Raw genomic sequence first — 71,903 nt, 5'->3', positions numbered from 1 at the left:
GTTTACGAGATGACAAAACTTTTTTTATGTTCTTTTTTCTTGATTGGATATTAGCATCACCTATTTGTATTTATTGTATCATAAACTTTTTTTATGTTCCTCTTTCTTGATTGGATATTAGCATCATCTATTTGTATTTATTGTATCGTGTATCTGTATATGTATCTATCTTCAGATACAACTTCTTCAAGTATTTTCATTGTTCTCTATCTCTACAAATGCATATTTCTATTTGCTTTTTTCATCTCTATTAATTTTTTATATTTGCTTGTTTTGGATGAGTTATATATAAGAGTATAATTCAATAGTTACAATGGAGGATGAGATATTTAAACACTAGATGTCTTCGTTGAAAATATCAAGAGGTGCCAACCAATTAAGCTATAAGTTTTTTAACCTATATTTTCCTAGATTTGCATATATCTACAACTTGTTTATTTATTTACTAGGGGAAAGTTAAATATATTATTTATTTATATAAACTTGTTTATTTTTTAGAAAAACATATGTTTAATGTATTTTGATTTAATGAGCTACTATGATATAAGATTATATATAAGAGGGAATAAATATACAATATTAGTTATTTATATTGACTAATGTGGATGTTGGTGTGCTTACTTCGTCTTCTCATCTTTGAATGTCTTCAAACCAGAAGCAAGCAAGAATATGAAAACAATAACTTGTGATTGGTGGGTGTATAATAATTCAACTTTTCACGAAGTACTATATAGCGGTTCCATGTAATCTTATAACAAATTGACAATTAAACATGTTTGAAAGTGGGTGTGACTGGGAAGTCTTTTATACAAATTTTCTCTTTAAAAATAAGAATATAATTAATTAAATAAAAAATAGAGAGGATAAAGAAATTGCTAAAGTAAACCAGAAGCAATTTTATTTTAACAGAAATAAATTGTAGGTTTTAATTAACTTAATTGGTAAAATCTATGATAATTGAATAAGAGATCTGAAGTTTAATTCTCGTTTTCACCAAAAATCGATTGGTATCTTAGTTTGATGATAAAGAGCTATCATAACTCTCTAAAAATAAATAAATAAATAAATTGTGTCTATAATTAAAATTCGACCGACTATGTCCACATCCAAATCCTAGGACTAGTAGGAGTAGATTTCTCTATATATAAAAAGTCCCACAAGCGCTGCAACTTGTTTAAGGGGCGCTCTCTTTATATATAATATATATTGCTTCGCCCCATTGCACCCTCTGATCTCTAAGTTCAATGGAGGAAATTGATTCAAGAGTTGATCTGCTTGAAACGCAGCCAAAATTTTGCAAAAGCCAGGTATGTAATATGTCATAATTAAAAGTAGTTTTCTTGCCTTGGTTATTTAATTTGTTCTTTGCTAGAATTTCATCTATGGATTCTAATCTCATAAATATCACTTATAAATCATTCAGCAAAAAAAAAAAAAAAAAAAACCACTTATAAACCACAAAGTTTATAATATGGAGATAAAGGTTGGCCTTTGACTAAAAAAAAAGAAAAAGGGGCCAACCTTAACTCCATATTTCGAAGTTTTTTTTGTGCAGCTTTTATCTCCATATTATAAACTGTGGTTTATAAATGATTTTTTTTTTTTTTTTTTGGAGAGATAATTACAAGGCTTTTGACCAAAAAACTTTGAAATATGGAGTTAAGGTTGGCCGTTCAAGATATTGTAATTATCTCTCAAAAAAAAAAAAGGTTGACCTTTTTCTTTTTCTTTTGTGTGTAGGTCATAGGAATAAATAATACAAAATATGTGATATTTTTGGGGACTATAAAAATACCACAAAGAAAACAAAAACAGTACTTAATACTTCTACTTCATATTTCAGGCTTTAATTGCTGTTTTTGTTTTCTTTGTGGTCTTTTTTCTTTATTTGCTTTCATGTGACCTTTTTGCTATATATATACAATTGTAAAATATATATATATATATATATATATATTTATAATTGACCTACTTTTAAGTGATTGATATCACATAATCTCAATACTAACATGAAAGAAGGTGACAGTGACAAATTTTTGAAGTATGTTGAAAATACTGTTCAGTTGTCTGACTTTATTTTCAAACAATTGCTTGTCCGTCAGATGGTATATCTGTTTTTATTGAGTATCGATCATAATCTTTAAGCCTTTTGCATTCATTAACACGTTTAGTAATAGTAAGATTATTCCTTTTTAAAAAATATAAAGGTTTAGTTAAAAAAAAAAAATTATATATAAATGTTTTGTTTAGTTGAATGTGTGTGTTGTCACTATAAATTCATTTGGATTTCAAGTTTTCAACGTTTGTTTGTTGGTTACTTTTTCCGTTTTTCAGGAATGAGGTTATTCCTTTAGTAATATTTTTGCTGTCGTTTTATGTTTAAAACATTGATTACTACTATACTTGGTCTTTGAATTGTGAATGTGATGCTCTTGCTCTTGTTCTTGTAGAACCTATTGATTACCGGTATTTCTTTTTTTTTTGAAAATTTGATAGTTACAAAAGGGAAGGGGAATTTGTATCTTGGATGTCATAATTGTATACATGTGTTGGTCGATTTTTTGCAGGAGCTAATTATGGCAATGAATGATCAATCTTTTGAGGAAGATGCTCTTGTGGATGATCTTAAAGAGCCACTAAATGTCCAAGATGTTCAAGAGCCGAAATCTGCATCTTCTGATTTAAATGCTCATGTGGATGCTCTTAATAAGTCGCTAAATGTCCTGGACATTCAAGAGTCAGAATTTGCTTCTTCAGATGTAAATGCTCTGGAATCTACATCTTTTGATGTAAATTTTCTTGTGGATGCTCTTAATATCCAAGATGATCAAGAGTCGAAATCTGAAAAGAAAGATAAGTTACTTAGTTCATGGTTAGAACTTCCACCAGAACTTCTCTATCAAGTGTCAAAACATCTCTCAAATATATACTTTAGTATCTTTTGTGCTGTATGCAAATCATGGCGTTCAAGTGCTCAATCGTGGCATTCAAATGCTCTAGTCTTTCGGCTTCGGACCTTATTGGATATCCCACATTCTGAATCTCCATGTAATTTGATGACTTTGGACACTTACCAAGATTTTTCCCCAGTGTTAAGTGTACGTCTCCTCTGCTCAAAGATGGGTTGGTTGCTTTTAGCTTTATATGAAAGATTTGGATATTGCCGTTTCTTTTTCTTCAATCCCTTCACTATGGTTAAAATAGAACTTCCATCTCATTTTTATGCATTTGAAATAATGAGCTTTTCCTTACCACCAACTTCAAAAGATTGTTTTGTAGTTGGAATCGAAAGTTGGGGATTTGGTATTATTAGACGTGGTGAAGAGAGTTGGAACATTTTCGATTTCAAACGGTCTCTTCCAAAAGACATTTTTTTATCTGATAACAGTCCTGTATTATATAAAGGGCGGTGCTACTGTTTGTGCATGAGTGGTGAGTTGGGAGTATTTGATCTTAATGAATACTTGAGAAATCCTGAAGGCCAAAACTCGTTTCGTTGGATTCAAATTGTTCCTAGAGGATTTTCAGAAGAGTTGGTTGATTCAATCATACAGTGTTACTTGGTGGAAAGCAATGGGCAGTTGTATTCAGTGTTTGAGTTTGAGGATTTTAATCCATGTTTTCTTGTTTTCTCATTGAACCCGAACAAGTCTCAATTGAAATGGCATGCAGTAGAAAACCTGAGAAGCCAAATTTTCTATGTAGGTGTTGTGGGTTCCATTTCAGAGCCGGCTGTGGCGGAAGGAGTTGGCAATAAGATTTACCTACCGAATGTCCAAGGCAACAGATGTGTATTCTACAATCTTAAAACCAAGAGGTGCCAATCATTTTACAGTGATTACTCGACCAATCTTTCACCCCATGGAAAGGAACATGGCAACTACGTTTGGATTAAATGCCCGCTTGCAAACTCTGGATGAAGAATTGAAGACTTCAGATGGTGACATAGAATTTGAGAGATTTAATTGTTTTGCATATATATATATATATATATATATATATTGTTCATCTCAAATTTTCACAGTTTAAGATTTTATTAATTGTTTATTCTGTGTCAACATATTTGATTCATTGTTCGTAAGTTGTAAACTCCATGATTTACTAGTTTAAATTTAAGTACTTGCATTTTGACTTCTTTTACGCAATATTTTCTTTTAATTAATACTAATTGTCAAAGCAAATCAATAATTGTATCTTTCAAGTTAAAATAGGGCGCATAATGAAGAATAAATTCCTTTGTCTCACTCACATATAGTATTCCATTTTATGTTCCACTTCCACCAACTATAATACGTCATGTGTTGAATTTTTTTTTTTTTTTTTTTTTTTCATATTTTGAACTTTGATTAAATTAGAACATCTGATAATAGACATAGTTGATAGTTCTATAGACTAGATAGAAGCGCATAAAGTGTGCAATTTTAATTCAGGATCCAATCAATGGCTGCACAAAGTGCAATGACTCTCTACCTATTAAAGGAAAAGAGAAAAGTATGAGCAAATGGGTATTCTTTAAGAAAAATTATTGAATATTCCGAAAATATCATAAATGCATATTCTCCCCTCTCACATGAATTGTGAGTCCTACTATAAATTTAATTAGTAAGACCCATAGTTATGTGAGAGGGAGAAGTACACATTTATAGTACTCCGAGAGTATTTAATAATTACCCATCATTTAGAACACTTTCAGGATGGGTTCATTTTATCACCAAGCAAGAAAGCAATTCTCTCTGTCTCTCTCTCTGAGTTTACATATCGGTTTTTTTCTTCTTTCTTTTTGGGGGGGTTTCAATAAAAAAAAATTAAAAAAATTAAAAAAAAAAAAAAAAACTCTGCAGTTCTAATGTATTTTCCATCTAAATCTCACAAGTTGGAAATGAAACCTTACAAAAGGGAAAGTTTACATTTGGAGGAATCTCTCAACCCATTACATGAGACATCAATACCCAGGTCATGGATGGTTTTATTAAAAGCACATCTGGGAAGAAGAAAAAAAAAGTTATGAAAGATAAATGCTTATACGAGTAAACACAGGCCCACCCGCATCAATATTGAAAATAAAATACTATATTATCGCAAAACCAAATGAATTTATATATTAAAATAAAGCATACTGGAAGTAGAATCAGCAAAAGCTACAAACCTCAAAGTAGAGAACAGGCAACATACCAGTGACCAGTGCAGAAAAACAGACACAGCTAAAAGGTTCGATTGTGTTACAAGAAGTGGATTGACAGCCAAAACATCACCAGTTCCATCCTATTTTATATTGACCAGCCTCATTATGCAATAACCTTTTTTTTTTTTGAGAAGGTCATTATGCAATAACCTGAAAAGCCTGAAAAGACACATTCTTGTATTTGTATATACCAAATTCTATGAAAAGGAACACTAGAGTTGCAAGGCTCATGATATCTAATATGTGCACCTGTATAATACTATAATCCACTGATAGAACGTGTTTGACTAAACAAATACCAATACTATAATCTCAAATGAGTGGAAAACGCTCAAGAAAATATTTTCCCTTAATGCGTATAATAACTAAAATAATCATGCCCCAGTGCAATTTATAAAAATTTGTCGCTTTCTTAATACATAAAGATTTGGAGCCATGCCCCAATGCAATTTATAAGAAGATATAGATCTCTATGCATTTTGAAGATATTATGTGCAATTCTTGCTAAGAATTACATGTTCCATCAATTTTTTAACATTCGTCCTATCTCACGCCAAAGGTTCCAGGTGACTGGAAAAAGCTTATAAGACATGCTATTGGCTTGCAAAAATCAAGTTTAAGTGCCAATCAAGGTCAGAACAATCCAATACTTAAAAAGGAGGGGGGAGGAGCTCAGTTTTGATATTGAATCAAAGGTCTCTTAGGTGTGTATAGTTCATGCACCACAAAGGTGGTTGAGAACGAATTTGGTACCTCAGAAGCATGATGATGAAATCATGGGATGCTGGGCAATAGAAGTGCCAAAATATCAGCCCTTATAAATTTGCTATAATAAATGGTCGTAATGATTTTTTTCTTTTTTAATAAAGTTTTACAGTTTGAAGTGGGAGATGAAGGGCACATGACTTTCTTGAAGAAATGCAGATACTTGGAGAGCAAAAGGTGAAAACTCCCAGCAGGGAGAAGTTACAAGATCTTTCTGAAATCTCAGAGGATAAAGAAGCTTGGGTGAGAAATAACGAAAAAGTTGGCGGAGGGAGGATAAGTTTTGTCAGCACCTTTTTCAATATAAATTTCAATTCCTGGAATTAGAAATTGTGCTATATTTCTTCAAAACTCTTTCTTGAAAGTCATGTTAACCCGCTAAATAAATGAAAAGGCGGTGAACCATGAGATATTTGTTAATGATCTAAGCCCAAGAAGACAGATACCTGCCAAAAATTGATAGAGTACATTGACTTAATTTTGCATCCATTTTTCCAATTTTGAATGATTTTGGCAATTTTCAAAATTAGCACCTCCCAAGTGCAGTGTACCAGCACCTAAAGCATATAAATAGGCATTAACAAGCCCAGTGCTGGATAAAAAAAGGTCATTAGTGTTGATCCTAAAGGAAATTTTCTAGAATAACATGAAAGAAAAATAATGAGATGATGGAAAAGATGTGCGTTAATGTTAATAATACATTGATTATGCCATATACATAATACATGAACAAGCTTTTTGAGCAATACGAGAAAACTAAGATAAATTAATAATCAAATGTTTATTTTTTATCCTACTTCCACAAATATTTCAAATTGAGTCAGCCAGGGTAACCCTCAAAGAATTCTCCCCAGGCGCAAAATAAATACCATATTAAAACATATAACCCTCATAAAATAAACTAATTTGGACAAACTCCTTTTGGGTGACTCAGCTGAACTTAAAAGAATCATGGTAAAATGCAATTCCACACATACATGGATATCATAGAATTTCGCTACAGATTTGTTTCATTTGAAATTTTGAATACAAAGGGCACTTTGCAGTTTAAAAAATGAGAGCGAATGCTATTTTGAGTGTAAGCATTAAGGTTCACATTGAGATAAATCTTTGAAGAACAGAAAAGAACAATATGAAGGGAACTGATTTTCCTTCATGGACTGTTTTTTAGAATATAGGATAATCTATAACAAACACCTTTCCCTGACATTGCAAAAGCAGGAACCTTTTGCACGACATATGACCTTTTAATCTTAGGCCAATCTATGGATAATAGTATCCCACTAACATTATTGACTTTAAGATGGGCAATGTTGCCAGCAACCTATTGAAGACTATTGAGAGATCAGCTAAGGCTAGTCCCATTGCTAAAATGTCCGATTGCCTCTTTTCCTAGGTGCAATTGCTTAGGAAACCTGGGACTAATTGCCTGAGGCTTTTATTTTATCTGTCCTTTTCTTTTTCTTTTTTCTTGTTTGTTTCACTTTGCTTTTTCCCCTTATTTTCCTTTGAAAACTCAGGTCGGAGCGCGGCTTTCAGCAAATCAGAACTAAACCCAACTAAAATACTCATGAAAAGCCATGTTATGTTGAAACTCAACCCCCACCAAATTAAGTGTAAATACCCTGGCCCTTTCTGCATTATACCTAACTTTAAATATTAAATATCCAGTTTATAGTTCTTTAACCAAAGGATCACGCATCACTTAAGAAGTGAGGGAAATACAGAGTTGAACTATGAAATCTGATCCATTGTAAAAAAATTCACCATAGATGTGTATGAAAATAAGACAAGCATATATAAAAGTCAATATCAACATGATGCTTATATAAAATTCATTAAAGAAATGTCCTATTTTTCACATTCAGCAACAGATTACAGGTATGTATTCTCTAAAAACTCTACAGTCTACACACCTTACCACTTCCTTTGTTTTAATCTTTTCCAATTTTCATTGTTTCATTTTTGGCAGAAGAAACATGAGCATAAGAAAGGAACAACACCAACGATGAAGAAATTTCTAAACTTCCAAAAAGTAGAGAAAGGACAAGAAAGCCAATATATAGTACCAGAGTCAGCATGAGTTGATGATTTAATAACTGCAAAGTACAGTTTGAAAAAGAACATAACACAACATATATATATATATATATATATATATATATATATATATTACACCTCTTCAAGATTCCCTCACCATCATGATCACCATTGTCCATGGTTATCCGTCACAAGAAGAAACGTATTCTCATGTAGGGATCGGAAATACCTGAGGCCATCAATGGTGGGCTTGGTCCGACATTGCGAAGAAGAAGAAGAAGAAGAAAGGGCTGAGAGAGTGAAGCTCTCAGTTCGGGTGAGAAGAAAAGAAGGGCGTTAGTGAATATGAGAAAATGGCAACGGACCCCAGTAAGTGTTTTTCTTTTTCATTTTTGAATGGGCCTTTTTGTTAAAAAATGTGTTTATTTTGTTGGGCTACTCTTGTTATTGTATGGGCCAATTTTAATTTTTTGGTGGGCCAAGATTATTTTTGTGATTAATGTCATACAACAAAATAACACAATAATTTTACAATATCTGCATTACCAATAAATATTTGGGTAAATTCCACAAACCACCCCTGAGGTTTGTGATAATATCCAACTAAGTCCAAAACATTTTAAAACCTACCAATTTCATCCAAAAAGACAATTTTGTCCCTGAACTTAAAAAGAAAAAAAAAACACCGTTACTTTTTTTTTTTTTTCACTTCTTCCTCCTCTGTCGTCTGTCTCTTTCCTCTCCCTGTCTCCCCTGAGTTCTCCATCTCAAAACATATCCCAAAGTCACCATTGCCATTCAACCACCACCTCGCCAAACACACCACCCACCTAACCACCACGACAACAACCCACCCCTTCCACCACGGTAACATCCTACCACCACCACCACCATGAACCTACAGATGCACAAAAACCCACAAAAAAATCAAAGCAAAATTCACACAACTGAAACCCACAAAATCTGAATCCAAAAGGCAAGACTCATCCCAAAATCCATCAATAAATCAAAACCAGAAAATTCCGACCCAAAACCCATTGGAACCCACCTAAAATCAAAACCCATGAACCATAAATCAACCCATCATGACCCACACCGGACTTGAGAGACCCACAACCCACGACCACACCGGACTTGAGAGAGCCATGACCCACGACCTACGCCGAACTTGCCATGATCCACGCCGGACTTGATGCACCCACGACCTGCGATGGAGCCATGACCCATGGAGAAGACGGAGAGGATACAGGCATACGGCTTGGTCAGGTGGCTTGCGGTGGCCTATGATGGTGGTGGCTTGCGGTGGGGCCAGTGACAGTAGGTCTGGCCATGGTGGCTTGGTGATGGGTTTTGGGTTTGAAGATGAAGAACTCAGAGGAGAAAGGGGGAAGACAGAGGAAGAAGGGAAAATAAAAAAAAAGTCAAGGCGTTTTTTTTTTTTTTTAAGTCCAGGGACAAAATTGTCTTTTTAGGATGAAATTGGTAGGTTTTTAAATCTGTTGGACTTAGTTGGTATTATCTCAAACCTCAGGGGTGATTTGTGGAATTTACCCTAAATATTTTAATTAAATTATCAAAAGAAAACAAATAAAGCCGAGTTTGCGTAAATAATAAGTGGGTAATAGCTTAAAAATATTGCACTTTGTTAATCGTGGGCTTTTAGTATCTGTTTGGAATTCATTTATTTTGCTGCAACTGACAACTTTTTGCTAAAAGTACAGTAAATAAGGGTAAAAATTAACTAAAATAGTACATTGGAACCTATAAATAGTATAAAAAAATGCAGTGAAACCCATAAATAGTAGCAAATATAAGTTAAATAATAAAATAAGTTAGTAAAAATAATTTTTGCCAAAACGCATACATAGTCTTATTAGAGTTTTGCTTATTAATTCTCTAATTTTTCCGATTAAACTTTAAACTTTATAGAAAAAAGAAAATTCAACCGACCTATTATAAATCCAACTTCAAGGAGTATTAGGATTGAGAAGCTAGCAGTCCCACACGGCAAGGGCCAGGGTAAGGGCATTGTTTTTGGGTTATATATAAATATATATAGTTTGGTTAGACTCAAAAACCTACACCTCTAGTCTCTGAGTTAAAGTGGAGGAAATTGAATTAATTGAAGGAGTTTGCTTGAAACGCAGCCACAACTTAGCAAAAGCCAGGTACGTATAAATATAATAATTCCTCAATAATTAATCATAGTTTGCTTGCCTTGATTGTTTTGTTCTTTCTAGAATTTCATGTATGCAATATGCATTGTAAATCTCATATATTTCACTTATAACTCACAAAGTTTTATTCAATTAATTATCATTGACTAGTCCAATAAATTACGGACTTAACTATATAGTCTATAGGACACAATTTTCTCTTTTTTCTTCAACGAACTTAATAAATAGGAGTAAGTTTCAATACTGTAAGTTAGAGGGCAACCCCATCCACAAAGGGTGGGCAGCTCTCAATATCAAATTATTATGAATAAAAAAAAATATTGTAGAACATGTACATCTATGTCACTCTCGTCTCTTGTTCTACTTCTCTTTATGTGTTTTTTTTTTTTTTTTTTTTTTGGCTTCTATAACTCTCGACAGTAACGTGAGTGTGTTATGTTAAAGGTCCGGTTAGTACCAAAAAAACACTTATATATATATTATAGCCATATATAAATTTCTGCATGCTCTTATTTATATTCTTTAAATATTTTTACATAATATTTTCTATTAAATAATTTACAGATTACACAGTCATGAGAGTATATTAATAGTTTTAAATTTTTAAAAGATCTAAAAATTTAATCAATTTTAAAAATAAAAACACTGTGTTTACATCTCTAATTTTCCAAATGCATTAATTATTTATTATTTATATAAATTTATTTGGGTAAACTATGTATTTGGCCTCTATTCTTTACACAATATTTCAATTTGATCTCTAATCTTTCGATATCGTGTCAATTTAGTTCATACTTTTATCTCTTAGATGAAAATTATTGATATGAGTAACGGCTAAAATAAAATAAAAAAAAAAATTTATTGTCACATCAACGGAAACTATATAATTTTTTATTTTGGCTATTAGCCCGGTTAACAATTTTTATCCAAAAAATAATGGTAATGACTAAATTGACATGATATATTAGGGACCAAATTGAATATGGTGTAAAGGAATCAAATATTTATTTTATATATATATATATATATTTAGTTACTTATTTAACAAAGAAATATGTATAAAATTGGGTGTGAATTTAGGTGTGATGGGAAGGTCTTTTATACATTTTTCTCTTGAAAAGGAAAAGAATATGATTAATTAAAAAATAGAGAGGAGAGAGATAAAGCTAAACTAAGTAAGCCAATAATGAAATTCGCAGAAGTAAACTAAAATCAATTTTATTTTTAGCTAAAATACTTACAAATCCAAATCCAAAACCTAGGAGCATTAGGAATAGATTTCCCACACAACAACGGCATTGTTCAGGAGGTGCGCTCTTTATATAAGGGAATTGATCTGCTAGAAAAACTTTCAAAAGCTTTGTTTTTTTAGAAAAAATACTTTCAAAGCTAGGTATGTAATATGTCATTATTTATTCTTTATGGAAAAAAAAAAGGGTATGTAAGAAATACCCTTCCTCCCTTTGTTATTATGTTCTTTCCTAGAATTTCATGTATGGATTCTGATCTCATATATATCACTTATAAAATCACAAAGTTTAGAATATGGAGGGTTCCTCAACTAGTGGAGATAAAAGCAGCACAAAAAACTTTAGAATATGGAGTTAAGGCCTTAAGGGTGGCCTTTTCTTTTCTGTGTAGGTCATAGGAATCTCATTTACTTTGTGGTCATTTTTCTTTATTTGTTTTCATGTGCGTAACATATATAATTGTAAAAGAAAAAAAAAAATTGCATGCTATATATTATTCCATTGGAGTTGCTAAGTGTCGTTATTATATTGTACTTCTGAAAAATTAATTTTCTTTTATTTTTTTCTTTAATGGTACATGAAGATTGAGTAATGGAAGAGGCACGCAAAAGGAAAGAGCAACTGCAAGAACCAAGTAATGAGAAACAAATTATGCTTTCCTATCCTCCTACTGACCCACAATCATATCCTTGGTTAGTAATATGTGATGGGAAAGATAAAGAAAGGCAAACTTTTTTTAGCATATCAAAAAATTATTTTTACACAAGGACCATTCCGGAGATGCGCAATAAACTAATATACACTAGTACTAACGGATGGTTGGTGTTAAAGGATCTCGATTCAAACAATTTGTGTCTTTTGAATCCTACTTCTAAAGAGATGATGCAGCTTCCGCGATTGGTAGACATTACAGATGATGATATTTGCATTCTAACAGCAACACCAGATGACCCCAACCATCAGTTTCATGTAGTATTCATTCATTCCAAAACATGCACTTTTTATTTTTGCCAGCTTGGTGATGAAATTTTTTACAAACAAACCTTTGAAGAAAATGGGTCAGAGCGTATTTGTTCTGCTACATTTCTTGGAGGAAAAATTCACCTTTTGATATACTTTGGAGTGCCTGCAGGTAATTTATTATATACTGCCGAGTTTGTGGGTAGAGAAATTTATTTTACCAAGTTGGCAGTAGAGGATATTGGTAAGTCCTTACCTATAACTAGATTTGGTTTCCGAACTTATCTCATTGAATCGTGTGGTGAGCTCCTGTTTGTTAAACAAATGTCTTTTGGATCGTACGAGAGAAAGGTTCACAGTTTCATAATTTTACGGATGGATTTTTCAAAGAAAGCATGGGTCCAAGTGAAGAACATAGGAGAGCGTGCTATTTTTATTTCTGATAGGAGCAACATATCTTGTTTTGTACCAGAAAACGGAGTCAAACGGAATTCGATTTACTTCACAATAACCTCTAGTCGATTTCTTTACGTCTTTGACTTGGAAGATGATACCATTACAAAGTTCCTATCTTGCCCTACTGTAACTCGTCGTGATTTATATCTTGATTGGGTTATACTATAATAGAATTATTGTAATATTTCAATTGTTTAATTGTCAGTTCCATTTTATTCCTCTTCCTAGTGGGTTATACTATAATAGGATTATTGTTATATTTCAATTGTTTAATTGTCAGTTCCATTTTATTCCTCTTCCTCGAATACACAGGCATCCAAGCCCTTTTCTCATACAAAGGGATTTTTTGAAGTGGATACTTGAATATTTTTTTGAAGGCTCTTAAAAATTTATATGAGCTTTGACCAATAATATATAAGTACAAATAACAGTACATGGTGCAATATTGACAACTGTACATGTACTACTCGTGTAAAATGAAACTCCCGATAAATACACTTGTTTTGGAGATTGGAGATGCAAATGATCCACCATAATAGCTTCCTTAACTTGTGCAATACTATACAACTCAAGAAAGGATTACTTTAAGCTGAGAACACACTAAATATCAATCCAAAATGGGATAAAATTTTAACATACGGTGATCACTTCATAACTATTTCTCATTATCATAGGTCAAGACACCAATTGATTTTTACTTAATAATTTTCTAAAAGTAAAATCTACTTTCTTTCTTTCTTTATTTATTTTTTCATTGTTATTATAGAAGAGTTCTGAAATTATATAATAAATTTTAGTCTGGTTGTTGTTTTTCAATAAAATAATATTTGTCATAAATTCATGATCAAAACTGCACAGGAATTAAACTAGTATATAATAAAATAAATACTAAATGGATAAATTTTCCTTTGTTATGAGATGACAAAACATTTTTTTTGGGGGGATAATATAAAAACTCTCTCTCATGAATTCTTCTCCCCCTACGTTCCTCTTTCTTTCTTTCTTTTTTTCGGATATTAGAATCACCTATTTGTATTTATTGTATCATATATATATAATGTATTTATATAATATATATAATAACATGAAAGAAAAATAATGAGATAATGGAAAAGAAGTGCGTTAATGTTTTAATAATACATATGTCATATACATAATACATTTTTTTTTTTTGTTGAGAAAACTCATATACATAATACATGAACAAGCTATTTGAGCAATACAAGAAAACCAAGATAAATTAATAATCAAATGTATATTTTTTATCCTACTTCCACAAGTATTTCAAATTGGGTCAGCCAGGATAACCCTCAAAGAATTGTCTCCCCGGGCACAAACTAAATACCATATTGAAACATATAACCCTCATAAATAAACTAACTTGGACAAACTCCTTATGGGTGACTCAGCTGAACATAAAAGAATCATGGTAAAATGCAATTCCACACATACATGGATATCATAGAATTTTGCTACAGATTTGTATCATTTAAATAGAAAGGGCACTTTGCAGTTTCAAAAATGAGAGTGAATGTTTGAGTGTAAGCATCAAGGTGCACATTAAGATAAATCTTCGAAGAACAGAAGAAAACGATATGAAGAAAACTAAGGTTATGTTTTATAACAGTTTTTGTTTTCTATTTTCAAAAACTTGTTTTGTGAATATAAAGAAAAAACAAATTTTTTGTATTTTTGAAATCAAAAACATGTTTGGTTAGTTGAAATTAAAAAAAAAAATTTGAAAAAAAATAGAAAATATTGAAATACTATATTGTTACTTCCTAGAATTTGAATTCTAATACTAACTCATTAAATGGGACAGATTCATTAAATTAGATACATATTTTCATTAACTTTTGAAAACAAAAAACTGAAAAATCTGAAAATTGTATGTTTTCAATTTCCTTCACAAATTAAGTTTTTTAGTCTCATTAAATTTTCTTTCATGGACTATTTTTTAAAATATAGGATAATCTATAACAAACACCTTTCCCTGACATTGCAAAAGCAGGAACCTTGTGCACGACATTATGACCTTTTAATCTTAGGCCAATCTACGGATAATAGTATCCCACACTAACATTATTGACTTTAAGATGGGTAATGTTGCCAGCAACCTATTGAAGACTATTGAGAGATCAGCTAAGGCTAGTCCCATTGCTAAAAGGTCTGATTGCCTCTTTTCCTAGGTGCAAATGTGCAATTGCTTAGGAAACCTGGGATTAACTTATTTTATCGTTCTTTTTATTTATTTATTTTCTCGTTTGTTTCCCTTTGCTTTCCATCAAATCAGAACTAAACTCTAAAGCCCAATTAAACTACTCATGAAAATCCATGTTATGTTGAAACTCTACCCCACCAAAGTGTAATTACCCCGGTCCTTTCTGCATTATACCTAACTTTAAATATTATATATCCAAGTTATAGTTCTTCAAATATTAAGAAGTGAGGAAATTAATATAGACTTGAGCTAAGGCAATTTTTTTTTTTTTTTTTTTTTGAGAAACAAACACACACACAGGAGAGAGGGAAAGGGGTTCTAACACAAAGGCACACCACAACTCCACCCAAAAGTCATGGTAATTTTTAAGGCAATTCATTGTAAAATTCATCATAGAAGTGTATGAAAATAAGACAAAAGCCACATCTAAGTAAGAGAAAGGGAATATGCTAAATCTTGTTCAAAAGATAATTAAGTATTTTTTTTAATAATAGATAATTAAGTATTGAACTCAGAGCCAAAAAGAACATAATATATATTACACCTCTTCAAGACTCCCTCACCATCATGATCACCATTGTCCATGGTTACCCATCACAAGAAGAAACGTATCCTCATGTAGGGATTGGAAATACCTGAGGCCGTCAATGGCAGGCTTGGTCCAACATTGCGAAGAAGAAGCATCAGAGCAACGGCTGAGAGAGTGAAGCTCAGTTCGGGTGAGAAGAGAAGAAAGCCGTTTGTGAATATGAGAAAATGGTAACTAGTATCACTCATTCCTCACTTGAATCTCGTGATCAAAGGAATAGACAATTGAATAGAGGAGGAGATTTATTTGAAAGGCAAATAGGTATGCAAAAGGGATTTTTTTTTGTATAAGTTAAGGCAGGATTGGGTAACTAATATCTTTAGCCTTTAGGGTATTTGATAAGTTTAGGAAATTTTAGAAAAGTTTTGATACTATTTATGTTTCCAATTTACACAACCAAGCAACCATTGTTTTGAACGTGCAATCATGATTAAACTACTAATTTCTCGTTCAATTACCAACATATTGCCTAAATATGTAACATTATAAACATTTATTAAAAAAAAAAAATGTAACATTACAAACAAAATGCATCATCTTTTTTTATGATTTTTCCAACCAATTTTTGTATTTTCTAAACTAATCAAGATTAAATTGATGCAATGCTTCACTAATTTTTATTTTAGGGAAATCATGGCCAAGAGGTTAACAAGAAACTTTTTTTTTTTGTAAATATGCTCTTTTTATTTCATCATGATCATTAGGATGACATGATAGTACATTTTCTCATAGCCTAGGATTTGTAAGAAAAATTTTCAAATCAATACGAATTTCCTTAGAAGATGAATCCAATACAAGTGCTTTCCTTATAAGAAATTTGTCCATAAAACTAGCAAAAGAATAAAGAATAAACTATAAATTCATTTAATAATTTTTTTTTTAGAAATAATTACAACATGCTGCTAACCTCGCAACTCGAACCCTTTCCCCCCTAGACCCCCAAGCACTTTGTGCATGGGTAGGTGCCAATTCATTTCATATATTTAAGTTAGGTATTCAACTGTTACATTAATCATGTTCAATTAAGTATTCGAGCATTATCTTAGTGTATATGTATATGTACAAAATGTATCACATAAATCCAACAAATTCAGATAAAGATTAAAGCAAGCACTACCGGCCTAACAATTTGAAAAATGTGTGTGTGTGTGTGTTTTTTTTTTAAAAAAAAAAAAATAGAGATTTCAAAATATGCCATTTGAAAACAACCTATATATGTCTTATTTTCACAGGTATTATATTTCAGATGAGTGAGTGGTGGAGGCGTTCTAAGATGAATAAATGGGGAGATAATTAAAGGACACAACCTAGTTCGGACAATGTCAAACACTTCAGTTACAATGTTTCTTATATTTCCAACCATTATTATATGGGCGCCTTTTGATAACCCTAATCCTCAAAGTACATTTGGAGGGGTTTCGGACTTTTCCAAATTATATTGAATTCCTATCTTATTTTATTTATGTGGTCTTAGAATTTATTAATCCACAACAATTTTGTAATAATAATGCTTAAGTGACAAGTTGTTATTGATTTTCATTTTAATCCCAATATTGACATTACTTTTTTTTTTTTTAATATTTAATAACAACTTGTCACATAAAATTTATTAAGAAATTTTTGTGCAAAATGTTATGTGCGTACCTTTTATCAAATTTGATAATTAAAACAAATAATTGCCTTATATATTTCCTCAAAGTATCATCATCCATAGATAGTCATAAAGCTGATTACATGTCGTGTCGGGTTGGTTTTAGCCTTTTAGGCCTAACTCCCACCTCAACCCGATAAAACCCAAACCCACACATTTTTAACCTGTCCAAAAGTTCAGTTTAATGGGTGGATTGGGCATCGGGTCCTCTTTTTTTTCTTTTTTCTTTTTCTCTGTTTGTGTGGGTGCTATATTGGACTTTGGATTCTTTCTATTTAAAATGAGCATTGCTTGTGCCACAACTCGTCCATGTGATGAGTTATAGTTGGTAGAAGGGTGATGATAGGTCCATGTGGAGACACTCCTCCACCAACTAAGATGAGTTCAGTATATCATCAAGCAAGAAAAGTATCTCTCACACGCACACATATAATTTACATGTAGGGGTTTATAAAAAAAAAAAAAAATTACATGTAGGGAATCCACAATGTTCCGTTAAAAAAATAAAACAAAATAAAACTCTACACTTCTATCTTAACCTCACAAGTTAGAATTGAAAGGCAAATAGGGATGCAAAAGGGATTTATTTTATTTTATTTAAAGTTTAAGGGTTGGGTAACTGATATCTTTAGGGTATTTTAGAAAAAATTTAATACTAGTTTTACATAAAGTTTTAAAATTTTCGAGCTTTTTTTATTTTGAAACCATTATATAATAAATTTATTACATCTTTTTCAATTTACACAACTAAGCAGTTACGGAGTATCTTTTTTAATGTACAATCATTAAACTACTAATTTCTCATTCAATTACCAATATATTGCCTAAATAAGTAACATTATAAACAAAATGCATCATCTTTTTTATGGTTTGTTCCAACCAATTTTTATATTTTTTATACTAATCAAATTTAATCAATACAATACTCCACTAATGTTTATTTCTATTTCTATTTTAGGGAAATCATGTCCAAAAGAAATCATGGCCAGTATTTAACAGCCACTCTTAACGGTCACTCACTCCGACCAAACCCAAATGCCAATGCCACCACTCTCTCTCTCTCTCTCTCTCTCTCTCTTCCCTTGTCATCGCCACAGCCCATCTCTCCTTCATAACCCTCTCACTCACTACAACTTTCCCATTACAAGTACTCTCTCTCTCTCTCTCTCTCTCTCTCTCTCTCTCTCTCTCACTATATGCATTGTGGGTTTTGTTTTATCAAGAATGATAAGCTAAACCAATTGTTTGAGCTTTCAACGGGGACAGGTAAGAGGAGACCCTCTAATTTCTCATTCAAGACTACTATATGTATTTTGTAGTCTTAGGATCATTTTTGCCCCATTTCCTTTTTGATCCCATGTGATTATATAAATAAGAATTTTATGATTGAGATTTTGAGATCAAAATTCCTAGCAATTGGTGGCATGTACGTTTCTTACAAATTTGAAGTTCTTTATGAGAATGAGAAAGCAGGTGAAGGTTTTCATGCCCACATACCCACATTTCGATCTTTTTGAGAAGGGGAAAGGGCATTTTTGTAGTTGGTCACAGTTATAGCCTTTATCAAGTGTTTGATTATTTAGTTTTATGCAGAGATTACTAATTTTTCCTCCTGAGCTAGCCTATGGAAGCAAAGGAGTCCAGGAAATCCCTCCCAATGCAACAATAGAGGTAACTTGTTTTTATCTCTTTCCCAACATTTCTTACATGAAGATGAAGAGCAAAGTTAAGTTTTTGCTTGAACTCGAATGGTCCATTGTATTTTGGATATATATGAGATATGGGAATCACCTTTGATGGGTTCTTCAATTGGCTGTTGTAGTAGTTAGCGTATGATTAGCTTTGCCATGGTTAGATCATCAAGCAAGAGATCACATCATTTTTTTTCCTTCTCAAAATGAAACAGTAACTTTCTTTGTGCCTAAGCTAAAAATGTTAAGAGGCGCAGTGCTAAGAGGTATAGTGGCTAAGATTGTCTATATCCATAGGTTATTATTTCTTAATTGTGTCAATTTTTGGAGTTGAAAATCTTCTAATTATTTGTTCCACCTTTAGCTATAAACTAAATTCTTTTGAATCTTTTTTGCAATAAATAATAAGATTACTATGGTTTAAGAGAAGCGATGTGGTTTTCTATGCTTCAAGCATGGCCTCATAAATAAGACTACATAAATTGATAATGTATGTAATTGTTCTTGTAAGTACTATTGACCTTTAATAAATATCCTTCAACTTTTCGGTTTCTCAAAATTTATCTCAAGTTCCCCCTCTTTTCTGAATGTTCTACTTTGAATTTATTTGTAAATCCTAACACAAAAATGTTACCTGGTGGAAGACATGGAAAATAAGGATACCAGAGTGGAGAAAATGGAAAAGAACTCGTTTTGATTGTTCTTTCTTATGTTTCCAAACAGATAGATGGTTTGATTTGTTTCTCCATGAAGGACAGTCAACAAACTGGACTTCTTATTTGGTAACATTCTCTTGTTCATTTGTTTTAGTATGAGATTTCTTGGACTGCTTGGTCATTGCATATTATTAAGGAAATAGATTATGTCTTAAGTTTTCTTATGGTCTATTGGTATGTCTCCCACTTGTCTTGCAACTGATACACGTGATCATTTACTAAAGGGAAGAACACTGAGAAGTGAGAAGTAGTAGTGCAGGGGCCACTATGTTGTGGAATTCCTCCTTGCAATTCATTAATCAACTGTAATTTTTTAATCCAAATTTTCAATATTCTCATGATTTTTTGCTCAACAACATGAAAGACAAGGAAAATTCCCTACTCTTTAACTTGGTATTAAGGCCATTTCTGGTAAAAGCTTTCCTCGAGTACAGCTAGAAATGTGTCCCTCTAGACACCATAGAAGAGGAATCCACCTCTCCAATAAATGCCAAAAGTTTCATGATTTTTAATATAGATTCTTGTGCCCACTTTATTCCTTTGCTATGGGCCTATAGCCTTATATTTACTCTCTCTTCTTTCCTGCACGTACGATGATCTTTTCATCTCTTCTTCCCCTTTGCACACGCAAAATGGTCATCAAGCCAAACACAACACCGCACTTCCTTTGTAGCTGTATCTTCTTTCTTCTTTTCCTTAGTGTTCAATGTTCTTCTCAAAAGGCCTGTCCAAATTGTGGCTCCATTGAAGTCCCATATCCTCTAAGCACAAACCCCAATTGCGGTGACCCAGACTACTCTCTTCGCTGTGATCCCCACTCTAACAAAGTTTATTTTGATACCCTCAATGGAAGTTCTTATCTTGTACTCAGCATTATGGCTGCATCTCAACGCATGGTGGTGCAACCATCGGCGTGGCTGCCCGATAGATGTGTTACTCAAGACATGCTTGTGAGTGAGGGTCTCTGGTTGAACCAATCTCTCCCTTTCAACGTCACTTCATCTAACACAATCTTCCTCTTCAACTGTTCACCGCGGCTTTTAGTCTCTCCTCTCAATTGCACTCCTTCTAGTCTTTGTCACCGTTACTTGGATAGCTCGGGACAAGTTGACACAAAGAAAGCACTTCAATGTGCAAGTAATCTTGACCCTTGTTGCACCTTTGTTGCTGGTGGTATGCCTTCAGCATACAAGATACGGCTTCACAATTCAGGTTGTAGAGCCTTCAGAAGCATCATTCATTTGGATCCTGAGAAGCCTGCTGTTCAATGGGAAGAGGGATTGGAAATTCAATGGACTCCCCCACCAGAACCAGTTTGTAAGACTCAACTTGATTGCTCAAGGGCTTCCAAGTGTTTACATTCTGGTCTAAATGGCCGCCTCCGTTGCCTTTGCAACAAGGGATACCATTGGGACCATGGTGTTGGAACGTGCTTGAGAAAGAAGAGAAACACTAAGGCTGGCCTCAGCTTAAAGGTTTCCATGGGGGTAATCTCCTTTTTCTCTCTAGCAGTAGCAATGACTGCTATTGCAGTAAGAAGATCCTGGAAACTCTCCAACCAGCAGGCAAGGGTAGCCAAGGCAAGAGAGGACATGTTGAGATCAAGCAATGGTGGGAAATCTTCAAGGATGTTTCACCTGAAAGAGATGAAGAAAGCTACAAATAATTTCTCCAAAGAAAGGGTTTTAGGGAGTGGTGGTTTTGGTGAAGTCTACAAAGGTGAGCTTCAAGATGGGACTGTTGTGGCTGTTAAATCAGCTAGAGTGGGTAACATCAAAAGCACAGAACAAGTTCTCAATGAAGTTGGTATACTTTCTCAAGTCAATCATAAGAACCTGGTTAGACTCTTGGGTTGTTGCGTGGAAGGTGAGCAGCCATTGATGATCTATGAGTACATCTCAAATGGGACCCTCCATGACCATTTACATGGTAAGTTTTCCACATTTCTGGACTGGAAAACAAGGTTAACAATAGCTTTACAAACTGCTGAAGCACTGGCTTATTTACATTATGCTGCATACACTCCTATCTACCATCGAGATGTCAAGTCCACAAATATACTATTAGATGATGAGTTCAATGCAAAAGTTGCAGATTTTGGGCTGTCAAGATTGGCTCACCCAGGGCTAAGCCATGTATCAACTTGTGCTCAAGGAACATTAGGGTACTTGGATCCTGAATACTATCGTACATATCAGTTAACTGATAAAAGTGATGTTTATAGTTATGGGGTTGTGTTGCTTGAACTTCTGACCTCCCAAAAGGTCATTGATTTCTCACGTGATCAAGATGATGTCAATCTAGCCACTTACGTGATCAACCGGGTCAACAATGGTGCAAGCATGGAAGTTGTAGATCAGCAGCTTCTTGGCAATGAGCTCCCTGGTGATACACTACTGGCAAGCATAAAGCTCTTCTTAGAGCTTGCACTTTCCTGTCTTAGAGAGAAGAAGGGGAATAGGCCTGGAATGAAGGATGTTGTTCAAGAATTGCAGTGCATAATCCAAATTATTGATCAAGAAGAGGTTACTAATGAGGTTGGTATTTAGAGTATGAACGTAGTATGATGGTACTGTGATAGTACTTTTTTTCTTCTTTTTTTGGGGGTGCTTGTGTTTGGAGTATTTGCCTGTTAGATATGTTTGTTATGTTTTTTTTAATGTCTTTTTTTTTTTTTTGGTTGCTAAAGTATGTTTGTTATATGAATGGATATCATCTTTGAATATTCATGTTGCAAAGTAGAAGGTGTGGATGAGAGAAGGTAGTATAAATAATTCCAAGAGGACGCTGATCATGAATAGCCCAAAGAAGCTCTAAAGTGATTCCAAGGTTGGATTTAAGTGACTGGAAAAGATATAAAGAAAAATTTGGGATCAGATGCTTGCTTTCCACAGAAAGTAAATGGAAATGCTCTAGAAGACATGGACTTGCAGTTAATGGGGTTATTGGAATCAATTGGGGCTTAACATGATTGTTGCTTTGGAGAAAAACAAATTAACTTTTGGAAATGGAGAAAGCAGTTGCATATATATAGTTTGAATTGGGAAAAGGGATTGTCTAAAAAAGGAAAGCATTAACTTAAAGTTTATAGTTTTCATTCGTGTGTGAATCATGATGGCAATCAATATCAAATCGTATAATGTTTGTTGCTCCATATTCTCGCCCACAAACTTAAGTGGAATACTAATTTAGTAATTTATAGAGCTTTTTTTAAACATTAATGATGGCCAAATAAAAAAATATTAGAGCATGCTTTATTTTTTACATGAAATCCTTTTCAAAGTTGAATCCATATGAAAAACTCCTGAGAAATATGTTATTCTTTTTTTAGAATGAAGATTTCTGATTCTTACCTGATAGACACGAAGGAGTTGCAAAATGATAAGAACAAAAAAAAAAAAAAAAAAAAAAAAAAAAAAAAAAAAAAAAAAAAAAAAAAAAAAAAAAAAAAAAATGAAAAAGGAAAAAAAAAAAGAGGCTTCTTACTTCCTAACATCTACTACTGCATTAGCAATCAAGTTTTAGTTTAAAAATTTTCAAGTCAGCTACAAATCCTCAATAGACTAATCACGACCAATCATGTGTATTCTTTTATATTATTATATTTCAAAATTAGAATCTCTATTACCACCTTAATTAACATGTTTTTTTACTACTTCTATTGATATTATTTTAGGTATTCTTATTCATTTGTTAGTTCTCTCAACTTGAAAAACTAAACCCTTCCTTCATTACTATATTAATTGATTGCCTTCACACATAACTAAATCATCTCAAGCGACTCTGTGTCATCTTTTCATCCATAGGTACTGCCCCTATCATTAAATGAATTTCCTTATTTTGAATCTCATATTTCCTTGTATTTTTAGTTATCTATTTTAACATTTCATTTCAGTTACACTGATTTTTATGAACATGTTACTTCTTAACAACCCAACATTCAATAACATAAATCAATTTATTGATCCAATCCTAACATTTTCCTTTAACTTAATAGATATACTACAATCACAAAGTACTCTTAATGTGCTTCTCCACTTCACCTACGCTGCTTTTCTTATGATTTACATCATCTACAATCTCTCAATCCTGATGAACTATTGATCCAAAATATCAAAAACTCTTGTTCTTAGGTATCTCTTAACCATCAAATGCTACAACTCATTTATCTTTACTTTTACTAAACTTACATTCCATTTATTTGATTTAAATCATATTAATTGTAAGCCTTAAGACTCTAAAGTATCTCTCAAATTTTGAAACTTAATTATTAAGTCTACATTTAGTTTTATTCACTAAAACTATATCATTCGCAAAAATTTACACCAAGAGATTTCATTTTTCATCAATCTAGTGAGTTCATCCATCACTAGTACAAAGAGATATTTAGTTGGGGGGAAAAAACATCAAAATGCATTTGTTTAATGTTCATCACATTCAATTTGAGAATTTGAGAAGTGATGATGTCGAAAATCGTCAGTAAGTCGCACAATCCTCCCATGCTCGAGACAACACCTGCGAAACAAAAACAAAGAAGACCTTGTAGAGAGTACCGGTTTGGTACCGGCCAAATACCCTCTGAAAGTCAAGTTCTCTCTGACCACTCTAGAGTGCCAGAACTAGGGTAAATTATGTGTACCTTAGTTTATGAGGGTTTTGAGGTTTTTATAGTAGTGTAGAGTTGACATTCATTCCTTGGCGGAGAGGGTCTTTCCTTGTGGGGAAGATTCTTATTAATGCGCGTATCTTATGAGATTCTTTCCTTGTAGAGATCCTCTTAATTAGGGTTATTAGTGGGGCACAAGATGTTTCCATATATACTCATTCATGGAGTCCAAGCAAAGCCATGTTGGATCCATCAAGGGCTTCTTTATCCCTGTCAGCTTCCCATCTTGTTTGGGTGTTCTAGTCATCAGGTCCTAAATGCCATCTGCTTGGAAGTGGAGTCGTCAGGTTAAGATCGAAGTCATTGGCTTTGAGTACATAGACGTCAGCCTTATGAGGACGTCGTCTTCTTCATTAAATGTATAGTATGGCTGACGAGTTTCTTCAAATCGTCGGCTCCATCTAATGTAGACGAGTCTTAATACTTTTTAAAATTACCCTTATCAAGAAGTAAGAGAAATAAAGGACAAAATAGAACCGGATGGAACCAAGGTTCCTCAATGTAAGGATATTAACATTGAACAATATTTTACTTTTAATTCCTTCTCATGGCAAATCAAGGGACGTAAGGGTAAGAGTAGGGGCGGAGTTACATATAGTCTTGGGGGGGCAATGGCCCCCCCAAAACTTTTGAAATACTCATATAGTGCTATATAAAAATAAATTGGGTGGGCCTCTACAAATTATAATAATTGGCCCCTCCAAAAAATTTCACAAAACCTTCTTGCTGTCAATGGAAGAAAATTGGTCTAGCATAGTTGGATAGGCCACCTAATACATGAGTCTAGACTACTCTTAACTCAATTTAAATTATAATAAAAGAGAAAGTAACCAAGTGGCCCACTTACTTGCAAAACATGCCAAGAACCTGGAGTTTCCAAACTATTGAACAAAAGATAGTCTCTGGTTTTAGAGTTCCAATTAGTTATGAATATTCGTCATCTTCACAATTCATGCTTTTTTTTTTCTTTTTCTTTTTTTGGTTACTGTTTTTTTGCTTAGTTTTCTCTATACTCTAATTTTGGATAATGACTTTCCTTTAAAAAAAATGTCATGGAGATCTGTTCATTGTTAGTTTTTATGTTATTTCCCTTTAAAATATAACAATGATTGCATTTAGCCATTTACAATTCTAATATTTAGTTAGTTTCTCAAGTTGACTCCACCCAAACAATACATACACTTCTACCAAAATCTTATAAATCCCTTATCTCCAAGTGTCTTTCTTTTTATTTTTTCTAAGAATAGAAAAAGGATGTTGTTCCTATTGTTTTCAATTTTTAAATGCAATGAGTGTTGCTCGAATTGTTGTGTTTTTCTTTTTATTCTTAGCCTTCAAATTCATTTATTCAAGTCCCATCTTCGTCATTTTTTCACAAAATTTGATCCTTTTCTCATATTTCCAATTTTTTTCCTCATATGTTTTTCTCTCATTATTATCATCTCATTTTTATATATTTTTAGTTGATTTTTTGTTTTCCTTTTGAATCCAGGTGCCTTATAAGTTGTACCAACATTGGTATGTTAAATTTGACTATTATATATAAAATATAATTACTGTACTAATTATGAGTTATGATTAGCATATAAATATATAATTCCGCCCCCCAAGTGGAAAATCCTAGCTACACCCCTGGGTAAGAGAATGGAAATGAGAAGTCACTTAGAATAATGCAACTAGTCAAAAAGCAATGTGATTACTTCTAGTGGTGTTTTTTTTTTTTTTTTTGAAAAGCTTCTAGTGGTGTTTATTGTAATCATCATAGTATTTAATATTTTTGCTCCTAAGTTTCTGAAGTAGCAATTAAAGGAATCATCGAACGACCGTGTTTTGCAAAAAAAAAAAAAAAATTATGATTTTAACAGTAACCAGTCCTTATACAGTTATCTGCATAGCCAACTTATAGTTTTTCTTTTTGGGGTTCTTTTGAGTTTTCTGTGTGTGTGTTTGTAACTGGTATTAGAGCCTCTTACATACTTGTGTTATGTATACAATAAAACTCTATTACCTTTGTGTGTCCTGGAATAAGTGTGAAGTATCTAAAACATCCTATCTACTACCTAAAAAAGTTTGTGAGGTAAGTTTGAAAGATTTGGGATTCAACTCACAAGAAGGAAATGATGAAGGGGGATTGAAGGGCTACCTTGACTAAGTTTTTTATAGCAATAAAAAAAATGGCAAAAAAAAAAAAGGCAAAAAAAAAAGATTGCCTTTAGGCCTCAGTGCAGCACGATTAATTATCTCCAACAAATAAGTCATAAGCCTCTTCCTTGGAGATAATTTTTACTTAGTTTAAAAAAGGCCCTGTCACCCTCTCAATATTTGAAATATTCCACAAGATATTCCTTACATTGCGTTATTACCTAAGCATGACGAGTCCTGATCTCTCTCTGGTACAAAATACAAATACTCAACTTCTTTTCTTTTATTTTCTTTCATTCATAAATTATTAGTAAGAAGAGAAGGGGAAGTCTCCTGTTGACTTTGGTTTCTCTCAAATTTGACGTTTCCAATAAGTTCTAACATACTACTCTTAATGCAATAGAATGAGCTTAAATAGTATGTTTAAGTTTTAAATATGGCACAATGCTTGAATCCTCTCTGCCATCTCAAGACTACGCCATCTATATCAAATTCGTTTCTTTATAACCTTAGCTAGAATACCTTAAATCATCTCTAAAAACCAACCCATTCTATCATATGCAAGCTCATGGTGCAGCAATTTTTGGAGTCTGCAATATATATGTGACCAAGAAAAGAAACCTATGATCCTATGCAATGATCCTGAGTATACCCGAGTTTAGTGCAAAGGTCAAGATGTCTTTAAGCACCCGAAGTTCTGCCATATCAACAGCATTAAACAAACAATGATGAACACGGTTCTGAATCCTCCCTCAAATGCCATTTCAAGATTATACATCAGTGGAATTATATGTTTCTCCCCATATGAAGAATTTGGGTGAGAATCCTCAGTTCCGTAAATAAAACAATATACCTATGCCATACAGCATCTATATCAAATTTCAGTATCCTTCATGCCCCATATACCGGATCCAGAGCTAAAACCCACGATCAGCTAGTTTACAATGGCAACAATATAATCTTAAGACCATGGCCATCAGTACAAAGTACAAGCCCAATCTTGACACCCAAACATCACCCTTTTTTAATAAAGGAATTGATAAAATGAGTGTATTATAATTTTAGTTACGTAACATTGGTGATTGGACGAAATCATGTGCATATGATATGATTTAACTCTGCCAAGATTATTTTAACAAAATGTTCTTTGTTACAAACATAATGCTTAAGGGGTTAATAATTGATCAAATTAGAAGCGAAGGATTGACACTTACATTAGACCTTTACTTTTTAAGTAAAATTTCATAATTGACCCCACTAAAACTTGAAAAACAAAAAATCAAATGATGTACAAGAAAATATGCTATCAGTTGGATCAACATATAATAAATTCATCAACTGGATGGTGTTATCTATAAGAGTAAGCATATAGAAATTTATAACATAATGACCTTTTTTTTATAAGTCCCTTAACAGCCAGATCATTAATCTTCCTATCCACATAGTGAAGCAAACATTGTTCAACCACTTTTCTCAAGTTAATAAACCAAATGCCAGGTAATGTTTCTCATATATGCATGATGAGATCATAGACGCACAAAAATATGTTAAAAGTATCTTTATAGCAAATCACATTGAAGACCTGAATGTAGGTTCAGATTAAAATGCAGCAAGTACAAGCTGGATGAAGTTAATAAAGCAGTTTATAAATGACGTCTTGATGTAGAAGTTCATGACCTAAGTTATCCCCTGTTAAACTGTCAACAGCTCAGTTAAAGTTTGTAGAGATTCTTTCTGTAGAATATCTGAGTCCTACACCATCTGACCCTGAAGACCAACTTCAACCCTCTAAACAGAGTACCCACCAAGGCACCAACCCCTGCCTATCCCACCCGTCCTTATCAGTATAAATAAAGAATAAAATAATCTAAAAACTAGTTCCACTCTACAATTTCCGATGATCTATACCCTTGCTAGTCAATAGACTTATCGCCATGGCTCATCACTGATCTCTTGCACGAATGCTATCAAATCATGCCTTTGTCTATGAGGAAGGAAGGTTCCATGAGACCAAAAAATAAAAAGTTCGGCATCACTTTTAAACAAACTCAGTAGTCAGTACACAAGCTTGAGAATCCAGACCAACATCACAATAGCATCTTTAACCGCACAATTCCTTAAATTCAGCAGCCCTAGCAAATTTCAGCAATCAGAGAGACCAAAATAGACTAGAGAACCAAAATATCTTTACTTGCATAAGATTAGAAAAGTCATCAGACCCTCATCCTAATTAACTCCCTCAAACTAGCACTCCCTGCAAAACAATAGCTTGACTACCATACTCAGAGAACCAAAACTATCCAATGTGTCAAAAAGCAAGAAGTTTCAGCAAAAAAAATAAAAATTTTGGTAAGTTACTAACCAGCTAGAGTGGTTCACCGGTTCCACCAAAAACTCTAACTTGTTGAAGTGGAGTATAAGACACACATTTAGTAGCTCTTGAACCATTTAACCTCCATCCCATTATTATGAAGAAGTGCCAATTGAGCTATAACTCATTCACAAGTTTCAGCAAATTCTTGACCAAAACATACAACTGATTGATAATCCTTTCCATAAGTTTCATAATAATGATTTATAATCTAGATTAGTAGAGTGAACCTCTATTGTAGGTGACCAACAAAATGTTTAATCTCTCTTATAATTAATTCTATCTTTTATTTCATATTTCCAGGTCAGACTACAGATGCCTACAAACTTCCATGTTCAACTTGGCTAAAACGCAGCTCAAGATATATGATACAAATAATATTATTACATGATATCCTCAAGTATGCACCAAAATAGAGTAACAGGAAGTTTTAACTTTTAACAACAACCACAATACAGGGTTTGGTCAAGGCACTCACCCTTTTCTTGGTGAACTTACAACTATATATAATTTAACATAGATAACCATGAAATGAATTCTACTCCTGGTTTGACACAGAATATTAAAACAATAAGGACAATAGAAATTTTGAACTTTGCATACAAAAACAAGACCAGACTCAGATATAAAAATGACGAAAATATAAAGCACTGTGACATAATATCAATCACTTTATATTCTTCCTCATAATCAAGATACCAAATAAAGTGACTAGCAATGTCAATTAGCAAAATTTTCATAGTCTAACCTTAAAATAGAAAAGAATAAAACACACACACAAAATACTATGTATTAAACAATCAAAACAAAATTTTCCAGAGGATGAATTACCATCTCTAACTTCTAGTCTTCTAAATCAAATTACTCCACTGCTTTCTTGCTTTTCTTAGGCTTCATCTCCTTCTCTCCACTTTTCAACTTCACCTCAGCACTCTTCTTCTTCTTCAACTTCTTTTCACTAGACTTCTCGTCTTCAACAGGTAATTCAACCTTCCTTTTCTTTACACCATCTTCCTTCCTCCCCTTGGTAGCCAACAACCCATCTCTGTTCTCTGTAAGACCATCTTTATTCTTCAACCTCTTTTCACTAGACTTCACATCTTCAACAGACAACCCAACCTTCTTTTTCTTCACACCGTATTCCTTCTTTCCCTTGGCAGCCAACAACCCATCATTGTTCTCTTTAAGACCATCCTCCTTCTTTACCTTCTTTTCACTAGACTTCACATCTTCAACAGACAACCCAACCTTCTTTCTCTTCACACCATCTTCCTTCTTTCCCTTGGCAGCCAACAACCCATCATTGTTCTCTATAAGGCCATCCTCCTTCTTCGCCTTATCCAACTTCTTCAAGCGTTTTGACTTGCCAGAATCCTTTCCCTCAGTCTTACTCTTATCTCCCTTTTTCCTCTTCTTACTCTCCAATTCACCACTACCCATTTCACCAACATCCTCACCCTCATCACTCCCCAACTGATCTTCATCAAACACATCACCAATATTGACATCCATATACCTCATTTCATGAATCCTTCCCTTCTTCTTCTTCTTCACTTTCTCTCCCTTCTTCCCCTCATCCGCACCAACCTCTTCACCCTTTCCTTCCTTCTCCACCACCTCCTCCCCTTTCTCCTCCTCCACTTCCTCAGCCTTCAACGTCACCTCCGGCACAGCCTGATACACCGGCAATGCCACTGACTCCATAAGCCTCAAATGCAGTGACCTCACACCATCCCACTTCCGCGGCACAATCTCCACAACCCCATTGATCGCAGCCACCACATTCTCCGCAATCTCCTTCTTCCCCAAACTCAACCTCGCAACCTTCACCACACAACAAGTCCCACTCCTCAAATACACCAAAGCCGAAGAGCGAGCCCTCTCAATCTGCTCCTTCCAATTCTTGTGAGTCAAGTCCACAGGCACAGGAAGCTTCTTCTTCTGATAAAAATGCTTCCCCAACAAACCGGGCATAAGCGGCACAATCCTCTTGTCCACAAAGAACATATCATACGAATCACACAGCTTCCTCTTGGCCTCAAATGGGCGATAATCCGATTTCAACTTGGACAATTTGAGAACTTTCGAGATGGGTATTTGCTCAGATTCGATTTTGGACTTAGCAGCGGCCTTATCGAGATTGGAGTGAGACCGATCGTCGATGATGAGGCAGAGCTCTTGAGCGAGAAGGGGATGTGGGATTGGAATTTTGTACGGGTTAGTGCGAATTTGGGTGGGGATTTTCTTGAGGGTGAGTATGAGGTAGAAGAACTCGTCGTCGCTGAGGAGTTGAGGTTTTTGGGTCTGGGATTTGGAGTCTCGCCATTTGAGAAGCGCCTTCACAGCTTTCTGGATGGTCTTGGGGCTAACCCTTGAGGTTGTGGGAGGTGGGTTTGGATCGGCTATGGCCATTGCCATGGAGAGAGAGAGAGAGAGAGAGAGAGAGAGAGGGGAGTTTGGTTGCTAGGGTTTTAGAAAGAAGAAAACGGAACCGTTGCTGTAAGAAATTAGGGTTTTAGGGTTTTATTGTATTGTGGGCTTTTTTTGGCAATTGGGTGTCATTGGGCCTAAGCAGATTTCAGACCAAATTCTTCCATTTTACCATGTTGGGCTTTCGTTTTTTTTTTTTTTTGATCAAATTCTTCCATTTTATTATGTTGAGCTTTTGTTTAATAATGCTAAGTAGTATGTACTCAAAAATTTGATAACTTCTACCCAAAAAAAAAAAAAAAAAAACACTTTTATAACATTTTTCAAACCAATTGAATTACCATGTTTTTATTGGTTCTATTCGAACCTACTACTAACATCACTATATTATTTATTATCAACAAAAAACAACTTGTCACTGCAGTTATAAAATATTTTGTGAAATTTTAAGTGTATGTAGAGATATTGTTTCCATTTAAGATTAATATTCTTATTTTTAGACCATTTCTGATATTCTATACTCTTTGATTTGATCTCAATTTCCTACCACTAGCCTGTTGATATGCTTCTATTATATATTTTGATGTGTGGGGTTTTTACATTATTCATTTTTGTGCAGGGACGGAACCAGGATTCATACCTGAGGGGGGCAAAGCTTAAAACCAAAAAAAAAAAAATTATGAAAATAAAAACTAATATCTATTTTATATTCAACAAAATACTACCTACAAAATAAGTATTTCTTAAACATTTCATATTATAAAACACATCAACAAAGTATAACATACAAAATAAGTATTTCTTATTTTGTGTGCAATTTTTGTTTAGTCCATATTTTTTTTATTTTTTTATTTTGGTTGTGTAGTTAAAGGGGCATGAATTTTATTTATTTATTTATTTTCTTGTAGGTCAATATCTAAATATTTTAGAGGAGGAGAGACAAATATATATATATATATAAGGGCAAATCTTAATTTTTTTTTGGAGGGGGGGGGGGGGGCAATGGCCCCCCTCTTACATAGTGTAGGTCCGTCCCTGTTTTTGTGGTAGTATTTTTCATCAGCTTAATGGAATTTTATTTTTCTACAAAACATTCCTTATTCAACGATAAGAAACTTAATCAATTGAAATAACTGAAACACACATTTATGGTTAACCATAATAGGATTTAATTTATACAAATATATCTAAGAGTTAACTATGACCCTCTTATTAAGAACGTTAGGTATTTTCTTGGATTTTATTAGTGCTTTTCATTCGTGTGTATACTTGACAGTTAAGAAAAAGTATACCAAATAAAGTACTTCGCAATAGAAGAAGACAATTGTTTTTGCAATAATATTTGTTGAATGTTGGAAGAAATGGCGTGGCTCAAGATCTGGGAGCTCAAAATCCTTGACACTTATGGACCAAGAATAATGACCGACAGAATGCTTCTTGGTTTTACTTTAAAGCATTCCATATTTCTATATCTGAAGAACTTTCATGTTTCCTTGCCAAAGAGGCTTTTTAAAACCATCTGGTTATTCTCATTCCTCGGAGGCAAACTCCAAATCCAGCTTCTCCACTGTTCCCTTTCACGCCGTTTGTCAACGAAATTAACCTGTCCATCTTTTGATTCCATGCAATAACTTGCTCAGACTCTTTTCTGTTTTATATTTTTTTTTTGGTTTTAATTATGCTTTAGAAACAAATTTATAAACTCAGCAGTTAGATAGTCTAGCAGCTCGAGCCCGTGTCAAAATTCACTTTCCTGCATGTCCTGGTTTTCAGAACAGAGCTAACAAAGTAAATTGGCGTTAAGCCTCAAAGTACAAAATGGCCGTCTTTTTTCTCCTTCATTTTTTGCTGAAGAATTCATACCGTACCTTCTTCTTTCTTTCTTCTTTTTTTTTTTTTTAATAAGTACTGAAGTTTTATTGAAATGAGAAAATACTTCATGTTCCCTATTCAGGATGATGAACACAAAGAATTCGCCTAACTCTACCTGTTGATTCGTTTGACAGTATCTAAGAGCAATTACATCAGTTGATGTAAAATTGTGTAAAATGGAAAAAGGTGCTCATTTTACACAATATGAAGAAAAAAACACCCACATCAATTTGGGTAAACTTGTGCATAAATGCAAGTTGCTATAATACCAGTGCATATTTGCACGGGTACTGTAGCATGTGCATATATTTTTTTAACAATTTTTTCTCTCTGTACCTGACTCTCAGCTCCCTCTCTCTCCCTCTCAGGCGCACAACGCTCTTTTTCTTCCTCTCATCAATCTTTCTTCCTCTTTCGTCGATCGCCACCGCCGTCCATCGCTCTTTCTTCCTTTGTTTCTCATTGTTTTCGGGTTGAATGGGCTTGATCAGTGGGTTTCGTGTTGAATGTCTCTCGCCATCGCCATCGCCACCGCCACCGCCACCGCTTGCCTTTGGAGGCGTCGATCTTGTTTCTCGTTCTCGCCATTGCCATCGAAGATGTTGATGTAAACCGTCAATCTTGTTTCTCGTTCTCGCCATCGCCACCGGAGGCGTCGATCTTGATAATTGGGTTTTGATCCATTTTGCTAGGTTTGTTTTTCTGGTTTTCTGCTGGTGGATTGTGTGGATTCCGGTGTGGATTGTGGATGTGGGTCGGTGGCTGTGTGGGTAAAGAAATTTCTACCGGTGGGTTGTGTGGATTCCAGTGTGATACCGGTGTGGATTGTGGGTGTGGGTCGGTGGCTGTGTGGGTAAAGAAATGAATATTTTATTTGAATAGGTGTATAATAGACCAACTGATGTTGGTGTTTTGCAAAAATGAGTATAAAATAGAAAAAGTAGGTTTTAGATGTGTAAAATGGAAAAATTTATGCACAAGCTGATGTAATTGCTCTAATTCCACTTCCATGACCAAGGAGCTGCGCGAATTTCAAGGGAACCAGGGAGAGCATAGTTTTTTTCTACTGATATAATTGATAAATAAAACATATCATCTCAAAAAATGTTAGAAAATAATAAAACCAAAAAAAAAAATCTATTAACTGGTGTAAAGGTTTCTGTTAACACTATTAGATCGAATGATATCTACAACACAATTTGTATAAGCTCAAAATTGTAATACCTATGGAATCTTCAAAACCCTCGCCACAGGGGAGTTTTACATCTTTAGAGGAAAAGGTAAGAAAACTAGCCACATATCACCTGCGGTAGCGGTAGCGTTTAAAGTTGAAATATACATGCAAAATTCCACGTTCAAATGTGCACTTGAAGCCCTTCTTATGAGAATATTCCCATTCCTTGTTTACAATCTTGAAAGCCTGTAATATAATCAAGTCAGTGAAGTGGCTCCTATGAACAAAATTGCTGATAAAAAATGACCACCACCAGTCAAGAAAGCTTACAATGTCCTCATAAGGGGGCCCTGCATGGAACCGTATAATGCAAGTCTCACCGTTGCTCCCATCCTTCTCAAGAGTGTAAGTTGGAGCCTTTGTCTTGTCAACAAGGTCTGGATAAAAGATATTAAATTTATATCCTTGAACAATCTTTGGAGGTGGGTTGTCGTGATCATAGTGAGTCTGATTGTATTTATTCCACTCATATCCTGTGTGAACACGGTTGAAATATTTTGGCTTCCTTGGTCGGTACTTGTCATGCCACCAATACACCTGAATCCATATAATAATAAAAATTAATAATTCAAAAAGAAGTACATATATACTACAGAATAAAGGTAAAAAGATGGGGGAGAATGACCAAGAAAAGCTACCTGAGAGTCCAGGTTCACTTCAGCACCAGAGCCAAAAACTGCATCCCCTTCCTCCAAGGCTCCCATGGCTTTCATGGCTTTTAGCTCAAAATTATCTTCTGCTGGAGCTGGCTTTGATGCCAAGACCTCTTGCATCCTTCTTTGCTGTTCTTTTACAACAGCTATACGTTTTCGCTCCTGTGAATTTATCGAAACATTATATGGTAAAATCAATGACGATATCTGCTTGCATGCTCTAATAGAAGTAAATTGTTTGCAGACCTACTATACAGGTGAAAATATCTGCTGAAATACTCATTTGCATTAATTCTATTTTTATATTTTTGGTGAGTTACAGTTACAAGCTCACACTTAAATAGTGAATGCATTGCGTTTGTTAACTTACCAGCATAGCCCTGTCCTCTTCAGGGTCAATTGCTTCTTCATTTTCATCACCATGCAATAGTTCTGGTGAAAATGAACCAGCCTCTTCTTCATCCTCGTTAGTCTCTTCCTTAATGAGTTCTGGAGAGAAATTTTGAGCATCTACATGGAAAAATGTATGAGCACTATTCCTAGGAGCAAAGTAGGTAAAAAGAAATTACAAAAAGTACATACCAATAACATCATGGTCACTGTTGTCCTCTTTCAATTCTAAACTGTGATCAGACTCCAATTCATTTTCACCCTCTAAAGGTTCCTCAAGGCGTTCCAAATGCTTGCGCAACATCTTAGCATGAATTTCCTTCAAACAAGCCTGTATTTGAAGCAAACAACCATTATATATGAATATATAACTTTTGCTAAAATACTAACCCGTTGAAGATCTAAAGATACATACCTTGGCCTTGTAGATATGGAGGCGTTTAAGAACAGCCTCCCAGTATTCAACTACTTTTGCTGTGCCAGAACGCATCTGTGACTCAATCTGGGACTGCATTCCCTCTAGTTCCACATAAGTCTTTCCTTGCAAAAGATTTCTGACATCAGCTTCAATACTGGAATGCAGACCCCTTTCTTCAGCAAGCAACTCAGCAGGAGGTTCTTCCCCACGCACCCTAGCACGATCCAGTGCATCCTTTTTCCGAGCTTCAGCTAACTCCCAGTCACAAACCACCATGAGTGCCTGTTGCATTGCACATGTCAAGACATCGTATAATTGGCCAAACAATAAACACAAACTGTTACCTAAGTCATTCAAAGCCAACATTCTTCCGACTTTCAAGTTGCTAATTCAAATGATGTTCAGGCAATGGCCTTATGAATGATGTCCATTATGCATTGCAGTTCATAGGAGAAATCAGGTTTCAATATGTGTAGAAGATACAAAAATATGTATAAAAAAATTTCAATACAAAGCAAAGAAGTTCTCTATTTCTTTTTCTTTTTTTCTTTTTTTTTTAATAAGTAATAGAATTTTATTGAATTAAAAAAGAGACTAATCCATTTACATAGTGATGCACAAGCCCAGATAATTACAAATAATCGGTATTATATGCAAAAATGTAAGTACTCTATAAACAGGGATTGAGTTATTGTTAGTAAAGCCCCATGCATGAGACTAATCAAATAAAGATAGAAGAAGCAATGTGAGTAATTGAGTCACCGAAAATTCTGTGTCCTCAAAAGTAGGGAGATTTCATTTCCTCCACCATGTCATATCAAACATAACGGGACTAAGTTCCAAATATCCGGAGAATGTTTGCCAACCCAGTTCCTCCAGCCAAATATAAGTAAAATGACCTCCAATCAAGCAAGAGAAGTTCTAAACCACATACTCATTCAAAAAAAACACATAATATTACCTTTTCTCTATTAGTAAGTTACACAAATGTACCTCAGGGGGTTTGAACCCACAACCTTAGTCTCCACCCATTCTATACGGGAGGTGGAAGTACCATCTATGCTAGAGTTCATTGGCCAAAATCTCAATATTGCCTATTTTATGGTCTACTTTCCTATATGGTAAAGGATTTCTTAAAAAAAATAAAAAAAAAAAAAGGGCACACAAAGGAAATCTGTAAATAAAGTCGTATTATATAAGATATAGCCAACTTGGCTATTAAAATCCTAAAACCTCGCATATTTCTCAATCAAATAGCCATCAAAGACTAATTTTGAGACTTAAACCTTCTACAACTCTAAACCCTAGATCCACAAATTCGCCTAACACTAAACCCACCACAAACACAGACAGGTTCCCCAATTTGGCTTATGTCAATCCACTTTTGTCATCAAACATCAAAACATTATCAGGGGTTGTGCAGAGCCAGTCCTTTACATTGCTAAACATTCTCAAGGACTAGATAAATTGGATAATTAATTAATAACCATTACTCTTGAAGGATATATGCAAAGGAAATTCATGCAATCGAAACATGCAGAGGATAAATTCCTTAATTCTAAAGGAGAGCTAACCCATCTCAGACATAGTTGCAAAAGATTGCACTAAGCACACACATTTATTCCATTGCACTATACTTCTCATATGTATCTTTTGTGGTAGATAATGATGCTTTTTTTTTTAAGTAAAAAACTGGACTTTTGGAAAGCATAGAGAAATTTACACAAATGCGTGGCTTTCTTGAGCCTCCAACCTCAGCCTTTACCTTACTTTTACAAGGAGTAAACAAGAGGATGTACCATTTGAGATAGATCTTATTGGCCTAACAGTGCCAAATTCTGCTTTCTTCCTAATGCAAGTACAATACTACTTCACAGGAAAGCAACAACCTTATCAAACAAACCCTAGAGTATTCAACAATTTAGACTCCAGCAATCATCATAGTCTAAAAGATCAATGAAACAACCACAGTTACCACACCACTGACCACACAATGTTAAGCATGGGCATATTCAAATATATAAGGCACTAAGTATGAAAAATTAATAACAGGCAAGACTAAAATTGTACACTCATATATTTTGCATAACTTATTCACATACACAAGATGCATGCCAACATTTAACTTATCGGCATGGGCTTGACTTCACATCTAGAACAATTACAATACTACCCTTGAAGGAAACAGGCAAAAGGACAATTTGGATAATTAATTACAAAATATTCTTAAGGACTAGATAGCCACTAACACAAGCAAGGAAAGGGAACAGATTCATACCTCCCAGTACTCTACATGTGTTGGTGTTGCCCTGTCCAAGTCCAGATGCATTTTTATGTCATCACGAAGCTCCTCCATTTCTTTTACTGTCAAGCCCTGCACAACATACATATCAAACACCAATGAAAATTGTAAAAACATAATCAATAAAATAAATAACGGTTATAATCAGTGCATGTTCATCACTGAATCTTTAAACTGTATTTAGAATCAAATTACAGAACATTTGGAGGATGTACTAAAGGAATAGAAGCTTCGATATTAGTTCATGTAGCATGTAGTCCTCAACTAAGAAAAAGTATTTGGACCATAAATGCATCCATTATAAGTATTGAGATTCAATGCATCCATTATAACTAATGAACAAAACAATATCCCTTCTGGCCTGCCCACACCCCGAAAAGGAAGGGGGGGGGGGGGGGGGAAGGAATAAAGAGAACAGATCTAAGAGCACCATAAAAGCAGAGATCAATTATCTCTCTGGTTATCTACTCTTTCCCTTGACAGAAGCATGAAAGAGCTAAGAAGTTGCAAGGCAAATGAAAGGAAAATGGACAGTAAAAAAGACAAAGGATCAACTTTGATCGGAAATTAAGATCTCAAAATGAGGAGTGATAATTACCTTGAAAACAAGGTATGGTTCATTTATTTCTATATCAAAATCATCAGAGCCATTGAGGTTCTTGGAGAGAATATCGATAGGCTTGATACGACCCTCACGTAATCTAATCTCTGACCTGACTTTGCTTTGATCAAAATGGAACTGTAGATGGAAAAACGTCGGTCAACATATTATCAAGGGAAGAGAAATGATATCTTGATCACGGAAACAAGAGAATAATAACAGAAACTGAAGGTTCAACACATTAAGGAAAGGACAAGGGAAAAGAATACAGATTACAGTCCAGAAACATACCTCTTCTTCCTTCTTCTCCCAATCCTGAAACTCAGCTCGAGCACGTTCTCTGGCTAACATTGCCTGCAAAAACAAATAGACTTACTAAACCATATCACATCTGAATGTCAATTAACCTTAAGGAAGGCAGAAATTAGATACATTCTAGTTCTCTCTGCCAATAAATTGAGAAGAGAAATGTTGAGATATCATGGAACTCAATTTACCATTTCTTCCTCACGTTGTGCCTTTTCAAGAGCCCTTTCCTCCCTTCTCTTTTTTACCTTCTCAATCTCAGCCTGCATTAAGAAACCAGAAACATGAGTTACAATATAAAATTGATGTACAGATCGCAGATTCACAGGAAGCACGATATACATCCAAGGCTGAAGAACCATATAGGATGTGCTTCGAATTCATTCAATGGCAAGTAATAAATTAAAAGAATAAGAAAAGGAGCATCAACGTACAAATGTGGAATAAATTTGAAGATGATGACAGAACCATTTTACAGATCCTAAAATAAAGAAGAATATAAATGGGGCAAGATACAATTAAAGATTGCATTATAAGTTTGGGTTTTTGGAAACAGTCATTGACCCTCAAAAAGCCATCTCCATCATTTATTTTGTGAAAGTGAATGGCATAGTACATCAAGTTATATGTTTTATAGCCATTACTAAATTCCAATAAGTGACTTTTCCTCCCTTCTTTTTTCCCATTCTCTGATACATTAACTAATATAAAATAAAAATCAAACAGTTCTTTGACAATCATTCTCCCTCCCTCTCCATGGGTTTCAGTTGGCTTCTACATTCTAAATCTAGTTACAACATCAACCATTACTAAATTCCAATAAGTGATCCCCCCCCCCCCCTTCTCTGGTTTTGATAAGTCCCATTATCTAATACATTAACTAATAAAAAATAAAACTCAAAAAGGTCTTCGACAATCATTCTCCCTCCCTCTCCATGAGTTTCAGTTCGCTTCAACATCAACAAATACTTGGTACCAAAATATTGGAATTGGATTCTACATCTAGTTAATATCTCTAAAATAATTTCCACCAACCAAGTATGAAAATCAATGCACCAACATGTTTTACAACTAGTACATGAGACATTTTAACTTAAATAAAGGTAACAGATCAAATAGTATTACAGCCTTCTCAATGACCAAAACAGGCTTAACAATGCACAAAGACAAGGAATGCACTAGAAAAATAAATGATATGCAGAGCAGTAATCTTGAATTAAGCACTCATACCAGCCTTTCTATATCTCTTTTTTTCTCAGATTTAACTGACACATCAAGCAGCACCCCTTGGGAAACATCTCGCTCAATCTTCTTTTTCCACACAAATCTGCAAACACACATTACATATTATGAAGTGATGCTTTCATTGCAATAAAAAAAAAAAAAATACTTTCCAATAATTGATATGAGTCAACCCATCACAATAAGAACAATTGTTTAGCCAAGAGGGTATGCACATAATATATGAACTATTAGTTACTAATAACATGTATACCAGATCACAGTATGATCAATTAAATCTTCTTCTTTTTTTTGATACATCAATAGTTGAGGAAGGAGAGATTTAAACCCTGGATGTCTTAGAAACCCTAGGAGATGCCAAGATGTTAAGCTACAAAGCTCTTGGTTCCAAATTTTTTAGGGTCAGCTATGGATCCTCAAGAAGATTAATTATGGTCATCCACATGTATCCTTTCCCTCGATTCTATGCTATCCAAAGTCATAGCCTTTGTTGTCTCCTTAATTGAAATGTCTTTTTAACTACTTCAACTAATGTAAATTTTTGATCCTCCTCTACCTTTTTTTTGTTCCCTCCCTGAATTATTTCACTCTATCCTATCGGTGCATTAATCGATGTCCTCCACACATGACCAAACTCTCTCAAGCAACTTTCCCTCATCTTTTCATCAATAGGGGCCACCCCTATCTTTAAACGGATTTTCTCATTTTGAACAAAATCCTATCTTTTTGTGTATTTCCACTTATCCATCTTAACATTCTCATATCAAATACATTCATTTTATGAACATGCTAGCTTCTTATTAATAGCCAGTAAAAAGTTAAATGAAAAACAATATTAATTACCAAAAGATTCAAGATGTGTGGGCTAGCTTTGGTGTGTTACAAGTGCACTTTTTATCCTACATTCACCATTATTCAAATTCCAAATTGTACACTAATTACTAGGCCTTAATTGATATTCTTTCTTATTCTAAACACAATCCATATATGTTTAATAAAAATCTAGGCAAAAAATTTAAACAATTTAAAGCTCAAACAAAAAAACTTACTTCTCAGTGAGATTAGAATCGCCAAAGGGATTCGAATCATTGGAATAACCAGAAACCGTTTGCGTCTTCAATTTCTTCGCAACTCGCATTTGCTACACAATCAAAACAAGTAACAATGTTACCATCACCGCGTCACAAACAAAAAACCAAACCCTAGAATTCAACAGAAAAAGAGCAAATCCAAACCTTCTTGGCCTGGTATTCAGCGAGTTCTTTCTCGGTGATTTTCCTGGAGGACTTCTTCTTGCGGCCACGGTCATCATCGTCACTGTCGTCGGAGTCATGCTTACGCTTCGAGCTCCGGTGGCTGCGGCGGCTGCTGCTGCTTCTTCGTTCCTTGCCCCTCCGCGAGTCCCGTGGCTCCGGTGACGAGTCCTGGCTGTACGAGTCGTCCGACTGAGACTCGGACTCGGACTCTGAATCGTTGGAACGTCTGGTTCTGCGTCTCTTTGAAGACGACGACGTTTCCTTGTTGCTCTTTCTGCTTCGCTTGTGACTATCCATTGTGCTTGGGTCCTTTGTTAACGTTTGCTACTTTTAAAGCTCTTTTTTATTTATTTACTAGTACTTTGTAGGGTGTACAACCAACTAAAACCGTAACCAAAAAAAAAAAGAACCGACTAAAACGTTTTGTTGCTACCACTGGGTCTTCTAGTCCAAGTGGTACCTAATTTACCATGAAACTGTTAGCTCGGAGGTTCGAGTTTTCGCACCTGTATAAATAATTACTTAGTCAAAAAAAAACGATTCGTTGTTAGAACCCAAATTCGACCCGTTATCAATTATACATAGAATCTTGAAAATTGTGTTTTAAAAATATACCATTTCAATTATAATTTTAAAATCCTAAAAAAATATATATATAATTTCACAATTTAATTGAAATTGTGTTTTGAAAGTCACAATTTCAACTTTTTATATTTGAGTTTAGCTTATTTAATAGTTAAGTCTAAATTTTGGCGTAACTCATTTATTAAATATAAACAAACATATCTAAGGTTTTTCCCAAGTCAAGTTAAAAATACTTATAAACAATTTGATTTATTTGATGTCCTATTAATGTTAGAAAATATATACAATAGCCTATTTATATAAGAAAAAACTAAATCTACTTCTTGTTTATAAAAGGATAGAAAAGAGTAAGGCTCAAGGAGAAAAAATACGTCTATTTACCATATGACTGATAAAAAAAAAACCATGTTAGGGTAGCTAACTCGTTCCCTATGTCTATTGTCTATCAACTATTGTTGATTTTTTTTTTTTTTTTTTTTACAAAGTTACATTGTGATTATGTTTGGACAAAAAGAGAGGAAAGGAGAGTGCAGTGAAGCGACTCAAAGGAATTTGCAGGGTTTATGATGGTGATTTTTTTTTTGGGGGGGGGGGGGGGTGGCGGGAAATCTAGAAGGGGGATCAACTTATATTTAAAAATAATTAGATTGTCTTATAATGTCAATTTATGTCCTTATTTTTTAAATTGAACAAAAGATATATAGTCTTCCATCTATATGATTGTGTCTATTTGAGAACAACTTATTTAGATTTTTACTAAAAGTGTGCTAACATATATTTGTACCTTGAAAATTTTTTTAAAAGTTAAAAAATGTGGGAAAAAAAATAAGGTTTTAAAAAGTTGTACATAAAAATTAAAAAAAAAAAAAACTAAAAACTGAGCTTATAAGCTGATGCAAAACATATTCGGATGTCATATCATTTCCTCTCTTCTCATTATAATTTTCAAAATCCAAAAAAAATATATATATATTTCCTCCCCCTGTTTAGTTTTTTCATCTCCTCTCTTTCTCATTCCCACTCTACCCTTTATTCTCCTCTCTCTCTCTATACAAACTTCCCAACATGATGTTAGCATTAAAAAAAAAAAAAAAAGTAATGTTAGCATTATTTTATTTTTGGGGGTCCTTCGAATGATAAAAACCCATTTAATAGTGGGAAAAGTTTTGCTGCATAATGGATTATGTGGCAGCAAAAAGAAAGTGACGAGTGTCTAAGGGCTCACCTGATTATGTGCATTGCACATGACCCTTGGACACATATTGATTTCTTTTTGTTGTCACATAACTCATTATGTAGTGGGTGGATTCCAATTAGCTCAACTAGTAAAGTCTTTAATGGTTGAATAAGAGATTTGTGATTCAATCCCTGGTTACACCAAAAATCGATTGGTATCTTGGTATAATTATAAAAAGCTATCATTAGGAGCGGGCGCTATAAGTTTGGAACTCTCTCAAAAAAAAAAAAAAAAAAACCATTATGCAGTAAAACCTTTCCCTTTAGTCATATAAAAATGATCAATATACCATTCGTAACTAGCCACCTTTATAGTTGTGAAATATATTGTAAAAATAGGTATAACTCTAAACTTATTGTTAATAGAATTGCTTAATCTTATTGCTTTTAACTATAATAATAAAATACTTAGTCTGAAAAGCCTTTTCATGTCCCCCCAACCCCAACCCTCCAATGAAAAGAAATAAAAATAAACTCATTTCAGATTAAGTAATTCCTTTTGAGTGTGAATACTTTGTTGAATAAGGGGAAAACATTACTTGATAGTCATATAAAGCGAGAAAATTTTGAAACTTTTGGGTGAGAGAGAGAGAGAGAGAGAGAGAGAGAGAAGAATATATTAAGCATTAACTATTAACTTGAACAAATGGATGCAAACCATATGTTTAGTCATTACTCATTAGGACACTATAAACCCAACTAAAGGCAATAAAAGGAGAGTATATACTATATATAGCAAAACATAAAAGCCATTGGTTCCAAAAGCCTCTTTCTTATTGCCAGTAATAACTATGCAACTACCACACAATATGAAAGTTCGTCATATTGCAAGGAAACATGAATGTTTCTAACCTTTTATCCAACAAGAAAAAGAAAAAGAAAAAAAGGAAACATGAATGTTCTTTGAAAAGCAAGAGTTCTGTGAAGAGAAACTAAAAGGTCTTTTGCAGGGCCAGAGGCCCAGAGATATGGAAGTTTCACTGATGTCAAGTATCAAAAAATTTGTTCTCCCGGAGCTTAAGCCAAGCTCTGCACCATTTCCTATAACTTTCAAAAAAAGTACTATTTTAAACGCAATTGCCTTTATTAGTTGACTGCAACTTCAGCAGATAAGTAACTGGGATGAAGGGCATCTTGACCAGATACTTTGGCCTTGGAGTACTTGAGAACCTGCACAGCTTCTTCCACTTTCACTGCCAGAGATTCGGGTGACTCCAACAAAAGCAGCAATTCCGAATTATCCATCTCCAAAAGCATCCCCGTAATCTTAGAAGCAAGATCAGGCTGCACATAAAAAATATATATATGTGACTTTGGATTTATGGTGCATCTGAAAATGTCAAAATAATTTTGAAAACAATGATACTAACGATTAAATAATTAGAAATTGAATTCCTAAGGGCCTGTTCACTTTGTTTCAAGAAAGAAATTCTAGTGATCCTCCTGACAAAGCGTGTCATACCAGCCCCTTCTCTAAACTTTTAATTCAATGATAATGGTCCTATATACTATGTATAAGACTAAGAAAACTTTCTTCAGATGTGCTTAAAATGCATTAATAATTTATTTGTAGTACCTTGTGTTTCTGGACAAGAGGGTAGAGACGCTCGCCAAGTATCTGCTTCCGCTGCTCAGGGGAAGCAGCAGCGAGCATGCTACTCAGCATCTCTGCTCCCTGTTGTGCAACTCCACCCGAATTAGAGGCAGTAGATGAGACACCAGATCCTTTGCTCATCTCACGTTGATGACCATTTGGCACATACTTAGCCTGCCCAACCCGCTGCATTGCATGCTTACAAAGATTAGAGCACACATGGTACATTTATCATAGTGAATGGAAAATATTAATCTAGAAAGAATATTAGGCATGGACCGTTGGCAGGCTGAAAATTCCAAAAAAAAAAGGGCGAATAGAAGGCTCCAAGATGAATAGGTAAAAAATAGTTAGAAACTAGGGAACAAATATTCCCTCATTTCAGCTCCTTTTCTTGGATCACCATAATTGTTATATTGGGTCCTTTAATAATAATAAAATAAAATAAAATAAAAAACTTCTATAGTAGTGTTGATCCTCATACTGCCTAACAAAGCCTCCTATCTCTCAATCAATCTGAAGTTGCGACTTCAATAATGCATGAAGAGACCATCACAATCACATCTAGAAAAAGTATGTCGCTCCACTCCAAGAAGTCAATTTCTCTCTAATATTGGGGAGGAACTATGTGTTTTTGGGATTTGCGTGCTCCCCATGGGGATTAGACAATAAAACCTAAAGTAAGATCTGGGAGCTGCAGATTGCATGGTAGAATGCACAGGCATCAAATAGAATATAGAGTAAGAAAACATCTTCAGCATATGAATTAGGAGTGCAGAAAGATAATAATGTGAAGACACAGAAAAAAACCTGCTGATTGGTTGAATCTTTTAAAGAAGTCACTGAGTGAGTGTTCTGTTGCAAAAGGGGCATATATGAAAGAGAGTGAGCACCACCCTGTGGAAGCATATGCCCGTTCATTCTGCCCCTGTTATGCCTATTTTGCTTTTGAGTATTAGGAAGCTGCAAAAGAAATTAAAAGGACATGAGCAAGCAAGCATGTGTGGAAAACTAATTTCAACTACATAAGCATTATGCTGGTCTATGTATTCTCACAAACCCTTATAATTCTCCAAGGATGATCCACAATTTGAAATATGACATTGGGTAAAATAGCACAAAAATATACATAAGAGAAAGTTTCATTACACTCTTAAGCAGATGGGTACTTACTGGAGATGTTTGAAAGGCTGGTCTGGTTGGAGGGACAAAACCATTTGCCCTATATCCAGGCCTTGATTCCAGAGGCTGATACATCATCACAGGCCTAGGAGGCACTTGGACGACACCAGGAGTGTAGTAGTATGGAGGATATCCACCAGGGAAAACAGGAGTTGAATGCCCCACTAATCCTGCCATACGTTGTGCATACAGAAGCTGCAATTGGGCTTGTCTATCCTCTTTCCTCTGAGCAAGAGCCACATACAGTGGCTTCCGATGAAACATGTATCCTGAGAAATACCACAAGACAACAAAGTCAGTTACCTCAAGAATAAAACACGGCTAAATAACAAATAATAGGGCATTGCATGACACCATAACCAAGCAAATTGAAAAGGGCCATCTTCCAATAGCAAACATGGAGTTCCCGACTTTAAAATTAGAAGATTGCCAACCCTCATGTCTCCAAAGTTTACCAACTTCCTCTACCAGCATTTTGAATGATCTATAAATCATAAAAAGTCACTTAAACCAATTTGCATAGACAAATTCCAATATGGAAGAGCCACAATTGTGTGAGCCTCGCTTCTGAAACATGAATATATGGAGTTCCCCCTTAAAAGCATATATACACGGGGAAAATCTACAAGACCAGTTGATTTTTGTAAAATAATAATAAACATCATCACCAAATAAAAAGATAATCTGGTTAAATAATGCAACACCTCATGCTTTATGAATTTTTTTCTAAGCATTAATCAGTTGGGTCAATTCTCTATTCATGTATCAGCAGCTTATTATTTCTGACCATTTTTTGCCATTCTAAAGCAACATGTAACCACAATGTCAGAATCAGTAACTGGTATGCAATGCAAAATGACAATCATATTATTGCATAAAGCATATACAGCATGGCATGTGTAAATCCTTTTCTAGCAGATGCACTGAAAATTTTAAATAGTCCCAAAAGACATGCCAAAACTTTTAAGCATAATAATCACTAGGAAAAAAAATCAGCCAATCACAGGCCCATTACATATCAGAAGCATTAGTTAGAAAGTAAATATAATTCCAAGCCATGACCCAAAAGAGTAAATGAGTAAAATAGAAAGTAGGACTAGCAAATATTCATGTGCTGATTTCTCAGAAGCCATCATACACCAAACCCATTTAGATGCTGAAATGGACAGATGACATTACAAATGATCAACTAACCGTGAAAAGTGTTCACTGCTTTATTGGCCTCCTCAGGGGTGGAAAAGCAGACAAATCCAAACCCCCTACTTATTCCCTTGTCATCTTGCATAAGTTTCGCAGAAGTAATTGTGCCACACTGACTGAAGTGTTCTCGCAGCTCTTCTTCAGTCACATCATCATCAATGTTCTTCACATAGACATTTGAGGCCTACAAATTATATATAAAAAAATAAAAAAAAATAAAAAAAAGAGATAAGTTGAATAAACAATGACCTCTACTTTGAATGGCACCTCCTCTCCTTGTATGATCAAGGTGGAGGATGAGGTTGTGGGTTCAAGACCCATCCACATATGTAACTTAACAATTAAAGGGGAGAAGGGAGGAGGTGGAAGCAATAAGATGAACAGACAAACAAAAGCAGACAAATAAAGGGAGAGAAATGGGCACAAAACTACCTTGTATTTCAAGAGCTGCTCTTTGCGTTTCTCCTCAAACTGATGACGCAAAATTTGCTCACGCTCCACTTTCTTCTGAGCCCTTGCTACATATAAAGTCTTTGAGCCTACAATACAAACCACAGTGACAAAATGTTTTAAATCAGGCAAGTGACAATTTTTGTCAATCAAAGTTATAAAGGAATACATAACCTACCAAGTTGTGATCCATTCATCGCTTCCATTGCCTGTCTAGCATCATCTGGGTTATCAAAGTTTACAAAACCAAAACCTCTTGAGGTCCCATTGTCATCCCTTGAGATAACCAAGCTAGCAATTTTCCCAAACTCGGAGAACTTTTCCCGCAGAAGCTCTTCTGTGACATCTAGATCCAAATTCTTCATGTACAAATTTGTAAATTTGGCATCAGGGCTAGGCAAAATCCGTTCAGTCTTTTTGACAAACCATCCAACATATCTGGCCACAAATAAAATTATGAATCATAAATATCCATAAGACCAAAGAAGCAGACAGAATAAACCCAAGGCACATATAGTATATTCTTACAAACACACCCACAAAATTATGCACATATGGATGATCACAGCTTTCAAAATAATAGCAAGAAAGAGTTTCACATACATCTCCTTGTCTTCAACAGTGGAGCCATTTAGCTTCTCAATAGCAGCACTTGCAGATTCCTCGGACTCAAATTGAACAAAGCCATGCCCTCTACTTTTCCCATCTTCAGACATGGCAACTTTGCAAGACAAAACATTCCCAAATTTCTGAAACATATCTTGAAGCTTCGGATTATCAATTGATTCACTCAAGTTCTACAACAAAACCCAAATCACTTTCAGTACAAATCCAAATCATAGAAACAATGGACCTAAATGTATCATAGTCTATCTCAATCATCTATTATATTAAAAAAAAAACGCAAGACAGATACCTTAACATAGAGATTGCCTTTTCCGCTCTTTCTTGCATCAGAATCGCGATGTGACCACATGACCCTAATCACTTTTCCATTCAATGCAGTGTGATTCTTTGCTTCAATTGCACGAATTGCTACTCCAATCAAAAGAGACGACTTCAATTAGAATTTAAACCATGCCCACAATTTAACCACAAATAAAAACCAAACATAAATAAGATAAACAAAATCTTTCTCACAACCCCACAAGAATATCCAGAACAACAATTTTGTTTCTGCTCTAAAAAAACCCTTTTTGGCAAAACGGCCACACAGCCCAACAAAGAATATACAGTCAACAAAACCAATCAAATGAATCAACATTAACAAATCTTAAATTTGTATATTATTTCCCACAGATGGAATTTCTTTTCAAGATTAATTATATCCAAACTCTTCTTTTCATACATTTTTCTTAGAAACCAAGCAGATAATTACAACTCAAAAGCCAAGCATTGTATTGTAAAGTATATAATACTTAGAAACGGTCAAAATCTCAATTCAGTGACATCTTTGTTCTTTTCTCCAAACAAGTCAAATCTAACAATTCCTTTCCTACAATTTCAAGGCAGCCAAACAGAGCACAGAAAACAAAAAAAGAAAAAAGAAAAAAAGAATTCTTGAATATTTCTTTCACTGCGAAACAATTTCTTACGAACAAACACAGTTTCTCGTGAAAATCAGTTACAGGATTCCACAATTCCCAAACAATGCCAAAAATCTGAAACGACACCGCATTGAACCAGCTCAAACCAATGCAATCAAAACAAAACAAAATCAAAACGAACAGCATTGCGATTGTGATAAGTGTTATTGGTTACCGTCTTGGGAAGAGACGAAGTTGACGTAGCCATAGCAGAGCGAGCGGCCCGTCGACGAGTCTCTGCAGACTCGTACGGAGGCGAGAGAGTCGAAACCTTTGAAAGCCTCGTAGAGGTGATCGTCCATCACGTCAGGGTGGAGGTCCCCGACGTAAATAGACGAAGAAGGAGGAGGAGGAGCGGGAGCCGCCGCCGCCACGCTCGCGCTCACTGTCGCCGCGGTTGGTGGTGCCGCCATTGCCGCCGGTTTTCTCTCAAAATCGCAACCGTCAACCACTAAATTTAGGAGTGAAGCGAGAGAGAGAGAGAGAGAGAGAGAGACTGAATTGGCCGTTTCGTTTCGTTTCGTTTTGGTTTGGTTCTTGATTATTATTATTATTATGAAGCTAAAGTGAATGACGGTTATGTGAGTGATTAATAAGGGAGAGAGAGATTGAATTGTATTGGGTTTGGGATAGAGATTAGCTAGAGATAGAGGTAGAGAGAGAGAAGAGTTTGATTTTAGAGAGAGAGAGTGAGGTGGTGTGAGGATTTTGCATGGACGCAAGGAGGTTGGGCCGTTCACTGTTACGATTCTTCAGGCTCTATACAGTGCCACGCGCGTTAACACCACGTGTATTACACTTTCCTCTTCTTTTCTTTTCTTTTTTTCTTAATTAAGTGAATTATCTTGAATATTTTTCGGTTAATTTTTGTTACATACTATTTTCTTTTTTGGGAATCATAGATTGATATGGGTTCTTCTTTTCTTTTCTTTTTAATAGAAGAAGATTGACATGGATTCTAATGATTCTTCTATAGTAATTTTTGATATACTGGAATTCTTCTATAGTAGTTTTGGATATATTGGAAATTATTATGATCAAAGATGGTTTAACTCAACTAATTTAATTTATTTATTACTCCTATCATTTTATTTCTATTTAGAAAAGAATTGTCAATATTAAAAATAAAAACTTGAAACTCTATGGTTGTGATTGTTATAATGGATACCAATATGTCATGTCTCCTAAACATAAAAGTACCACAAAAATTTTTCAATAATTTTTTTTTTTTTTTGGAATCCTAAATTGAGATGAATTTTATTGATTCTTCTATGGTACCTTTGGATGTATTGGGATTTCTCTATGGTACTTTTGGATATATTGGGACTTATTATGATCAAAGATAGTTTAATTCAACTAATTTAATCTCTTTATTATTTTATTTCTGTTTAGAAAAGAATTATCAATATTATTAAATAAAAAACTTGAATATCTATGGTTGTGATTGTTATAATGGATAACAATATGCCATGTCTCGTAAACATAAAAGTACCATAAAATTTATTATAATCACTAGTCTATATCTTTTTTTTGGGAATCCTAGATTGACATGGATTCTTGTTCTTCTATTGTACTTTTGGTTATATTGGGATTCTTTTTTATGGGACTCATTATAAACAAAGATAGTTAAATTCAACTAATTTAATCTCTTATCCTTTCATTTCTATTTAAAAAAGAATCATTAATATTAAAAGAAACTTGAAATTCTACGGTTGTGAATCTTGTGATTGTTACAGTGGATACCAATATGTCATGTCTCGTAAACATAAAAATACCATAAAAAAATTTTTGTATAGCGTATGCTACTCTATGAGTTCTATATGGTTTTTTAGAAATGAAACGGGTATAATTGAATCTAGCCTAATTGAACGAGAGATGTTTTGTGTTTTTTATGTGCATGCATGATGCATGTTTGCAAATTTCCATAAAAGAAGCATGCATGTTTGTTTGGATTGTTGTGACCCATTAATGATTTCTTAAATTGTATATATGTATGGAATCTATGGATTGAGGCTAAAAGTCACAAAACCACGATGATGTAATCCTTAGAGCTTCTAACATGATTGTTTCATCAAGTTACTCCTAAATCCTAATGTGGAGATGAACATTGCTTTAAGATGCCACATAAAAATATTGTTCACAAATCCTTGTGATTACATAAAACTCACCCCCAAATAAAATAGATTCTTCAATCACAATTTCCTAAAGATTAAAAGGTTAACCTAAGGAAAATGCTTTGTGTGTTATATTCATAAACTATAATAGTAAAGATGCATATATCATATACATAATACATAGTAAAAAAATTACAATTTTATTATAATAAAAAAATTTCCCTGATTATATTTTGGTTTTGATCAAACAAACACTGCTGTATATATGACAACACGGGGCAGTTTCAGGCTTTAGACAAGAGACCAAAGTTTTGGGCCTTTCTAGGCCTGGGGTTGAGGATGGTCTGGATGGAGACACTCGGGAATCACAGTGGAGCAGTTTTGGGCTTATTTGAATTGCCCAAGAATTACCCAGTACGCATTATTATGCGATGAGTGGGCTTTCCAGCTTTACAACACCTTTTTCCCCTATCCACAAAGAAGAAGAAAAAGGATGGCCTTTTTATTGGTTAGGTCTGCATTCTCTTTTTAGAGCAACCGTATGAGTAAGTCTAAAAGTTTTCTTCTATTTTACACTAAAAAAATGTATTTTTTCTATTTTACACATCTATTTTACAAAATACCACATCAGTCTATCTATTCTACACATTTATTCAATAAAATATTCATTCTTTTATAATTTTTTTATTATTTCCCCACTCACTACTCTCTCTCACATTCCCAACACTACCAAAAAAATACTAAAATATTATATGCACGAGTTATAGTAATTGTGCATATATGCACGGTTACTGTAGCACTTATACATTTATACACAATTTTACAGCTATTGATGTGGGTGTTTTTTTGGTCAAAATGTGCATATCTCAACACTTTTTCTATTTTGCACTTACTGATGCAAGTGCTCTTATGTCCTTAAACATATGTTTTTTTCATCAAAATCTTGACTAATTATTGCCTTCTAATATTTGCCCTCTTGCTTACCAATTGCAATACTGTAGGGCCCTTGGGCCCTGAAATTCATTATATACACGCATGTTAGGCTTGTGGCCCAAGCTGAGGACAAGGACTCGTCCGAGGAGGAGGAGCCTATGTCAAAAGAGACTGTGTTGAAAAATAGAAAGGTGAGATTTGGTCATAATAGCTCCAGAGACTGTGCTAACGATGAAAAAGTCCTCGACCAGACTAAGCCGAGGTCCTGGAAGATGGTTTATCAGCAGGGGTGACAACCTCGTAAATTCAATTGGGCGGACAAGCATTGCAGAGATATCAAATAAGGAGGAGCCCCAAAATATCTTAGGTGAAAGCTGCTGCCTCCGCATTAAATGCACTGCAGCTAACTCTCTGATCACATTAATGTGGAGGTGATGTCTAAACAGTGGATTTCAGCCTTACAACTACTACATAAGGACATATAGGGAGTGCTGATGGGCAAGTATCCAAACCGATCGTCTAGCATGCACATGAAAGGTGGAGATGAAAAGGAAAGACAGTATAAAAGGAGAGGGGGTGATTGTTATCATTTTATTATCAATTTAATCTCGTTATTATCATTTTATTTCTATTTAGAAAATAATTATCAATATTAAAAAAAATTAAAAAAAAAAAAAAAAAAACTTGAAACTCTGGTTGTGATTGTTATAATAGATACCAATATGTCATGTCTCGTAAACATAAAAGTACCACAAAATTTTTTCAATAATCTATTTAATTTGTTGGGAATCCTAGATTGAGATGAATTTCATTGATTCTTCTATGGTACTTTTGGATGTATTGGGATTTCTCTATAGTACTTTTGGATATATTGGGACTTATTATGATCAAAGATAGTTTAATTCAACTAATTTAATCTCTTTATTATTTTATTTTTGTTTAGAAAAGAATTATCAATATTATAAAAAATAAAAAATAAAAAAATAAAAACTTGAAACTCTATGGTTGTTATTGTTATAATGGATAACAATATGTCATGTCTCGTAAACATAAAAGTATCATAAAATTTATTATAATCACTAATCTATTTTTTTTTTTTTTTGGGGGAATCCTAGATTGACATGGATTTCTAGTTCTTCTATTGTACTTTTGGTTATATTGGGATTCTTTTATACTGGGGCTCATTATGAACAAAGATAGTTTAATTCAACTAATTTAATCTCTTATCCTTTCATTTCTATTTAAAAAAGAATCATCAATATTAAAAGAAACTTGAAATTCTATGGTTGTGAATCTTGTGATTGTTACTATGGATACCAATATGTCATCATGTCTCGTAAACATAAAAGTACCATAAAATTTTCCTGTATTGCGTATGCTACTCTCTGATTTATGTATGATTTTTCAGAAGTCAAACAGGTATAATTGAATCTAGCCTAATTGAACGAGTGATGTTTTGTGTTTTTTATGTGCATGCATGATGCACGTTTGCCAATTGCCATAAAAGCATGCATGTTTGTTTGGATTGTTGTGACCCATTAATGATTTCTTAAATTGTATGTATGGAATCTATGGATTGAGGCTAAAAGTCACAAAACCACGATGATGTAACCCTTAGAGCTTCTAACATGATTGTTCCATCAAGTTACTCCTAGTGTGGAGATCAACATTGCTTTAAGATGCCACATAAAAATATTGTTCGCAGATCCCTTGTGATTACATAAAACACACCCCCAAATAAACAATTCCTATAGATTAAAAGGTTAACAAAAGGAAAATGCTTTCTTTTCTTTTTTTTCTTTTTTTTTTTAATTTTTTTTATACAAGATAGAATTTCTACTCTAACCTAATCTAAGTGTATATGTGTGTGAAGCTTCCTCCTGAAAACTTGAATTTCGGCTCTTACCCCCCACACCCCATAAGCATTTATATTTTTGGAGTAACCACTACACCAAGGGTGCACAATGGTCCAAAGAAAAATGCTTTGATTGTTCCTCTAACTGAATCCATTTTAAGATAATAATTATCTTGTGTTATATACACACATATATATTCACTATAATAGTAAAGATGCAAATATCATATACATATGATACCTTCTCGTCTTGAGACATAATAAAAACGAAGAGTGCAATTAAAGGGTGAGAGAGACAAGTAATCAGGTCTTCCTATGAGCTTAAAGACTACTCCACATTAGTTTCCTAAGGATTATCATTCAACATTTACAATCAATACTTTTTATCTAAGTGCCTCCCTATTCCAAAGCCACAATTTATTTGTCTTCATAGTTCACTCTACACCTCCCATCTATATTTCCCTATTTATGGATTTAATAAAATTCTCTGGTTTGTTAAAACTTTGAATATATATATATATATATATATATATATTTTTTTTTTTAAGTTTGTCATTCACAAAAATATTATTTGTTTAAAATAAGTAATTATAATAAAAAAATTTCCCTGATTATATTTTGGTTTTGATAAAACAAATTAAAAACAAACAAACAAACACTGTTGTATACATAACAACATGGGCAGTTTCAATTTAGACAAGAGACCAAAGTTTTGGGCCTTTCCAGGCCTGGGGTTGAGGATGGTCTGGATGGAGACACTTGGGAATCACAATGGAGCAGTTTTGGGCTTATTTGAGTTGCCCAAGAATTACCCAGTACGCATTATTTTGTGATGAGTGGGCTTTCCAGTTTTACAACACTTTTCCCCCAATCCACAAAGAAGAAGAAAAAGGATGGCCTTTTTATTGTTTAGGTCTCCATCCCCCTCTACATGCACAAGGAAAGGAGAAAAAATTGCAATACTGTTGTTATGTCCTCAAACATATTTTTTAGCTTTTCATCAAAATTTTGACTAATTATTGCCTTCTAATATTTGTCCTTTTGCTTACCAATTGCAATACTACATTGTCTTCATTGCTTGTATCCCCTACATTACTTTGCTATGTTGAAACATCAAAAAAAAATTAAAAATAAAAATTGATACATCAATAGTTGGGAACTTGAGGGTGAGAGGATTTAAGCCCTGTCTTCGTTCGAAACTTTCAAAAGTGTCAATCGAATTACAAGGCTCTTGATAGTTATTAAATCTTATCTCAAAAATAAAGAGAACTATCATGTCTTACACGATATCTATCTATCTATACTATTAATAACAGGATTTCCTATTTGGTTTTCAACATTTTGCATACTAAAATACCCTCATACAAATTTTTAAATTCTCTAAAATACCCTATCTTTTAGTTAAATAATTTTAAATTAAAAAATACAAACTGGTTAAAAGAGTAATTTGTTGTTCCTAAGTTTTAAGTTTTTTCCTTTTTCTTCTCCATTCAGCCTAAAACTCTATCTTATTTTTAAACATTATTTAACGTTACCTTATCTCTTTCTTTTTTTTAAAAAAAAATACACAGTTATTTATATATCACTTTTAAACATTATAACACTAAACCAAATAAATAAATAAATAAGTGCATTATTGCATGCGCAAAACCCGTGTGATGAGTTTAATCATAAATAAAGTTTTGTAAGTAATTAATTTTAATTATTTTGGATTTCGTTATTTCCATTTAGGGGGTGGGGGCATCAGTCACAACCTAGAAATCTATGTAAGAAAGCCAGAAATCTAGCAATTGAGAACCCAAATATTGCCCACCGCCCATTGGTAAGTATCAAAAAGTTCCATAAACTTATATAAAAAGAAAAGCAATAAAATCAAATCTAGATATGATGATAAATATGCAGGGGTTCATACTATATTCTTATGACTTTACAAGGCATGACCTACGTTTGTATATGTCATGTGATTGTACCATTGTCCAACTTGTCTACCTAATACCATAAATGCTATAATAATAATAATAATAATAATAATAATAATAATCACAGAATTTTCACACCCCTTCCTTTCACATAGAATAACAAGTCACCTCATTTGAGTCCACCTCAACATAGAGAAAAAGAGAGGATGTGATAATTTCGATGAAAATTTTCAATGCCTAAACTTATTAAAAGAATACTAATAAAACATCTTAGTTGTTGTGGCTTTGTGAAACTTTGGCCGCCTCAACAGTACCATTTCTTGGCTTTTATTATTATTAATTTAATGCAATATAACCCTCCCAAAGTGGACTCGTTACTGTAATCTAAAAAGTATGGATGGAAATATATGGATAACATGATAATTCTTGATAAATTAGACCACAATATTGTAGGAATATGAAGATTAATTAAATAAATAATATAGTTTTATTTATTTTGGGCCTATTTTAGGCTTATTTTAATTTTTTTCAAATAAATAACCATCAATTAAAAAAATAAAAAAATAAAAAATTCTGTGTTTGACACCGCAAATTGTAGTTGAGTCAATAGTTCTTAGTTTTAACATACTTGTTTCCATTACCAACTCTCCAGAAAATTTCAATGGTCATCCTTTGATGTTTCATTTCGGATATTATACAAAAAGAGCAGACTAGAATTATATTTTCCATCCCAAATAAAAGAGTATAACCATTATGAACATTTTTACACGACCAAACAAAGATACATGGTTACAAAAATTGCCTCAGTTTGAACAACATACAGCTTTTCTATCCTCGTGACTTTAAATGTTGAAGGCTTGTAGGTACACAGAATTTTCTTTATTTCCAATGTTACATAAAATGGTACAACCACTGAACAAAACTACCAAAGGGGTAATTTACAATTCTCACAATGCTCAAGATGGAGGATCCTTAGGAGAGAGCCGAATTTCCGGTAAAGAAGAATTGAACACACCCGCCATTCACTAGAGCAGACTTATATAGTACAGAGCAGCTAACCTTCCCCCAATAAAATAATAGCAGCAAACCTTGGCGATCACTATAAATAAGAATCGGCCAAGCCAATACCTTTTGAAAAAAGAATGAAAACTAAAACCTAAGGTATAAATTTACCAAAACTGGAACTACCTTAACACCAAGGTATAAATTAGGAAACCGATAATGCCAGTAGGTAGCAGTTCAAAGAGCATGTCCCTTGTTGAACTGCTCACTCTCAGCTGTCCTCCATTGAGAAACTCCTTCCCAGAAGTTATAGAGACATTAACGGACAACGAACCTGAAAAATAAAATGTCATATATATGACAAAGATGTAGGATCAATGTTATTTCTTTGACAGAAAATGTCAAGAGTAAATATGGATTCATGATCAAATGAACTTACAATCATAGTTTGCCCATCCAATCCGTTGATGAGCTAGATCATACACAAAGATCTTATCTTTCAGAACAAGATCTGTTAAATGAAGAAACCAACAAGATTTGTTAGTTTTGATGTAGAATTAGTTTTATGGAAAGACACAATCTCACATTTATGATTAGAGTACACACTGATTCATTTTGTATAATTTTGAGAAAGATGCTAGGTATTCAGAAAGCATTGAATTTTCCACCAAACAACACTTGAACAAGTTAATCACAGATTACCATTGACATTTCTAATATGCATTGTAAGCCCTCCCTCCCCCCCCAACAACACCCCCCCCCCCCCCCACCAAAAACACCCCACAAAACAACACCAACCCAAAAAAAGAGAAATTATTTTTAGCTGTGGTAACTTGTTACAAGTTGTAAAGACCAGTGGAACTTATTATTGGTATGGACAGTTATGTAGGCAAACAACGAATTAAGTAAACTAATGCATAGTGCTGACATTCTGATTGATAATCTTTAATAGACATGAAAAAATTCACAACATCAAATATCTCCCCATGCTATAGAATGTTCATTATGCCTAAAGGCAAGTATAAATATGTATCAGAAGTCAGAATGAAACTACTATAAGGAGAGAGAGCTCCCCCTTCCTTTTTCCCCAAAAAATAGGGAAAGTGCCCGATAGGCAAAACATAGCACTGAGGGACAAATGAAGTCTACTCAAAATTGGTGGTTGCAATTGCTACAACCTCAATTCAACAAGTCACCATTACCATCTATAAATGTTTAATCATACCATGCTACATTGTGGAAACTTGCATCACCATATAAAATGGAAAATTACTCGGGTTGATTTTATAATGTGATTTTCATGTTTTCAGAAAACCAACTATATTTTGGAAGACTTTCAGTAAAGAAATATATTGAAAATACTTCAAATGCATTTTCTGGTGCTTTCAACAATGTAAAATTTCTTATGAAATGCTACCAAAGAGGCCCCAATTTGTAGCATGTGCCAAAATAATCAAACTCTCTATGTTCTAAAGATGGAATGTGAAATAAATGGGAGTCAAAGCCAATTGCTTCTTACTAAGTTCAGGTCTAACCTCCTAAAATTGTTACCCCTTCCTGAACTCTCTGAAATCCGATGCACCACGTTGCAGCACCATCCTGTAGCAACAAAATGACCCATTAGAAGTAATGGCACAATTTAACTAGCAGCATGTCTAGTTCAATAATTTCAGGAGAGAGTAATATTTTACCAACAGAGAAAGTGGAATAACTTACAGTGAAACCAAGATGTACAAGGTACTCTTCTGGTTTTAATACCATGGATGCACCCACAAAGTTTAAACTAACTTGAGGAAATATATCGATTACACTGAATAAAATAGAAGGATTTTAGACTAAAGAATAATTTTGGAAGACATAAAAGAACAATAGAATTCATTATTTGAAACATAAAGTTATAGAACAAACCTAGTGGAGACTAGATAACATTGGTTTCCTTTTGAAATGATGGGAGTCACAGATTGTTGAACATTCGCAGTTATCTGTACATTCAATGAAAACTCAACTTTTAGTACAATGAAAGTAAATTTGACAAAGTTATTCTACAAGGCAAAGCAGCTTTTAGCCAGTGACTTGCAACCAGCCCATACAGGAAAACTAGTAATCCTTCCATAGAAAGATATCCAGCCAAAGTGAAAACTAATTTTAAAAATCGCAAAAATTAAATGTGAGAAGATGCAATTTTCAAAACCAAATGAACTATTTAGACATTAACAAGACTAAGTCTATTTCATTAGAATTAGGTCATGAGAATGGAAACATTATCATAATCACTTATTATAGAGTCCATCATATAGATAAGGCTATTAATTGATAGCATCACATTTTCAAACAATAAACTAGTAATGGAAGCTCTAGTTTGTTAAAGTACAATATGAAAGTCCTTTCCTTTATCACCAGTCTTTTATCTTAGTGGGAACTATTTGGAGAATAGGGCAGTAGTCATGATTCAGTTTTATTAGCCCATGCCATCAGTATACCAAGTCAATCTTAACAAATTTCAAAAGGGAAAAAAAATGCAAACTTACAGAACTAACAAAAGGATCATAAGCTTCAGCCACAAGGTACGCCAAAGTTGTTCCAGAATCCACAATGGTTCCTCGATTGTTTGATGTTGCAAATACTGAAGGATCAATTGGCAACAATTGTCCATTGACAGCAATGCTTTGCAAATATAAATTATAATGAGGCCTGAAAATTTGAAGTGAAAACCATTAAACTTACTGATAAATTGGCATTCAAGTTTTCAATTAAAGCTGATGAAAATCTCTAACAACAAGAATAAGCATGGGCCTAACAAATACTCTACCAAAGCAAGTAATGGAACTCAAGCTACAAAATAACTTTACAGTGAATAAAAAGAGGTATATTTATCAAAAAAAATGCGGTGACTTTAAGGCACAGTGGAAGAACTTCACGCTACAAGTATTTTAGATAGAGCTACTAGCCTTTCAAAAATATAGTGGTCGTAAGAAAATAAAAGGTCGTACTAATATAAACACACTAATAGTCACTATAACACTATAAGTTAGCAGAAATTTTTTAAATCCTAATTGAAACATGCCTCAAGATTCAATTTCTACAACCCTTGTCAACCAACTAGATTGCTACCAAACGTCAACATATTTGGCTTGATAACATGTATACAAAAGTCAGATCAGGTAAGCTCCCAATTGAAGGTCAATAACGAAGCATTTGGTACTAGTCATTGACATTTTGCATGCAAAAAACAAACCAATGCACAAGTAGTGCCGGAATGAATGCAACTAGGTTCTTCTTATGGCATTGGCCAGTGAGGCATAGTCAAGTCAGCCTTCTTTTTCTTTTTCTGTCATGTGAATTTAAGCAAAAATCTAATAAGCTAAATACGTCTAAATATAGGCCAATGATCCTTAGTGCGTAAAAGAGATAAATACACCATCTAACTGCATTTTACAGCCCTAAGAGGAAAAAGTCATTTGAATGAATAAATAAATAGATATAGGTGCCATAAAAGCAGAAACTAGTAACTTAATGCCTAGTTTCCTATAATTTCCACTTCATACAAATATAACCCGAATGTCTGAGTAAAGAGCATTGGCAATGAAAAGAAAGTTTTACGGGAAGAGGACATACTGTGATGGGACAAGCGGACTATAAGCAATGCCTGGCTCCAAAATCTCACCAAGAACCAATATTCCCCCACCGTTGCCATCTCCTTTCAAGCAATGGGAGAACACTTTGGGTGTTACGCCACGAGATGACAATTGTGAAATAACGGAAAGATCACCCTGTCCAAAACCAAAAATCCCATCGACTGCTTTATCTGTCTTAGTTAAGTCCCCGGACTGATATGTGCTACACCTGCATCCAACACCACCCCTAAAGTCAGTAAGATTCAATCAACAAAACCAAATGGATAGAATGTGAGACTAATAGCAACAATAACAAGATCAAGAAAATTGATAGGTAGAAAAGTCAACAACTCCTAGTCTGTTGCCAAGTAACTAAACATATACTTATTTACATAACTTAGATGAATATGTGAGATTGGGTTCACAACTCTCTATGTGAATTAAAAGTTCATTGCTTTTTTTTTTTAAGCTACTGCAGCCATATGTATTACAAACAAGCAAGCAAACAAAATTAATTTATATCTTTAGCTTAATGGACTTTTTCCTTAACTCTTCCTTCCATCTTTTCCATGTATTTTAGTTACAAACACCATTCTTGCAAAACCCGTGGAAGCTTACCCAAAAACAATGGTTGCCGAAGAGTTAGCCATCAAAGATTGCCCAAGAACCATGTCAAAATAAAGTGCATCGGACACATAATAACCCGATGTCCCACTTCCGTCTCCATATTGAAAAGAGTAACTGCACTGATTATTCTGAGAAGGGCAAATAGTGGCTGTACTTTGCAATGCAGAAGTGCACATTGGATCTGAGCACGACACCAGTGCAGCAGTTGATGAGCTAGCAGCATCAAAGAAATTGAGCTGAATCTGCACCAAAAAACAAAGTGTAAGTATAAAATTGCTTCTTTATGCCACAAGATTAAAACAATGAAGGGTCATCACAAAAACAAGTTAAAGAGACAGAATCTAACTCCAAGTGCACTAGATTGGGGGCAATCACTGCAGGAATTGCAAGTAACCCACAAGATGTCACTCCCTGTATCAATCTGCACATTGAATTCTTTTGGAGGAGAGCCCAATTTTACTTTTGTGAAATAAAGCCTACACAAAAATCATGAACCCAAGTATTGAAGATCAATCAGTGCTTGCCCAAAAAAGAATTCCAAAAGAAAAGAAAGAAAAAAAAAACATTTTTCAAGGTACCCATTACAGCTCAAACAGAAATAACAAAGCAAATATCTAACTCCTATATTCAAACACCCAACAATTATCAATAACTCAGTCTTAAGAACATGAGCTCATCTTTCAAGAATCAACAAATAGACCACACAAGACTCATTCTTTCTTTACTTTTTCCATTCTTTTCCATGAAGCCAAACAGAACAACACAAAAAGAACAAGACAAACTCAATAAATAGTAAATACACACACAGTAACTAATAAATATCCCCACAAAAACAGAAAGAAAGGAACTTTACCCATTCAACGCAAGCACATTATAAGCAATAATAACCATAACTTAAAGTTTTTTTAAAAAAAAAAAATCAATGAAAACCAAGAAAGGCACATATGACAAAATTTTACCACTCATACCCGACGAAGTAAGGATCGGAGGAGCCTTGGACTGAGAAGTCTACAACACCACCCACAGAGCCTTGCAAGATTCGAGCGTGTCTAGCTCTGTCTCTGGCTCTGAGCCGGTCGAGCTCGACACGGTGAGTTAAAGGGAAGGACCTCTCCAGAGGGAGAAGGAGAGAGTAAACGACCGACACGGACACGGCGACCAAGACCGAGATCAAGGGTACTACTACGGAGGCTCGCATTTCGGTGTGTGTACTGTGTGTTTCTAGAGAGAGAGAGAGAGAGAGAGAGGGAATTATTAGTAGAAGAGATCGAGGTGGTGGTGCTGTTTGTGTTTGTGTTTGCTTTTTTGCATTTCAGAGACAGAGAGAGAAACTTTGGGGTGTGAGAGACACAGAGAGTGAAAGAGAGTGGCACACGACAGAGAGAGACAGAGAGAAGTAGCGTGTGTATTAACTATTAAAACTGAAAGTGGCAAAGGTTTGGATTTGGATTAGATTTAATAGTTTTGTTTTAACTTTGGAACTAAAATGAGTTTTGGGGACTTATACAGGTCACGGGCTATAATTTTGAGTGTAACGGGCGTGACAAGGGGGCTTGAAGCTTCATATTCCAAAAATCTCCTCCTTCTATGGCTAGCTGGTGATTGGCTAATTTATAGTAATGAAGTCATAGTTCAATGGGTTATAAATTTTTGTTTTTTTGTTTTTTTTTTTATATGGGATTTGGATTCCAACGCGTCGATACAAAAAATAATTTGGGTGTTGATCGAATGATAATTACAGTATTCAAAGTCATATTGACTTGGATATAGGTGTTTGTTCCAAGCCTTCCACGTGCCTTTCACCAAAGTGAATGGAAAGAGCAATAGATAGAAACACATTAAAACTCATAATTTTTGTCACAACTCGTCATGTAGTAAATTATGAATGATAAAAATGTGAATTTATCATTTCATCTCTACCATTCATAGCTCACCAATTTTTTTTTAAAGGATTTGGATTCCAACGTGTCTATACAAAAAATAATTAGGGTGTTGATCTAATAATGATAGTTACAGTATTCAAAGTCAAAAGTTATATTGACTTGGATATAGGTGTTTTTTCCAAGCCTTCCACGTGCCTTTCACCAAAGTGAATGGAAAGAGCAATGTTAGGTAAAAACATATTAAATCTCACCATTTTTACCATAACTCGTCACGTGACGAGTTATGAGTGGTGGAAGTGTGAATTCACCATTTAACATCTATCATTTATATCTCACCATATAACAAGTTGTTACAAAAATTGTGAAATTTATTGTGTCTTTAGAATTTTTCGAATGGAAATACTACACCGAATGACAAATTGGTCGTGGTCACACATTATATTTTTTTAAATTATGATTATATATAATATAAATTTGAGGTTTATATAACTTTACTGAATTTTCAGGCAATTGACTCATTAGTCTAAATCGTGACATAAATTCAGAAGTTATAGATTCAATCCACTACACTATGGGTCAATTGGATTTTTGGGGGTGTCTCATGTGTATAAAGTGAAATAGTTTGGTTAAAAATTGAGACACCACTTTCTTATATTAAGAAAATTTTAGTTTTATATGATGGATGGGAAAAAAATGAGTTATTAGGAAATTCACACATGTTGTCTTGTTTCAAAATAAATTAAAAAAAATAAAAGTTCTAATTTTATCGATAATTTTAATTGGAATACAATTCTTTAGTGTCATTTTTTTTTTTCATTCTTTTCAAAATTGTCCTTTTTGTTTAGTTTAAGGAAAATTTTAATTGATGACCTAAGGATATTAGTTTAGGAAATGTTCTTAAAAACTTTTTATGGGAAAAGAAAAAAACAATTAATTTTCTTACAGTTTTTTATTTTTTCAATGAAAGTGATGTCAAAAATTTTCTAAAATTGTTTATTAACAATTGTCCTAAAGGCATCTATTAACACAACCCTTAGTTTAAATATTTTTCCAAAAACATAAATTAAAGATAAGAAAAGTACTTTGACTGAATGGTTAGGAGACAAATTCAAATAAAACAAAAATATAAAGAGTAAAACAGTCAAAATAAAATAAGCTATTCAATATATTTAACTTATTGTCCAACTTTGTATTCATAATTATAATGATCGAAAATTTTAACTCTATCATATTTTTAAAAGGATGGTATTTTTTTGGGGAAGGGGGGGGGGGAATATTTAAGCACACAGTCATACATGAGACTAGTCATTACTTAAAAGGAAATTTATCCTAATCCCATTATAAAATTTTAATGTATGAACAAAAGAATTCATTTTTTTAATTATGTATAGACAATGCTTTAACAACCAAAGGAATTTGTTAAAACCATCTGTGATCTTAAGAATATATAACGTTCTATTATAGTCAAAGAAGCTCAATAGCTTTATGCCTTACTAAGTTTTAAAACAATGTCAACACAAAAAAAAAAAACCCATGCAACCAATTGGTGGTCCAACTCCAAACAAGCATATATTCATATTCACGGAACAAGATTCTCTTTATTTTATCTAAATTTGAAATACTCTATATTCAAGATTTTATCATTTGATTTAAAATTATAAATAACTTCACAATTTGTATACATTTATAATATAAGAAAATTTAACGGATGCTTTAAGAAAATTGATTTAAAAAATATTTTCATAAAATTTTTTATGAAAAAAGAAAATACAACTGACTTTTTTGATAACCTTTTATATTTTTCATAAAAGTGATATTCAAACTTTCTTAGAATGGTTCATTAACAAATATTCTAAAGTGTCGCTTAACAAAACTCTTATAATATTTAATCTAAATAACTAAAAATAATATATTTTAAATGAAAATGATATTTTATTCAATGGGGGATCCAACTAGACAAAAATTTGAATGGTAACTAAGGAATGTCTTTCCAATATAGATTAAAAAAGAAGAAAAAAAAAAAAAAGGTTCAAACTAGAGTTTGAAACTTGAAGGAGGGATGTCTCAAGGTGTGAATGTGTAGTTTGTAGTTATTAGGAGACTTTTTAGCCCTTGGCCAATGGCCATTGTGTGGAATGTAGAAGTAATAATTAATTTATGTAAGGACCGAGCTAAGCACGCCTTTCTTGACCAACCACGACTAGCCAAGTCTTCGCCACACCGCACAGTGCGCGAAGTTGGCTACGGCTACTTCAAGCTACCATGCACGCGCTCTGTGTTTGCAAGTGTGATCACCAAACCGAAGACAGCTTTACGAAATGGGGTCCACCGATTGTGACAGAAAAAGATGTGGTAGCCGTAGTCCAAAATCCAAATATGAACAACGTTACTGAATTCAACTACCAGCCAATTTCCCTCTTCTTTTTTTTCTTCTTTTTTTATTCCTAATATTTTGGTTAGATTAAAGGAAAAACTATAGGTACTTCCCAAGTTCCAACATCAACATGGCAACGTACAGTGATGTAATACTATTTGTACCATGTTACCCTTGGTTGATAGTTTTTTTTTTTTTTTTTCAAAATTTAAGGGCTGTTGAAAATTTGAAATACTCATTCCATTTTTTTATTTTTTTTTTAATTTTACAATGTGAAACGTATAGATCAAATTCATGTATACTTTAAGCATAAAAAACAATTCATGTATACTTTTATGAGGTAAGATAAAACTTAGGTACAATACCTTAGGTATTGTTCCTTAGATCACTCACTTAAGATTAAGTCATGTGATTACTTAACTAAAAAATATACTTTAATCTTACGAGGAAATATTCACATAGCAGAATCTTAAGAGAAGAACTTAAGGTACAGCACCTAAGTGTTGTACCTTAAGTCTTACCCTATTACAAAACATAAAAAAAATATTTTGTAATAAATGATACCATGTCATCTTTATTAAAACCCAATATATCTCACATTTATTAAATTTTGATATTACTGACATGATATCATTTGATACCAAATACCTACTCCAAAACATGAAGCTAATCACCAATAATATTTATTTTTTGAAACTCATATTAGAAGATTCAAGCAATCAAGCCATCAATCCCCATTCTCCAAAGGCTCAAATAATTAAACTCTTCAATGAAATTATTAAATTTAACAATGTGTTGTATACATCAATAAATTACATCAACATGGCAACGTACAGTGAAGTAATACTATTTGTATCATGTTACCCTTGGTTGATATATATATATATATATATTTTAAACCAAAAAAGAGTTTTTTTTTTTTGGGTCAAAATTTAAGGGCGGTTGAAAATCATTCAATTTTTTATTATTATAAATTTTACAATGTGAAACTTAGAGATCAAATTCATGTGTGCTTTAAGCATAAAAAACAATTCATGTATACTTTTATGGGGTAAGATACTGAAATTATAATTTATTACAAAGGATAAAACTTAGGTACAAATATCTTTTGTGCTGTTTCTTGGATTCTTCACTTAAGATTGAGCTATGTGGCTACTTAACTAAAAAATACACTTTAATCCTATGAGAAAAAATCCACATGGTAGAATTTTAAGAAGAGAATCTAAGAAACAGTACCTAAATATTGTACCTAAGTCTTGCCCCATTACCAAACATAAAAAACATTTGTAATAAATGATATCACGTCATCTGTATAAAAACCCAATAAATGAGAGAGTATGTGTAAAAATAACTACCCACTAACACATGTCTTTTATTTGTTGGTGGGGTAGTTATTTTTTGCACAATTGTACCGTTTGTCTAAGTTATTTTTTTAAGTACAATAAACAACTAAAATAAATTCTCTCAAATGAAAACCTATATTTTTTATACATCAATAGTTAGGGATGAGAAGATTTAAACCCTAGATGTTTTTATTAGAAATACTGAAAAATATTAGTTGAGCTACAAAATTTTTGACAACCATTTATTTATTATAAAAAAAAAAGTAAGGAAGCTCACATGATTTCAAGTTATTTAAAATTTCGCATTAAAAGATGAGATAATTTTTAAGTTTTTTTTTTTTTTTTCCCAAATATAAAAAAAAGGGGATTAATTCAACTTGAACCCTTCTATCTAAAACCCCACACAAAGGGGCAAAACTTGATCAAAATATCGTTGATAATCTCTAGCATTTTATTGTCATCAATAAACACTTTCTCTAACAAAGGCTTACTGTACATCCACTGCCCTATCATCTCAGTCATGCTTGATACAGATTTAATTCATAGACATGTTTTCTTTTGCAGCCATGTTATACTGCCTATTTTAAGTATTGGCTTGAAGTATTCCGCACTCAAATCATTTTGCATGAATTCTAATTTCTTCATAATTAAAGGTTGACTCTTTACCACGTTTTAATATAATATATGATTGCTTTTCTTGTAAAGACACCCGTTCCAAGAGAACAACTTTTCTTTGTGTTCAAACATCTAATAGTACTTTATAGCCTATAATCTCATTCTTTAATCTCTATAGTTGAAAGGTCGATTCCATGTTCATAAATAATAACAGGTATCAAGCGTGATATAAGGTAAGAAACTTGTTACGTCTTTTAAAAAGATGTATGGAGGGGACACTAGTGATGATGAGAATCAAATCCTTCCACGTTAAACCCACATCATAAAATTCTTTACTTCCTAAATCGTATATTCCCAAACGAATTTTTGTGAGCATTTGTATTATGGTCGGTTAAAAAACAGAGCTTTGTTTCACACATACACACTTTTTTCACACTCTGTAATTGGTGATTAGTCCGACATGACTTTCACACGTCAATGTTCAATCACAACTTTGTCATCTACAAGTTATAAAAAATTATGTATGAATAAATGTGGGCTACGTTGCTAGACTTTTTGGTTGAAAAAGTATACGTATCTTTGTGAAAGTGATCAAATTTCGTGTACATGTGTAGCTTGGTCATGAACAGGCCTAACTCATGCAGTACTCACAAACATCAAAGCTTTTAGGTTGCCAGCAACTACAAGTTTTCAGATTGGCTAGCAAAGCTTTTGAATTGGGGAGCGGGAGAGAACATTAAGTGACTAATTAAACTGGCGAATAGGGTTAGCTTTGTTTCGCAAGAAACCATACTTTGTGCTTTCACCATCATGTTCCACAGGCAAGAAAGCTCCATTGCCTTTTGTGAGCTTTCTTTTTTCCTTTTCCCCCACCCAAAATCCTTTTGCATTATTTCATTAATAAAGGGATATGACGTACATGAAGTGAATGGATGAGTTTTCTAGGTTTCATTTTTTGTCTAAAATGCAAGTATTATGGGTTTTGGGCATTTCGACCTATATTACATATAGTACCAACCTCGCACACAGATCTTCCTGTTAATGGAGGGAAATATTAAAAGATATGCTTTACCTAATGCTTTTCATTCAAAGAATCCACTCTATATATTGACGTCACTCTTTGCCAAGCTTTGCACTATACTAACATGCAAAATCTTTGAAAATTTGTGGTCTGAGGTAATTAGAGTCCGAGGATTGGGGATTAAGTGACTTTACTCTCATTGCTACGGTTTTCAACATGTTGGTCTCAATCAATGTTTGGCCTCTTCAGTCTTTATGATAAGGTTGTTACGAGTGGGGGAGAAACCCCTCCTCCCTCTTGCAATCTTTATCAAAAAAGAAAAATACATATTGACTTTTACACATTAGCCCCAGAGAAAAAAATTCTCATTTAGCCACTTACAACCTAGCCAAAATAATAGTCAACTGACTCAACTTGTCAGTCTTTATACCGGAATATAATTTTTAGATTCGATTCTCCATAATGTGGTTAATTAACTTCAGGGTAGCTAAACTATTAGGTCATTTAGGCAATGGCCTAAAACCCCTAAATAGAAGAAGGGCCTTAGAATATAATATATTTTATAATATTGCACAAAAATAATATGTAATTAATATAAAAGTAAGGTCCCTCACTTAGATTTTTTTTTTTTATATAAAAAAAGACATCTTAGATTGGCCAATAGAATGCATCATCTATCTGTCTTATGATGTAAAATTTTTTAATTAAACCCAAAAATTTAATAAATAAAAATTATTTTAAAAATATTATACTCTTTTTAAATGTTCAATATTTTAGTCATATGTTGTACTATATATGCTTGTGATAATTTAAGAGTGTAAAATTTTTCAATCTCCAAAAAGTTTTATTCTTCATTTCTCTCTCTATCAAAATTAAAATTAGAATCAAAAGTCTTCAAGAAAAATTCACTACTAAAATCCATTGTTCAATGACTAAAGTCCAATATTGCCAAAAAAGATAGTGATAATTTAAAATATAATATTTATTTTGATAATAATTGTTTTGATATTTTTAGAATTAAAAGTTTTAAATACGTACTATACATATATGAAAAGGTCAGATTCTTTTTTCTAATTCAAGTATTACTTATAAAATATTAAGTAATAATTAGGGGAACTAACTATGCAATTCGGTGCAATTTTGTGCCATATTTTTAGCATCGTACCTCACCTTAATAGATTGGCTACCATACTTTGCAATGCGGTTTGGTTGGTTTTCATATATATTAAAAAGATATATTAAATATCTGTTAGATATATGTAAGGACACGATTCCTGCGCGGCCCAGTGACATTTTTGGGTTCACGCGGGAGAGATCCCTCACAATACGATTTGTAGAGAGTGGGCTTGAAAAGCTTGGGCTTGGTCACGGGGGGACGGTTCGGTCTGGATTTCAGAAAGATCCCTGTGGAAAATGGACTGGGCCTAAACGTTTAAAGCCCCGCCATGCTGCCACTTCTGAGAATGGGCTCCTCGGACTTGATCCGAGGACCCTTGTGGTCCTTTCCGGCTGTCCAACGGAGGACTTTCTCTGTTCTGTGCATGGATCGTTCCGGCGATCTTCTTCATGAAGTCTCCTTTTTTCCCCCCCTACTGCTAGATTCACTTACTTCTCCTTTTATACTAGTGTGCGTTCGATGTCCTTCGTCCACGTGTAGGGTCAGTCTTTACAAATACTGACATTGGTCCCATCAGTCTAATCCCGGAATTGTTGGGGATGACTTGATAAAGCTGTAGAGTACGGTTCTGTTAGGCATTGGGCCTTATCCAGAAGGGTATTTAGGGTAATCGCCCCAAGGTATTTTGGATTTCCTTACGAATTTATCCCTTTATTCTGGGCGGATCATGGGCCTGCCGAGGACTAGACTGTCCTCGGCTGCCTCCCAAAAATTGGTCCGTGCTCTGCGTCATGGAGCTTGGGCCACAGTTCTCCTCGGATTGGGCCCTCGGACTCTCTAAGGGCAAATGGGCCTGGTCCACGAATTGCTGGGCCCCACAATATATATTTAAAAAATTAAATATAAAATATAACATATTTTAAAATGTGCAGTGTGGTGTGATTTATCTGAAGACAAAACCACAAATCGCACTGCACTTGTAGTTGTAGTTGTGGTGCAGCATGGTTTTGGCACCTCTACTGTAATTAGCAATGTGATGACTACATTTTGTAATTAGTTTAGGTGTGGTCAAAGCGGTTTTTTGTACAACCCTAAATATAATACATTTTACATTTGTGCTTGACCCCAAATTATGTTGAGTCGGTCTTTTTTTTGCAAACCATAAATTTGAGCAAGATTTGAAAAAATATATATTTGAAGGTGAATTGTGCTATTCAATAGAAGAAATAACATTGTTTAGAATTTAAAATTTTTTATTTTATATTTAAAATACTCTAAACATATAAAAATATTCATAGCAATATGTTTATATTTTGCATGAAATGCATTTAACATGTCAATATCATAGTTAATATTTCATGATTTTGGCATAATTATAGTGGTATTAATACAAATAAACTAATTCAATCGAGGCTAAAGTTGTAATATATATATATATATATATATCAAATTAATGGTTTTGCAAAGAAGTGTTCAACAAGCATTACCCTTAAGATATTGGAAGAAATTAATAACTTTTCATTAAAAGACTGATGATTCATGATAAAATTGCCTTTGTCAAGGCCGTTTTGGCTCCTTCTTCTCCTTCTTGCTTTGTTTCAATCTCTCCTACAGACGGGGCTCTCTTTCTAGGCAGTTGCACACAATTTCTTTTTTGGAAGTAAGAAATTGTTTGAAATGAATAGGAACTAATTAGAAGTTCTATTTTAACCATATTGAAGAAATGGAAGAAAAGAAATGACAAACTCCATGTCTTTACAATAAAAGCAACCGGCCCATATTTAAGTAGTGGAGATATATACTCAATAATACTGGAATGTCCATTTGATAAGTGCCATGGGCGAAAAAAATTGCACCTATTGCCAAGCATACCCAAAGTCATTAAATAAATTACAGGAAGATTCAGAACGTGGGATATTCAATAAGATATTCAAAGGTATAGAACTTGAATCTGTTTGCTCAAATTCATCCATCCCCTTGGTTACAAATATGGTTCATCTTAAAAGATAAGACAATCAAAATGACAATTTCTACAGATATATATATATTTCAAATTAACCATAACCAAAAAA

At 33.8% G+C, this 71,903-nt stretch overlaps 6 protein-coding genes across 8 annotated transcripts; 2 read left to right on the top strand and 4 right to left on the bottom strand.

Moving 5' to 3' along the window:
- The first annotated feature begins 2,576 nt into the window (after positions 1 to 2,576).
- Positions 2,577 to 3,920, top strand: LOC115952056 (F-box protein At4g00893-like). The gene has a single exon (XM_031069148.1). It carries the CDS (start codon positions 2,577 to 2,579, stop codon positions 3,918 to 3,920), a length of 1,344 nt encoding a protein of 447 aa, XP_030925008.1.
- Positions 3,921 to 18,320: 14,400 nt separating this feature from the next.
- On the top strand, positions 18,321 to 22,806 carry LOC115951336 (wall-associated receptor kinase-like 20). Of its 2 annotated transcripts, XM_031068545.1 has the most exons (3): positions 18,321 to 18,557; positions 18,885 to 18,962; positions 19,706 to 22,806. In XM_031068545.1, exon 3 carries the CDS (start codon positions 20,292 to 20,294, stop codon positions 22,245 to 22,247), a length of 1,956 nt encoding a protein of 651 aa, XP_030924405.1. In that variant the 5' UTR covers positions 18,321 to 18,557; positions 18,885 to 18,962; positions 19,706 to 20,291; the 3' UTR covers positions 22,248 to 22,806. The 2 variants fall into 2 exon arrangements, with proteins under 2 accessions (XP_030924405.1, XP_030924406.1); XM_031068546.1 differs by having other exon boundaries at positions 18,321 to 18,962.
- Positions 22,807 to 28,110: 5,304 nt separating this feature from the next.
- LOC115953578 (putative ribosome biogenesis protein C8F11.04) lies at positions 28,111 to 31,375 on the bottom strand. Its single transcript, XM_031071313.1, has 2 exons — positions 29,709 to 31,375; positions 28,111 to 28,638 (listed from the first exon to the last, which is right to left on the bottom strand). The coding sequence occupies exon 1, from the start codon at positions 31,293 to 31,295 to the stop codon at positions 29,739 to 29,741; it is 1,557 nt and encodes a 518-aa protein (XP_030927173.1). The 5' UTR covers positions 31,296 to 31,375; the 3' UTR covers positions 28,111 to 28,638; positions 29,709 to 29,738.
- Positions 31,376 to 34,297: 2,922 nt separating this feature from the next.
- On the bottom strand, positions 34,298 to 41,933 carry LOC115953349 (cactin). The gene is made up of 13 exons (XM_031070965.1): positions 41,561 to 41,933; positions 41,375 to 41,466; positions 40,314 to 40,410; positions 39,275 to 39,346; positions 39,069 to 39,131; positions 38,775 to 38,915; positions 38,153 to 38,248; positions 35,872 to 36,156; positions 35,649 to 35,787; positions 35,437 to 35,576; positions 35,052 to 35,228; positions 34,684 to 34,950; positions 34,298 to 34,599 (listed from the first exon to the last, which is right to left on the bottom strand). Exons 1-13 carry the CDS (start codon positions 41,876 to 41,878, stop codon positions 34,480 to 34,482), a joined length of 2,007 nt encoding a protein of 668 aa, XP_030926825.1. The 5' UTR covers positions 41,879 to 41,933; the 3' UTR covers positions 34,298 to 34,479.
- Positions 41,934 to 44,154: 2,221 nt separating this feature from the next.
- Positions 44,155 to 50,101, bottom strand: LOC115951244 (polyadenylate-binding protein 7). The gene is made up of 10 exons (XM_031068429.1): positions 49,590 to 50,101; positions 48,745 to 48,863; positions 48,432 to 48,625; positions 48,007 to 48,266; positions 47,811 to 47,917; positions 47,373 to 47,562; positions 46,170 to 46,447; positions 45,807 to 45,959; positions 44,979 to 45,182; positions 44,155 to 44,686 (listed from the first exon to the last, which is right to left on the bottom strand). Exons 1-10 carry the CDS (start codon positions 49,825 to 49,827, stop codon positions 44,489 to 44,491), a joined length of 1,941 nt encoding a protein of 646 aa, XP_030924289.1. The 5' UTR covers positions 49,828 to 50,101; the 3' UTR covers positions 44,155 to 44,488.
- A 6,826-nt stretch (positions 50,102 to 56,927) lies between these two features.
- LOC115953925 (aspartic proteinase-like protein 2) lies at positions 56,928 to 63,010 on the bottom strand. 2 transcript variants are annotated; one of them, XM_031071753.1, is made up of 10 exons: positions 62,438 to 63,010; positions 61,825 to 61,954; positions 61,470 to 61,720; positions 60,853 to 61,080; positions 59,766 to 59,928; positions 59,146 to 59,219; positions 58,954 to 59,047; positions 58,773 to 58,836; positions 57,677 to 57,748; positions 56,928 to 57,571 (listed from the first exon to the last, which is right to left on the bottom strand). In XM_031071753.1, exons 1-10 carry the CDS (start codon positions 62,674 to 62,676, stop codon positions 57,420 to 57,422), a joined length of 1,467 nt encoding a protein of 488 aa, XP_030927613.1. In that variant the 5' UTR covers positions 62,677 to 63,010; the 3' UTR covers positions 56,928 to 57,419. The 2 variants fall into 2 exon arrangements, with proteins under 2 accessions (XP_030927613.1, XP_030927614.1); XM_031071754.1 differs by having other exon boundaries at positions 62,447 to 63,008.
- Between the last annotated feature and the right edge of the window lie 8,893 nt (positions 63,011 to 71,903).

This window comes from Quercus lobata, chromosome 7 (assembly GCF_001633185.2).
Source record: "Quercus lobata isolate SW786 chromosome 7, ValleyOak3.0 Primary Assembly, whole genome shotgun sequence".
NCBI lineage: Eukaryota > Viridiplantae > Streptophyta > Magnoliopsida > Fagales > Fagaceae > Quercus > Quercus lobata.
The sequence above is the reverse complement of the archived record's forward strand: the minus strand, read 5'-3'. Positions and strand labels throughout refer to the sequence as shown.

What these genes read in the sequence shown, in the direction of transcription:
- LOC115952056 (XM_031069148.1), top strand. Translation starts at nt 2,577, where the DNA reads ATGGCAATGAATGATCAATCTTTTGAGGAAGATGCTCTTGTGGATGAT.
- LOC115951336 (XM_031068545.1), top strand. Translation starts at nt 20,292, where the DNA reads ATGATCTTTTCATCTCTTCTTCCCCTTTGCACACGCAAAATGGTCATC.
- LOC115953578 (XM_031071313.1), bottom strand. Translation starts at nt 31,295, where the DNA reads ATGGCAATGGCCATAGCCGATCCAAACCCACCTCCCACAACCTCAAGG.
- LOC115953349 (XM_031070965.1), bottom strand. Translation starts at nt 41,878, where the DNA reads ATGGATAGTCACAAGCGAAGCAGAAAGAGCAACAAGGAAACGTCGTCG. An exon ending in AAGAGGACAGGGCTATGCTG is followed by an intron (nt 35,229 to 35,436) that starts GTAAGTTAACAA and finishes ATAAATTCACAG; the next exon opens with GAGCGAAAACGTATAGCTGT. An exon ending in GGCCCCCTTATGAGGACATT is followed by an intron (nt 34,600 to 34,683) that starts GTAAGCTTTCTT and finishes ATTATATTACAG; the next exon opens with GCTTTCAAGATTGTAAACAA.
- LOC115951244 (XM_031068429.1), bottom strand. Translation starts at nt 49,827, where the DNA reads ATGGCGGCACCACCAACCGCGGCGACAGTGAGCGCGAGCGTGGCGGCG. An exon ending in CAGCCTTTCAAACATCTCCA is followed by an intron (nt 45,960 to 46,169) that starts GTAAGTACCCAT and finishes TTTCTTTTGCAG; the next exon opens with CTTCCTAATACTCAAAAGCA. An exon ending in CTCTTGTCCAGAAACACAAG is followed by an intron (nt 44,687 to 44,978) that starts GTACTACAAATA and finishes TTTTATGTGCAG; the next exon opens with CCTGATCTTGCTTCTAAGAT.
- LOC115953925 (XM_031071753.1), bottom strand. Translation starts at nt 62,676, where the DNA reads ATGCGAGCCTCCGTAGTAGTACCCTTGATCTCGGTCTTGGTCGCCGTG. An exon ending in ATGATCCTTTTGTTAGTTCT is followed by an intron (nt 59,220 to 59,765) that starts GTAAGTTTGCAT and finishes TTGAATGTACAG; the next exon opens with ATAACTGCGAATGTTCAACA. An exon ending in TGGATGGGCAAACTATGATT is followed by an intron (nt 57,572 to 57,676) that starts GTAAGTTCATTT and finishes TTTATTTTTCAG; the next exon opens with GTTCGTTGTCCGTTAATGTC.